Genomic DNA, 72,089 nt, shown 5'->3' on the forward strand with positions numbered 1-72,089 from the left:
GTACCACAAGCCAATTTCTTCAATACGTAAATAAAGTATTAGTGAAAAGTTTATGGTGCCAAGAAGTTACAAGTCTTCTTATAAATGCACCAGATTCATATAATAAGATAGATAAGAGAAACAAAGAAATGTAATAAAACACTTAAATTTAATTAAGTATCACAAAGATAACTAATATCTTTTATTACACAGGGAAACAAGAAAAGTATTTTAGGCCTAAGCCTTTACAATGAATAGAAAAATACTAACAGAAAGAAATCCTAAAGAACTAATCTTTCTTAGGAGATGGGGATTTTGGCTTATGTTGTTCCTTTATGTAGCCCTTAAAGTACATCACAAATTTCTCTAGCTCTTGGATTCTCTTAACCTGGTAAGCAATGAGGAAAAGCACTAAAAATCTTAAATCAGGATAGGTTATAGACCTATGGATTGCTAAGGCACCTAACTAACACATAAGGCACACTTAATATGCAATCCTGGTTCTCTATAACAACCTGACTCTGATACCGCTCTGTCATACCCCCAAATAGGGCCGGGGGTAAATATGACTTCACAATATCACAACACAAGTATATAAGCACGAATGACTCTAAATGAGACGTTTTATAAAAAACAATAATTGTATGGCAGCAGAAACGAAATAATATTTTACATGATAAACCCAAATGAAATTAACAATTGTTTAACAAATGATAAGATATAAATATGTGGACTTCAATGCATCAGCTAGCACGGCAGCACATAAGCTAATCTTCACCTAAGACAAACATGCTTAAAAATATCAACACAATGGTTGAGTAAACATCATAGGTTTATTAATCAATAAAGTTTTAGACCACAAGATTTAATTCAAAACAAAAATATTCAATATGCCATGAGTTATAATATCGAGCTAAACATTAACCCCTGACACTGTACATGTGTCGTTAATCATTATTATGTACCCCTTTGACGACCGGTCAATGGGTAGAGACGTCGCTCTCAATAGGCCTACTCACAATAATTAAGCTTGCAATATTTTAATTCCAGCAATTAACGATATTATGGCGGGGATTTGCATGTAAAGATACAATCAATACAAGTTAACATAAGTCTCATGAAGTTGCATATCAAAAAGTTTAAGTACTTGTGTCTAAAGTGTAAATCAGTTAAATATAAGCATGTGTTTCACCCCAAGATTTATAAAAATAAATAAATATGTAAAACGGGGCTATGAAGTTCACCTTAGAGCAAAGAGAGTTATTCCACGAATGAAAGAATCGAATGAAAGGACGTGACCGAGATCTCAACTTAGAGATAGCATGGTTGGTCAGATATTTCCTAACAGACAAAAGTTTATAATAACTATACTAATAGTGTTGGTTTTCTAAAAGAATTTCCATTTTCGGAAGGTTACTATTTATGGAAAGTTTCCATTTACAGTAACTTTCTAATTATAGAAAGTTTGGGTTATAATCTTTAGCAAGACGTTGTACAACTTTACTCAAACTTCGTTGCTATCAGATAAGTCAGGAATGACCAGATGTAACCGGGGACCCAGGACTCTCGACCAGAATCTAAGTCATGGCATTCGAGATCCACAAGCTTACCCATAAATGGTAACCTAGACATCATTCACTTACGATCGTAAGTAGCGGTGAAGTTTGCATGAATTGTACGTTATCTTTGATTAACCTTTACTCTAAATTTATGTCACATTATATGTTGTTATTATATTATAAGTTATATTATATTTATTTATTATTAATGCATTACTCTTATTTATTTTAAAATCCTTCTTATAATCATAAGTTATAATATAATTCTTTATTAATAGTGTATTACCATAGTTAGTATTATTATTTATTATTAGCTTTTAATTATTATATAATAACTAAAGTATTTTAGAAAGTGCATTAGTTAAATAAATAATTATTAAGATTATACATATACTAATATAACCAATAAAATATAAATGAGTATTAATTATCTAAAACTTTATGTTCTTAATTTTTATAAGATTAGTTATTAATATTAATCAGTAGGTAGTTCATAATAATTATCTCATTTACATTTGTATTTATTTATTTAATTTTCCTTTATCTATTTTTCTCGGTTTATATCTAATTACAGTTAATTATGTAATAAATATTAAATCGACCTAATTAAATAATTTTATATTTTTTACAGGTTTTATATTCTGTAAAGATGTTATAAAAATTATTAAATCGAATTTTATACTGAAATATTATTTATTTGACATTTTCTATTCATTTAATCATTCTATTCGGCTAATAATTAAATAAATAAGATAAAAAAAATTAAAATTAATTTTTACAGTATCTAGTAATCCTAAATGTTTTTATAAAAACATATTAAATTCGTGGTTGCATTTATTTTGTATTTTCTTTGTTATTTCTCTCGGTTTACAATAAAACATTAGTAAATTCTATTTAAATACTATATCGACCAACTTATTTATTTTTATAATTTTCACAGTCTTATACTAGTGTAAGAATCTCAGAAAAATTTTTAAAAATATTTTTGGTACTGTTTAATATTTTATTATGAATTTATATAGTTTTTGTGTTTAATTAATACTTAATTCATAATTAATTAAAATAATATTCCAAAACTTATAATAATTATTTGTATAAGTACTACTACTGTTATAAATAATTTCCAAACAAATACTACTGATGTGAATATTTTTATTTAATTTAAATACGTTTTTATGTATTTAATCAATTCGAAAACAACTAATTATTGAATAAATATATAAAATGTTATATAAATAATTTTTCTCATCCAATAATTTTTTATATGTCTTATAACCTTTGTAAAAATTATCATAACAAATTATAAGTAATTATAACAATTAATTTCAATTTTTACATATATATATATAGTATTCGATGCATTATATTCAATAATTACTTAATAATTCGAATTAAATATCTATAAAATCTGCATAATTATTTCTAGTCACTTTTATATCATATTATAATTAAGAAACTTGTAAGAATTATTTTTATTAATTTTATATAATTATTACATATTTACTTCGAATATTCATTCGTATAGATCAAAAATTTATTTTTAATTGTATTATAAATATAATCCGAATATATAATTCCTAAAAATAATTTTATAACATTTCATAATACTTAATATTAATTTTAGTATGTTCATATGAATTTTAACATTGTATTTTAATTTATTAACAAATTATAATGCAATCGGTTATAAATATATAAAAAACCAAAATGTAAAAAAAAATAAACGAAGATGAGGGATAGAAAAATACCTCAAATGTGCTGTGATTTTTGAGAGAAAAATTTAGTAAGTGTTGGTGATAAAATGAAGTGTAGATGAACTAGTATTTATAGGATAAATATTTGATAAATAAAATAAAAGAAAAGTAAATATAAAAAATCAAATGCCGTGAGACTTGCAAAATTTTTGGAATATTTTATTTAATTTTGTTGAACACTACTTGGTCAATTTTTTTAAATTTTATCCCTCCATAAAAAGCTAAAAAAAAAATTTAAAAGTATTTTCTCTTTTTTTTCGACCGAGCCTTTTGTTAATATATATATATATATATATATATATATATATATATATATATATATATATATATATATATATATATATATATATATATATATATATATATATATATATAATATTGTAAATAAATAGAAGATCATTCTAGAATTTTTATCACTTCTTTTTTGTTTTTTATTTAATTATTAAATATGAATTTAATATATATTTATTTATATTTTTGGTATTTAATATAGTAACCTTTTATTTTGAATTATTAACTTATAATTTTTATTATTTAAAATTGTACCACATCACTTATTATATAATTGTTTTTAAGTTAGTTATGTAATACTGTAATTATTAACAAAGTTAATATAAGTTACATATATATTCATAATATTAATTATTCATGTACTTAATTAATATTAGAATTAGGGTTTATATGAATTACTATTTAGGGTTAGGTTTTTAACAATATAAATATATGTTTAGGGTTTGTGATTTTAATTAATGTTTAGGGTTTATATCATTAATTATTAGTTAGGGATAGGGTTTAGGGTAATTTGGTAAATTCAGAATGGAAAAAAATGAGGGTTGTTATATATATATATATATATATATATATATATATATATATATATATATATATATATATATATATATATATATATATATATATTGTTGTGTTGTAGCTAATCTTGCGGTTTTGGCTTGGTGGTACGTTATGTATAGCTTTGCTTAGTTATACTTGAATTGCGCTACGTGTTTATTACTTGTGTTAGGGATCCGTGTTCATTTTATGCATATGTATGTATATAGTATGTTTATTCTCACTAAGCTTTATAGCTTACCCTCTCGTTGATATTATTTTTATAGGTTCGCAAGGTGGCGGCTCGGGTAAGCGTGGGAACTAGTGGACTTGTGTAGGTTGCTTTAGATGACTTGCTTTTGGATTGATTTAGGATTGGGTAGTGTTTTTCCAATCACCATGCCCGGTTTTGTTGGAAATTAAACTAGTCGGGTCGAAACTATCTTTTGATGATGTAAACGGGTTTTGGTAAACTACGATCTGTATGCCCGTTTGGATATTTAAACTTATGTATTAAACGTTTTAAAGTTGTCCAAACTTACTATTATAATGGAAGCGTTTTGAAAACATAAATGGGACCTTAATGTTAATAAGATTAATGTATTATGAAAGAAAAATTTGTATGGGCCGGAAAATGACGGGTTGGGTTGTTTCAGAACATCAAAATGTCTTTGAGGAAAGAATATGAAAGCTTAATGTGACTTGATATCTATAATCAGAGTTTTAATCTGTAGGTACCTAATCTTAAGAATTGAACGATGATGAATTGCTATTACTGTTTAGTATTGATTTCATATTAAGATCAACATCTCGCATAAATATGTGATTTTGTTTCTGTTAAAATGCATGTTAGTATTTTAGTGTAATTGCACATGTTTTTTAATACATGCATTCATACTATGAAAAATACAAAGATATTTTTAGTGTTTTTGCATAAACTTTATAAAATATAAAAAAATTTTCTCTCTTATTTATTTTCTGGTTACTCATGTGAAATAAAATTGACGTGTCAGACCGAAGCTAAGTTTTTGTTTGATAAACAATAAATGTTTTGCGGATTGAAAATCCATGTGTTTAAATGTTTAAACAGTGTGTTTTGAATGATTGTGAAAATGTTGAGTCAAAATGCCTAAGTCAGAGTGTGTTTGAGATAAATGTTTTATATGACCAACATTTTGTTAAAGTTGATATACGTACGAGCCATGATAACTGAAAGAAGGAGTTAAAGTTGGAGATTCTGAAGTGCCAATGAATGTGAAGGAATGGAGTACGTGAAAGGAAGGAATAAAGCTGCTTAATTAATCGTCTCGATAATTATAATGTTTATGTTATAAAGAAACGAGAGATTGATTGTCTCTAGCGTGTACATGTTTATATATGTCATCGTACTTTGTGATGTTACCATGTGCAGGTTATGAAGCTTTGGAAGAAAATAAAAGTTACTGTGGGGTAATCAGAATCATCTGATTATTATGGGCCAAACATTGTCAAATCTTAATATTCCACTGCTTCTATGAAGATTTGAAAATATTGAAGAACTTGAAGTCACAACAGTCATAAGTTAGGGTTAATCTGATGACTAGTGAGCTTTGAAGATTACTCTCCGGGTATCTAAGGAGATTTTACTCAAAGGTTCAACAATTTGTATTTCTTGATAATTGTATCGACTTGCGATTATCATATGGAATATAACAAGCATAAAGATGAAGAGAGAAGGTATGTGCCATATAAGGGAGTTTATCAGTGCATAAAAGGAAAAGTGTCGTGAAACTGAATGTAACGCCACATCCGAGGGGGAGTATGATGATCCTCAAGGGAGTTTGCTGGTGTTTAAATCCGAGAAAAGAAGTAATGTTGATCGAACTAGGTCCTAAGGGGAGTATGTTGGTGCATAAAAGGCTCAAGTTCGGATCAAGCACTATAAGGCCCATATGAGTATATAAGGGTGACTTAGTATTCATTTGGAGGTTGATGGTTCCATAAACTCTAATCAGTTTCCAGGCGTTTTTCTCTCATCTACAACTGAACCAAAAACCCACCAAGTCGAATCAAGACTCTAGGGCATCGTTCTAATCCGATCCAAAACGATCCGGTTCGAGTCATTTGATCCCCAACGTCAACGATTCACAAAAACCTTCGATCCCAAGATCCAATCGGCTCCAACAACTTTGACCAACTTTGATTACCAAATTCGATTTTAACTCATCCGTCGACGTTAATCGATTAATTAAAAGAAATTTGAAAAAACAGAACTGGGCGCTTAATCGTTAGACAGTACTCTCAATGTCACACTCCCTTATTATACCAGATAAATTTGGGCTCTCTTTTGTTCAATTGTGTGATTACGTCACTCAACAATGGCTGCACTTTCTTCCACCTTCAAACACAGACTTGAAAAAAATGGAATATTTCAGAAACCAACGCCTCTCTCTTCTTCAGGTACTCTTCCTTCCATTACCTTCAAAGTTCAAGCAAACAAACGCACAATTACTGAATCATTGTATATATATATATATATATATATATATATATATATATATATATATATATATATATATATATTGATATATGTCGATATCATTAATAGACTGAGAAAGAGCTCCAACAAAAAAAAAAAAAAATTCACAAACCCTAGCTTCGAAGCTTTCGAGTATCAGATGCATTGAACAAAGGTGTTTGAAACTTGAACACAAAAACACTTCACAACAATTTATTATTTCATCAATTAAGTCTCAACACGATCTCCTTGATTCAATTTATCTCAATCTAATCTAGAAATTTAGGTTAGGTATATCAATTTATCGCTTGATTTCATAATAAATTCGGTAAGAAACGTGGCTGATGGTTTTGTATTCAAATTAGGGCTTTGAGTAGTGAACTGAGTAATCTGGTGTTGGATCAGGATAAGGATAAGTATTTCGCATTAAAAGTTTGTGATATTGATGAATTTAGGGCTTAATCGAGGTTATATGCAACCGAATGTGAAACTCGTGTGGAGGATTTAGGGAATTCTGTCAATGAGGTAAGGTGGTTATACTACAAAGTTCATAGTACTTGTATATAAATTCATAATATACATAATAAATTTTTTTTTATTCATATTCATATTTGTCTTGATGTTTAGTTCATACTTGTATTAATCATTGTATTAGTTGAACATTAGGTTCGTTCAACTTCAACGTGGGGCGCTGTATTCAAGTAATTCCGATATAGCTGCAGCCAGTGTTGTAAATCTCCCCCCAAGATCTCGTTTTTAGAAGGCAACCGAGACGAGATGTTCATCTCCCGAGATTTCTCGGTCAACGGGGTCAAACTCAGTCAAAGCCACGATTTCTCGGATTTTTTGCTAATTTGGAAGATTTTCTTGTAAAATTCGTAATTTCTAAGATTTTCTCGCTCACTTCTCGGAAATTTTTGTAAAATCTCGTAAAAACCTATATAAATATACATATATTTATGTTTTATATATATTTTTATTAAAAAAACTATAAAGTCAACGTAAGTCAACGTTCGAGATCTCCCCGAGATTATTCCGAGATGCCGAGATCTCCCTAAAAAAGTCCAAACAAGATCTCCCCGAGATCTGAATTCTCCAACCTTGGCTGCAGCCTAAATGAGAAAACTTGAACTTCAAGCTGTGAAAGAGAAACTAGATAGAACATTGGCTTTTAATTACGAGATTAGAGAATAACTGCGAAAGCAGCTAAAGAGTATGCTGATTACGTAAAAAGAATGCTGGAAACCTTCTGTGGCTGGAAAGATAGGGTATGTCTAGCACAATATATGAACGTAAGTAGATGAATATCAAAGCAATCAAACAATGGTATTCAAGTATATTTCAATTTGGATATTGTTAATTTGCAACTGACACTTCTCCTAGATTTATCTTAATTTATTTTTAAGCAATAATTTAGTTACAAGATCAAAAACGAACCACATATACCATATAGACACAAGAACTTAATATACAAATTGCAATATTTTCTTGATTTTGTTAACTTCTGCCCAGCTTATTGGTTTATTTGACCCAAACGCGTTTGCGATATTCCCCTAGTGCCCAAAGTGGGAAGATGTTCCTATATTCTGCATAATGTAGCATGCAGTTCTTCATGTAGACTCCAGTAATCTCCTGCAAAGTTCATGTACATATTAGTAGAAATGACATGCCAAAAGTTAGGGTCCTGAATTTGTGCTTAGATAAACTACATGTAAAGTCAAAATTACAGTTACCTGTTGAGGAAAATCTCCGTTATCCATCTGGGCGTTTATCAATATCTTTGCTGCTTTATGCAAGGGTGTTGGATCTCTTTCTGCCTAGTATAAGAAAAAAAAAAAAATCAAATGTGTATAATGTTTAGTGCATGAATATCATTATTTACTAGTTCAAATAAGTTTTATTAATAAACTAGTGAAATGACCCGTGAAAACACGGGTTTGTTTAAACGAAACAGTTTAATGATATGTTTTAGGTATTAAGTGAATGTAAATGTTAAAGTCATTTAGTTTATTGCCCCGTGGAACCACGAATTTCGACTAAGAAACTTGTCGTTGATTTTACAAACATAAAGTTTGCTCAAAGTTGAATATTTGTATTTATATCTTTAAATCTTTAATAATAATAATAATTATTAATAATAATAAATGTTATTTAAATTTTTTTAGAAAAATAAAATTACAATTTAGGAGATATTAATATTTCCTTTTATAAAAGATTTTGTATTATTTTTTTAATTAAATTAATATATAATTATGAAATCATTATTATGAAAAGTAAAAGGTAATTTAGCTTAATAATGATGTCATCATTTTAGAGGTTTATCATTTTAGAGGTTTATTAGACTATATAGATTTAGAACGTACCTGTCCACCTAACATAAGACCAAGCATAGCCCATGATGTTTGAACCAGATTTGTCCGATTATCATCCAACGTTGTGTATACTTCACTAGGGCAAGACTTGATGCTCTCTCCCCAACCACCCTCTTCATTTTGTGTTGAAAGGAGAAATTCGACTGCTTTATGAACTGCTTCACTATTGTTATATGATCTTCCAGCAGAAACTAAGCCTCCTAGTGTAAAGAATGTGCCATATATGAAGCATATTCCCCAATAGCCATACCTAATTTTATAGGTGTTCAGAATACTATTTTCATTTTGATTCATAAAGTTGTTATATAATTAGAGGTAATTAGCTCACCATGAACCATCATGCCATTGTTTTTCCTCAAGAAAATGAACTGCTTTTGCAACTGAAACTTCTATTTCTTTCTCCCTGTGACCTGGGTGCATACGCTTGAATGCCAAAAGGGCTTGGATAACTGATGATGTACACTCAACATGCCTGATTAAAATACCCAAATTAAGTTATGAGCATCTAGTCGTCTTGTTTAATGTTTCTCAAATTTGTTAATGGTTTGTGAGCTTAATATTCTTGAAAGACAATGGACTTACTCTTTCTCGACTACAATATCTGCAAAAATTTCTGAAGGATTCAACATCTGCAAAAAATTTAATTGCAAAATGTGAAATTATTATCTTTAGATCACTCCCTAGATACACCAAAATCTCTCGATATGTAATGGATGAGGTATTTTGCATAACTTGGGCCCCTTACCTTCCTCTTCAAGTCTTCTCATTTTGATGAAAGGTGGCAATATAGGTGGGTCTGACTCGTTACGTAAAGGGTCAAAATAGGTAATCTTATATTATGTGTGTCACATATGGCTAGAAAAGGTTTATAATTTCACTACCAATCTAGGTGTTTTTTTAATGCACCAAGACGTTTTATGTGCTAGAGGTATATCCGGCAAGTTTCACTGTTTTGGACTCTTTATTTTTAGCTAACATTTATTTTACCCATTTTAACTAGCTAAAGATTAAACATTGGACTAACCCATTGACCCATAAGTAAGCAAAATGGGTTGTTACCTCATATCTTTAAAAGGTTGATATTTGAATTTACCTGTAGATATGGTTGTGGGACGGGTGGCTCCCAAATAGCAAAACCTCCACTTATAGGACTCTGCAAGTAAAGTAGGACGTTAACAGCGTCATATAATCTCTCATTATCTGCTTTTTCTCCAGAAATTTCGTCTGGCATTTGGGACAGTAATAGAAGACACTGCAGGAAAGTAAATAAATGTCACAATAAGAACAATTTTTACATAAATATAAAAAGTGTAAAAGATGTGTTCATAATATAAGTTGTATCTATAGTATTACCTTTAACGCTTCTGCTGTGCAATCTGATACGACCCAACCTTGATCTTGGTCAGAGAAAGTCCACGAGCCTTTAGTAAACTTCCGACACATTTTACTATAATCTCCAGAAGGATTTTGTTTTATCTGAGATTCTTTGAGATAGAAATGTGCTTTTTTAAGTGAATCACCATATTCTTCAACCATATCACTAGCTATTATTGCTTGAGTTGCGAGTGTGCAGTCCCATACTTGGCTCCCAAAACTCTGCATCTTCATCCCGTCTTCTGCTAGCCACAAGTAATCAGGCACTCTAGCAAGATGATGTTTGAATTCATCTCCATTTGGGTTCTCTGCCCACCAACACATCATTTGCAAGCTCTATAGTAAGAACAAAAATCAAGTTAGATTTTCTCACTTCAAGTTCCATATTTGGTAATGGGTCAAAACGGGTTATATAGTTTGACTTACCAAGACTATTAATCCATTCTTAAATACTTAATACCAAGTTTATGTAATTATGATATGAGAAATGATATTAGGATAACAATAATTTAATTATTAGAATAAAACGATTTAAATTTTTTTATGCATTATTATTAAAAATATAGATTGGTGAACTTTTATCCGATTTGACGCGTATGATCATTGCCTTTTAAGTTGAATTTTTATTTTACCTCTTTGAGTTGAAACAAAACACAAATCAGCCATTCATTAGTAAATGGGCCATAATTGTCACCTTTAAACACCACAAACAGACTAAGAGCTGAGATTGATAATTGTATGTTTTAGTTCAAAAAAGATTACCTTTTCGACACATCCAATAGTTATATATCTACTCTCTTCGGCACTATATCGCATTAGTTCAACTGCTCTTTTGAGACCTTTTTCTCTTAGCTTAGTGAAAGGCCACCACTTAAGAATTGGTTCACTAAAGTAATGAAGACCATCCCACAACAAATCTTGTACTTTTGAATGAGGATAATAGAGATCTTCCTATACTCCATCAAGATAACACATATGAGATTAAAACATTCACTATAGATAATTTGTAAACAATAGAAAACAAGTTAGATTTTCTGACTACAAGTTCCATTTTCTAAAAATTCTTCTAAAATTCACTATAGACAATTTCTAAAAAATAGATCATTCTAACAACCTTACAACAATTGTGGCGTTGTTTATTCCAATCTATCTCGTCATATGGAACAGGATGAATTTCTTCACGAAGTTGCAGAACAAGGTCGGTTATTGGACCATGAAATTTTCTTCCATACAAGTACGACATCGGCATGTATGTTGTCCGACAATAGCACCACATTTTCGCTACATCACAGAGTAAAAAAAAAAAAAAAAAAAAAACAATGAGACCAATTAGAATTTCTTATACTCAATATCAACACATTTTCGCTACATCTTAGAATATTAGCATATAGTAATATTGGTTAAAGATAAACCAACATATATGTACCTGGATGATATGGTAAAGCTTCAGGAAAAATCCAAAATTCTGGTGGTAATGGATTACACCCTTCCCATTCGTATACCCCTAACACCTGAACATAAAGCCATAAAGGTAAGGAAATTTAATTTATCTAGTCATGTTATTATTGTGATTGTAACACTTGATTCGTGAAAACGTTTACCGAGAGATAAGTTTTTCCCCAAGAGGGAATCGACGTTGCACCACCTTGGTCAAGTATCCACTTCCTAGCTCGGTTCACTGCACCATTTCCAGCATCTGGTCCTTCTCCTAGTAACCGTAAGGCCACATAGCTTAATGCAGATCCAATCATGGTGCTATGTCCCTCAATATAAAATCCCCACCCTCCATCTTCATTCTGACAATTACATTACAAAAAGTATGAATCTTTAACTGTATCATTGTTTGAAAATTGGTTAACTTTTATGAGAGAGATGGTTCTTACTGTTGGTGCATATTCGTGAATCCCTAGTTCTTATTCGTTGTTGCTTAACTCTGTCTTGTAATGTGTTCTTAATGATTAATCGTTACTTTGCGTTCTTATTAATTACATAATCTTATTATTACTGAAGTCTCAGTCGGACGACTGTAGATTCAGTCGAACGACTGACTAGCTCAGTCGGACGACTGTAAGACTACAGTCGGCTGACTGTCGACATCTGGTATTATATATACGGGAACTCTGGAACAGATTAGGGTTACGCATTCTCACTACCCTCTCCGGTTCCCTTCGTCCCCATTCGTCTCCGACCACTTTTACCACCGAAATAACACCATCAGGCCACGTCTTAACCTAGGATTCGACCTAGATTCGACTTAGACGCTTATCGCTTGACCCGTTATTCGATTAAACTTGATTTCGTGTTTCCGCCACGAGATCCGGCCATAGACCGACCTCTAGATCCGTAGAAAGTCATCTACAAACTGGTATCAGAGCTGGAATCGTAGGATTTGGTCTAGTTTAATCGAATTTTGTGTTTTGTGTGTTTTTGAGTTTTACTCGAAAATTGTCAAATCCGGTCATATTTTACGTTAAAGTTGGTTGTTTTTTGGTTGATTTAGGTTCCGTTAAGTCTTTGCTAGATAACCATCGGTTTGCATTAGGCCTAAAGTCCCAAAAATGAGTGGTGGATCGAAAAGTAAGCTAAAAACCCTATAGTACGACCTGCTACTGCAAGAACGTTACTCGGACGACTGAGCACCTTCAGTCGAGCGAGTGAGACTAGGTTTAGGACACCCGAGCGAACGAAAGTCGACACCCGAGCGAGTGAACCTTCAGTCGGTCGACTGAAAGAGTAATACCAGGGGCAAAAAGGGCAACGAAGTGCTGCCCGATTTTTCCCAGACACCCGAACGAGTGACATTCACCCGACCGACCGAACAACTTCACCCTTACGAGTGACCTTCACCCGTACGAACGAAACCTTCACCCGGACGAGTGAACATAGACAGTCGGACGATTGAAAAAGTAATACCAGGGGCATTATAGTCACGAAGTGCTGCACAAATTTAGTTAGTCACTCGTACGACTGAGAGACACCCGTACGACTGAACTGTACACCCGGACGACTGAAGGGACAATCGGACGAGTGTAGCTTAAACAGAACTCAGAATTTGAAATTTTTAAACTTGAACTCATTCACTTAATCAAACCAAACATGTCTGACACTAATGATCAACTAGCACAACAGTACGCTTTGGCAATCAATCCCGGTTTACAGAAACTGATTTTGTCCGAGAGTTTAACAGGTTCGGCTAACCGTAGTCCGAAACTCGAGAACTTAAATGACTTCTTAGATTGGAAGGGCCGCTTCCAAATCTACTTGAATGGTATCGATGCAACTCTCTGGGATTATATTTTGATTGGCTACGTATGGCCAACCGTGGTTGTGGGAAATGACTTACATGAAAAGAACAGATCGGAATTTCAAGCCGAAGAGAAGGCTGCGTATGCACAAGAATGTAAGGCATATGCCCATCTTACGCAAGCCTTGTCTCCGGAAATCTTTCATCAGTTCAAGCAGTACTCGACATCCAAAACTCTTTGGGATGCACTTGTAGCTGCAACAGAGGGTTCCGAGGGGTACAGAAAAACCAAGGGTCAGTTGTTAAAAGCGGAGTGGAAAAGGTTTGCAGCTTTACCAGATGAGACCTTAGAACAGACTGTTACGAGATATAGGCACCTGATTAGTGAATTAAAAAGTTATGGACTTACCGTGGATGAACAGAAGGCTATAAAACAGTTCAAGCTTGGGTTACCGTTGAAGTGGGACTACATAGTCTCTCAAATTAGTACAACTACTGGAGAAGGTCCAGGTGGGATAATGACTTTGTATGGTTTCACATCAAAGTTGATGGAGAAAGAATTAGAAATGCAGACTAGGGAAGCAAGACTTAACGGTGCTCAAAATCCGAAGTTATACAGAGCAACCACCGGTATCTCCTCGATTCCGGTGCAACATGCCCCACTCCAAACTGCTTACATGTCTGCGAGCTCGTATGGTACATCTTGCCCATTGCCGCCAGTACAGCAATCTTATGTTCAACAACCATCGCCTCAAAGTGGAGAGAAAATAAAGGCCTCAGAGGAACTTCAGTTACCTTTGATGCATCTAGACAATTACAAAGGCAAAGCGCCTGAGGTCATTAAGGAGGAAATGCAACTAGCGGCTGTTGTGGTAAACTGTTGCAATGAGATGATGGCAGGTAGTGCGGTTAATAGCCATTTGAGTGCTGAGGATTTAGAACAAATAGATGAAGATGAACTTGAGCGGATGGACATTATCTGTGCTATGGGAATTGTTATCAGAAGGGCGAAGAAGTATCTGAAACGGACTGGTCAGACGAGTTTGAATGGCAACAAAGATTCAAAGTTGGGTTTTGATAAGAATAAGGTTAGGTGCTTCAATTGTGGTGAGTACGGACATTTTAAGAAAACTTGCACTAGACCTCACAAACCAGGGTTTCAGAATCCGTTTGCTCCTAATAGTGGGAATGTTGACAGGAAAGTAGTTACCATTACTGACGGACCTAGGGAGACTGTGTGTGAAACATCATCTTCTGCAATGAATACAACCTATGCTGATGAGGGATTTGAATGGTCAATTGGGTTGGGTGATGCTGAACATGCCAATGTAGTTTTTATGGGTAAGTCAGAATCTGAGAAAGAAGCTGAACGGTTAGAAAGAGTGAAAGCTGGTTGTTTGGGTAACAGTGATTGTGCTTGTTATGTTTGCAAGTGTGAAGCTCGAGTTAAACGGGCTGATGAGATAGTGAAATTGTGTTTGAGAAAGAGAGTAGAAAAGGGTCTTGCTGAGAAGTTTAAAGCTGTGTTGTCTGATGTGTCTTCTGATTCGTCTGATCATGAGCTTATTGGGTTGGATTTTGCTGAGGGTAATTGGTTTGAAAAAATATGTGATGGTAATGCTGCTGATAAGGTTGATGAATACTCGGATGGTACCAGTTCAGAGTCTGAGCTGGAATCGGAAACGGAGTATCAGGAATCAGGTGGACTGAAAGACAACTGTGCCTTCATGGCAAATACTTCTGAGACACCTAAGGTACCAAATGATTCTACTTCTGCTTGTTTAAAATGCCATGCTTATGAACTAGAAGTAGCTAGGTTAGAATCCATTGTAGATACCTTGAATAAGATTCCCACTACATGTAGTGAATGCCCTAAGTATGCTAGTGTAGTTGATAGCCTTAGAAAGGAAGTAGCTGTAAATAAGAAGGATTATGAGGATGCCCTGTTTTACTTGAATAAGCAGCAAGATTATGTAGATAAGATCAAGAACCTAGAAACTAAGGTAGATGGTTTAACTGCTGATGCTCTTTTGAATAAGAGAATTTTAGATATGAACCTTACTGAAATGGAAGTACTTAAGACTGAGAGAGAATCCTATAAGAATAAGTACGAATGTGAGAAGGCTAGGCTTGACAATTACCAGAGAATGTCGTATGTGCATGAGTTTCATTCGCACAAGAACGTAGGAAAGACCGGGCTTGGGTATGACGGGATTCCTCCACCTCTAATGGGTGACTATTCCAGTACCCCACAGGAGAAAAGTGGAGAGAAATCCGGCAAACCCACAAAAGCCGAGGTTTTAAAAGTTGAACCAAAGGACCAAATCTTTATTGAGGGTATTGTGGAAGACAGTCAAACTGACTCTGAGAGTGAAAGTGAGACTGTTGAAGTGAAGAAACCTACCCCTGTTAGTAAGCCAGTCACCATCCTTAAGAATCCTTCAAATGCTAAGAAGGTGACTGAGCAGAAACAGAGACCGAGAACCGTAAAACCTGCTGATAGATCTAAGCCCTCAAACAAGAAAAGTACGCCACCACCAGTTGTGAAGTTCCAACAGGGACTAAACCATGAGCATGAATATGCTTCTGGCAAAAGAGTAACTGATGGTAGTGTACCCAAATATATACCACCAGGTCGTAGACAGCAGGCAAAACCCCAAACCAAACCACCGACCAAACCTGTTTCACCAAAACGACAGTCCACACCTACCAAAATTCAGGTCCAAAGATCCCGATATCGAGGACCGCCTTCCGTGAATTCTGATGACAGCTACCGAGCTGCCGAAACTACTTGTTATACGTGTGCGACCTCAGGTCATAGGGCGGGAATTTGTCCATTTAAACAGACCCCAAAAAGGAAGGTTGACCTCAATCCAAGGCCAGTTTACTGGCAGAGGTCAGTCTCTCCGTTGTCAGACCGTGACCGAAAGGATTTCCAGACTGCCGATTATTATAGAAAACCTGTTGTTCAAAAAGTCTGGAAACCGAAAAGTGAAGTAAAACGAGAGGGCAACTCTAAAGGTCCGTCTGGATCTCAAGGGAAATGGGTTGAGTTGCCGGTTGTTGGTGTTGATGGGAAACCCACTGCCATTCGGGCATGGGTGCCCATTGTGAACTAATCATTTACTGTTTTGTGCAGGTCGCTTACAATCCACGTACCAGCACGTGGATAGTTGACAGTGGAGCGTCCAGGCACATGACGGGGAATCTGGCTTTACTTTCTAATGTTAAACCAATAGACGGTGGACCAGTTTCTTTTGCTGGAGCTGAAGGGGGTAATATTACTGCTCAGGGCATTCTGTCAAATGGCTCTGTTAGTTTTGATAAAGTGAATTATGTGGAGCAGATGTCTCACAATCTGCTGTCTGTTTCCCAAGTGGCTGAAAAGAATTACAAAGTGTTGTTTGATGATAAGAACAGCTACATTCTGAAGAAAGAGTTTGAGATTCCTAAAGATATGATCCTTATGACTGCGCCGCGACACAAAGACTTATATATACTTGACATGAAGAAGGCCACTGCTGCTGTTGGTGGTCAACAAGCTTTTGTCTCGAAAGCTTCTGAACAAGAGTCAGTGTTATGGCACAAGCGTATGGGTCACTTAAGTTTGAGAAAGATGAACCATCTGGCCCACAAAGGTTTGGTTGAGGGGCTGAATGTTAAGAGTTTTCATATTCCGGATGGTTGTGTTCCGTGTAAGAAAGGGAAACAGACAAAGAAATCTCATCCCGCGAAAAAGTTTCATTCGATTAACATTCCTCTAGAGTTATTACATATGGATCTTTTCGGTCCAATTAAGCAGAAAACACTTACAGGGGAAGTTTATTGTCTTGTGGTAACGGATGAGTACTCACGATTCTCGTGGGTTGTGTTGTTGAAACAGAAGTCGGAAACGTTTGAGCAGATCCGACTGTTAATTTTGAAGCTTGAAAGTTTGTACAACTTAAAGGTAAGGAAGATAAGGACTGATAATGGTACTGAATTCAAAAATCAGTACATGGACCACTTTTGCAAAGAGAAAGGGATACAACAACAGTTTAGTCCTGCGTACACCCCACAGTCTAATGGTGTAGCTGAGCGAAAGAATCGTACGTTAATTGAGACTGCTAGAACCATGTTAGCGGACTCGGGCCTTCCTATTAACTTTTGGGGTGAGGCCGTGAACACTGCTTGCTATATCATGAACCGTGTGCTAGTTGTTAAGAGGCACGGGAAGACTTGTTATGAATTGCTACAAAATCGGAAACCTAACATTAAACATCTAGAACCGTTTGGTGCGCCGTGCACTATAATGATCAAAGATACCGGTGGTAAATTTCACCCGAAAGCTGTTACTGGTATATTCTTAGGTTATGGGAATCCGAATAAAAGGGTGTATAACACAGAGACGAAACGTGTTGAAGTTCACTATGAGGTTGAGGTGCCTAAGATGGATCCAAAGGCTATTACAGTTAAGGGTTTTGCTTGGCACTTTGACTACAACGATCTCTTTGACTCGTTTAATCTTCCTCCAGAAGTTACTGATGAAGATTTAGCTGCACAGTTTTTGTGGGAGACTCGATCTTCTGCAGCGAATGTTCCTGTTACTAGTGTTCCTACTCCTGTTCCGAATGCTAATGTTCCGTCTACTTCCAATTCGGTTCCTGAGTTGGAAAATACAAGTGATTATGAGGCTGAGCAATCTGTTACTGGTAGTGAGTCAGAAGAGGAAGAAGAACAGCCGGTTCCACCTTTAGTCGAAACTTATTCGGGTCCTTATGAGTCTTCAGGGTCCGAATCAGATGAAGCACCCCGCAGTGATGTAGGGGGAGTACGTAGATCGAATCGAAATATTATACGTCCGTGTCGATTGAATGATTATTTTGTGGATGATACTGGTGTTCCGGGTAAACCTCCTACCGAAGCCTCAACTTCGGAACCTACTGAATCATTAAGTGCTAATGTTGTGACAGCATTTTACTCGAAACTGAATCGATCGGGGAGGATCTTCAGACATGCCCATTCTTGTTTTGTGTGTCAGATCGAACCGAAAGATGTTTACGAAGCCTTATTGTATGATGATTGGGCTTTGGCAATGCAAGAAGAGCTGTTGCAGTTTAGACACTTAGAGGTGTGGAAGCTTGTTAATCCACCTCACGGTTGTAAGCCGCTGGGTTTGAAATGGGTTTTGAAGAACAAAAAGGATGAGCAGGGTATAGTGGTAAGGAATAAAGCAAGGTTAGTGGTCAAGGGATATCTTCAGATCCCTGACATTGATTATGATGAAGTTTTTGCTCCAGTGGCGAGACTGGAGGCGATTCGAATCTTCTTGGCATTCGCTTCTTACAAAGGTTTCAAGGTTTACCAAATGGATGTCAAGAGCGCGTTTTTGTATGGGAAGATTAATGAGACTGTGTATGTTGAGCAACCGCCTGGGTTTGAGGATCCGCATTTTCCAGAAAAGGTTTACAAGTTAGACAAAGCTTTGTATGGTTTGCATCAGGCTCCGCGGGCATGGTACGCAACCTTGTCCAATTACATGATAGAGAATGGTTTTAGGAGGGGTGTTATTGACCAGACGCTCTTCATTAAAGAAAAGGGGAAGCATTTGATGTTGGTACAGGTTTATGTCGATGATATTATTTTCGGGTCTACAGACAAAGGTATGGTTGATGATTTCGAGGAGGTCATGCAGAGCAAGTTTAAGATGAGTTCTTTGGGGACAATCAAGTTTTTCCTCGGTCTCCAGGTTGCACAAACAGATAAAGGCATTTTCTTACACCAGACGAAATATGTTGCCGATATTCTTACTCGTTTTCAAATGGAGGCTGAGAGACCTGCTAAGACACCTCTTTCGGTTAATCACGGCATCTCACCGGATATGGACGGTGCGAAGGTTGATCAGACTTTGTACCGGGCCATGATTGGGTCCCTTATGTACTTGACGGCGTCTCGACCGGACATAATGTTTGCGGTTTGCCTGTGTGCTCGTTATCAGGCGAACCCGAATGTTCATCACATGTTGGTCGTTAAGAAGATAATGCGCTACTTGAAAGAAACGCCGAGTTTGGGTTTGTGGTATCCGTGTGCGGATGGGTTTGAGTTAACAGCGTACAGTGACTCGGATTATGGTGGATGCAAAAAGGATTTCAAGTCAACTTCTGGGGGTTGTCAGTTTTTAGGAAAGCGGTTGGTCACATGGCAGTGTAAGAAGCAGACTGCGGTAGCTCAATCTACCTGTGAAGCGGAATACATTGCTGCAGCAAGCTGTACATCTCAAGTTATCTGGATCCAACAACAGCTGCGTGACTACGGTTTGCAAATTTCTAATACCCCTATTTTTGTTGATAATACTGCCGCCATAGCGGTCACTAAGAATCCCGTAAACCATTCAAAAACTAAACACATCGGGATTAAATACCACTTTATAAGGGATTGTTATGAAAAACGTTTAATTGATGTAGTTCAAATTGGGACTACTGAACAGAGGGCTGATCTGTTCACAAAAGCTTTTGATAGACCACGTTTTGAATTTTTATTAACTGAAATTGGACTAAAGCTTTTAAAAGACATGGTTCCCGACAAAGAGACTGAAAAATAACTCGAGTCATAGTCTTTTCTGTAACATTACTGCCTTTTATTTTTGTGTGTTTATTTATTTTCTGTTTGTATAGATAAAATCCAAAAAGCCAAAAAGATTTTCGGTTTTAGTATTTTAGGGGGAGAAAATCGCAACATCAGAAAATACAAAAAAATGAGAAAAACAAAAATACAAAAAAAATAGAAAATGGAAAAAGAGTTATTTAACCTTGTTGGGAGATGAGGAAATTTTACTGATCATGTATGTTTAACGTTCTAAGCGTATGTAATATAGGCTTTTATCAAAGGTGTATTGGTAAGTCTTACTGACCTAATCTTGGAATGAGGTGATCACACGAACAACCAAGTAAATATCTTGACAAGGAAATCGTGGAAAGGTTTATAGCGGTTGATGGTAGTCACTTAACTACCACAGGTGCGTATGAAAGAAATAATTGTTGGGGAAATCAACAAAAGGTGAGGGTATCCCCTATTGAGACTTTCTCTGCGAGACAATTAGCGCTGGGTATTAAGTACTTGCAATACAATACTCAGAAAATCAATACAAGGCGATGTATTCTGTTATGCGTGCACACTGTTTCTAGTTACCTTACATGCCAAGATTAGGAGAATCGAAATTAATACTCAAATATGCACTCAAAATAGTAGATACTTAAGTGTACACCGAGGTAAACATATTTCAGATAAACAGACAATCATGGGCTGTTGAAAAGCAATTGAAGACACATTTATTGAAGACATCATGTTCAAGATACACAAAGACAACCGTTGTTTCAAAAAAAAAAAAAAAAAAAAAAAAAATATATTGAGATGAAAAATGAAAAATGAAAAATTGAAATTGGTCTAGAATTTTGAGACAAATTCTACAAATTCTATAAAATTGAAAAAAATAAAAAAAATTAGTAGAAAAATTTTGAGACAACTGGTTGGTCTAGAAGACATTTGAAGTCAACAGTTCTGAAGAAGACAAGGATTCAAATCATGATCAATCGTCAAGAACGAGATTGAGATGAATTCTACACACGAAGAATGTTCATGTTTCAGATCATTTCACGATAATACCAAGGTGTATTCTTAAGTTTAGGCAATCAAGGAGATATCTCAAAAATCTCTGAAGTTATAGGTTAGGCCATCATATGCGATTATTATTCCGTTTCCCAAGTAACTTTAATAATAATTAGAATACGGCATAAGGGGTCTCTAGCGACAGTGGTCAACTTCTTGACGCATGTATTCAGGATACTGGTTCTGTGAGATCTAGCCGAGCTAATTGTTTCAAAGTGTTAAGTCAAGGTAGAGGCTCATGGTCGACAGGGATATTCCGAAAATTACTGTGAGAACCTTCCTTCACAATTAGATCCAAAGTATGCACTCGTGGTAACGGACAGCGTCGGGATTTTCGTGCTCAATTGACTACCGTAAACATCGTGCGATCTGAAATGAGGACTGACTCTATGATCTAAGCAAACATAGTAATATGTCAAAGTAATTAATATAACGTGATCATCAAAATGTCTGGGGTGACAGTCAGTAATTCTAGTCGTGTGCTAATACCAAGAGCCGAAGATAAAACTTATAGGTACTTAAATCTTATGAAATGAACGTTCATAAACTACAACTTAATGACAGTTCTGATCCCTGAATTATCAAAGTTATCTATCTCACAAAAATATGTTCCTTATTGTTTGCTAGTTTCATATGTAGATTTGTTTCATTTATGTTTAATTGTTCTTCAGCTATGTTTCATTCAGAAAAATACAAAAAGATTTTCGTTTATTTTGTTTGTTAGCGTAGTAAGACTGATAAGAGTCGTTTTTAATGATGTCTCTTTGTCGAAATGGAACTTAATTATGATTGGAATTCTAATTGGACTAAATGTGATGAATTTTAATGTGAAAGATCAGTCCCAGGGGGAGTTTTGAGCAAACGGTTTGGGAAAGTGAAGTTTAAAGAAAGAGTTGATTTTTTGAATTTTGAAGTGACAGTCGAGCGAATGAAGGGTTCACTCGCACGAGTGAGACTTCAGTCGAACGACTGAGAGTGAAAATATGGGATCAGTGACTGCTGCACACTCGTACGAATGAGGTTCTCACTCGTTCGAGTGAGATGTCACTCGGACGAGTGTGGCAAAAATGTGAAGCGACTGATGTACAGTCGTACGACTGTGTCTGTCTGGTATATAAGGAGATGAACGACAGTCGATTCAAAATACTTGTGAAAATTGGCGAATTTTATCTGGGATTTCGAATTTGAGAAAAGAGCTTTTGCTTTCGTTTTTATTACTCATCTTTGTCTTGTGATTTCAGCGCTCATATTCAGGTACTTTAACTCGTACAGATTCGCAAGTTATGGATGATTTTGTGTTTGAAAACCCAAGTTTAAATTAAGACTTTTTGGACCGTTGAATCATCAAATTGGTTTGTGCTTTACGTTAAGCGGCCTATAAAGGCTATTCGCTGTGAGTTACAGGTTCTAAAACATCGTATTTGACCAAATCTTCCATCGGACCCAAACAGATCTGATGAACTTCAGTCGGACGAGTGACGTTCGTCACTCGCACGAGTGTGAACTTCACTCGAGCGAATGAATTGTCACCCGGACGGGTGTATCTACACTCGGACGACTGTACTTGCTATTTGACCAGGCCAAAATTCTTGTTTCACCCGTACGACCGAAGTCTTCACTCGAACGAGTGAAGTGACATTCGAACGAGTGTACCTGACACTCGCACGAGTGTAGATGTTTCAGTTTGACTTTTAGGGTTATTTCGTATCGTTTGACCTGGTTGCGTTGTTCGTCCTGATGTTATGTTTTGTGATTGGTCATGCTCTAAGTCTCTAGTTTCTGTGAATTGTTTGGTTCTGCAGATATGTCTGCTACTACTGAACCTACTGCCTCACGATCGTCTGAGGAGACTCAGGAAGAAATTCCTATTGTTCCGTTGTCAAGGGACTTGCCAGGTTTAAAGGCAAGCAAAGAGCAAAACGTCTGTGCGTACTTAAACGAGACCAGTGACGAATCCAAGGCCTATGGGTTCGTCGACATTATTCTTTTTCTGAAGCGTTCGAGAATCTTCAACGCTATTAATGTTGAGCGTACTCCATACTACTCACACCAGAGGAAGTTCTGGGAAACTGCTGAGTTAGTGACTGAGGATAACAAGCCAGTGATTTTAGGGCTTGTCGATGGGAAGGTTGTGCGTATTTCTACGCAAATCATTAGGGATGTTATAGGTTTTCCCGATTCTGATGAAATGCCGACAATGCTAAATGTGAAGAAGGTCAGGAAGTGTTTGAAACGATGTGGGTATGCGGATGACATCGTTGTTGGTGCTGTGAAAAGGACGCGGTTCTGTCCTCAGTATCGTTATTTGACTTACGTGATTCTTCGTTGTTTGAGCCCTCTGAAGGGAGGTTACGATGGTTTATCTGCGGTTTTGTGCTCGATGTTTGTTGCGTTAGCGTTAAATCATCCGTACAACTTTTCGAAGACTATTTTCGATAACCTTGTCAGCAATCTCAAGGCTGACACAAGGTCACAGTACCTGATGTACCCTCGATTCCTCCAGATCATAATAGATAGTCAGGTTCCTGACCTGCGTAAAATCAAGGAGGATGTTATTGAGTTGATTCACCTGAACGCGGTTGGTTTAACGCGTTATCAACAAAAGAAGAAGGGGACGGCTGATGTTCCGTTTAAGAGGTTGATTGGTCACTTAGCCAATCCAAATTACGTTTGTCCAGAGGGTGATGCTTGTCGTCACTCAGACAGTGAATCAGATGTAGAGGAAGAGATTGAAGTTGTTGGTGAGCAAGAGGTTGATCAACCGCCTCAATCTCAGCCAGAAAATCGTCCTGTCGACGGTGGTCAAGGTGAGGAGTTGCCGGCCGAAACGGCCGAGGCGTTGAAGCGAAAGATGGAGGAAACTCCACAAGTGTCAACTAAAGCTGTGAGGGTTAAACGTATGAGGTTAACGAAGAAAGTTCTGAAACCTGGCGAGTCTTCGTCAAACATCCAATCTCAATCCCAAACCCAAACAAATCCTACAACAGAAACACCTCCTGTCACTCAAACTCCAACAGATCCAATTCCACAACCTCCACCCACTCAATCAACTCGAACCTTAACCCTAACCAACCCTGATGTAGCCTTGTTAAGTCAGCGATACACTACGCTGTGTGAAAATTTTGAGCAGTTTCAAAAAGCTGCTGAAGATGAGAAGAAGAAACGTGAAGAAGAGTCCAAGTGGTTAAGGGCAGCCTATGATGCCCAACAGAAGTTGATTGAGGCTCAAAGGAAAGAGATAGATGAGCTGAGAGCGACGTCGGATAGTCACGCTTTAGCCCTACCTCGGGCTGAATCTTTGGCTCAGACGGCTATTAAACGACTCGAAGAACTAGAACAGAATCTGGAGGTGGTTGAGACTATTGAAGAGAGAGGTGGACCTAGCCAGTTTGGGGATTTTAACGAACAGCTCGACTTGGAAGTGGCAAAAGGGTATGACACCGACCACCCTTTACATCCGACTCCGTTACAGGTTATAACTGTCGCGGAGTTCATAGCAATGCAAGATAAACTAAATCATTCTTCTGTTTTTGATGATTTAGAGGAGGGGGAGATTCCTCACGACCTCTCTAGGGAGGACATCGATCGGCTGGTGCGTCTAGAGCAAGAAGCGAATTTATATGCTGACGCAAATGCAGCCTCGTCGTCGTCAAAGGTCCACTTTGATGATGATTCTTTTGAATCGGTTGGAGACAGTGATGATGATTTTGTTGATGAACCTGCTCCTGTTGGTGAAACCGATAATTCTTTTGATGATGTTATTATAGAGGATGAACCGGTGGAGGATTACCCACGGTATGAGGGAGTTGATGATGATCTCCCTACTTTTGCTGATTTTGAGAAAATGAATGAGGAGATTTTGAACAGAAAGTGTGAAGAGAAAGAACGAACAGAGGTGTTACCGGAAGGGTTTTTGCCGGTAAGGTTTTTGAAAGAAAAGGTAGAGGTTTTGGAAGCGCAATGGAAAATTGCTTTGCGCTGCAGAAATTATTGTGAAAAGCCGAAACTCGAGCCCAATTGGTTGAAGTATGTGACCAAGAGGGACGAGCACATGGGCAGAGGGAAAGTCCTAGCTTGGGCCTGGATTAAAGAGTTGAATTGTTATGCGATCAAGAAAGAAGGTGGAGTGGATTACATGAAAAACCCTTGGGATTTTAAGACTCTGCCTTACTATGAATTCATGCAAGTTGCCAGGCTACGGATGTTATATCAGGAGATCAGTGGACTCTCCGATATCTTGGCAAAGTGGATAAAAACATCTTTCAAATCAAAGAACTTCGAGGGTTTCCGACCTCAGTTTCCAAAGATTTTTTATCGCACAAACAAGAAAACGGGCCTAAGACGTAAGATTGTGAAATATGATGCGGTGCGCTACATGAGACAAGTACCAGTGAAAAAGATGCCGCAAAACTTTAGCCCACGTTTTCGTTGGTGGTATTATGACGATCGCTCAGAGGAAGCCGTCATTGTGTTGGAAAAGACGAAGGGGGATGACAATGATACGATCCGTGTTCTCGATCCGGTCTGGCTCAGGAATTGTTCCAAAGCTGACATTCATACTTTGCATTTCAGTCGGATGATGTATCGACCCCAGAATCGTGTCCAAGCAGAACAGTTTAGCAAAGTCGCCAAGGTTTGCTATCTGCGAGGCATGAATGCCGATCCTAAACAGGGTTGAAGACAAGACAGATACTTTATATAGAACTAGGTCTTAGGGGGAGTTTGTTGGTGCATATTCGTGAATCCCTAGTTCTTATTCGTTGTTGCTTAACTCTGTCTTGTAATGTGTTCTTAATGATTAATCGTTACTTTGCGTTCTTATTAATTACATAATCTTATTATTACTGAAGTCTCAGTCGGACGACTGTAGATTCAGTCGAACGACTGACTAGCTCAGTCGGACGACTGTAAGACTACAGTCGGCTGACTGTCGACATCTGGTATTATATATACGGGAACTCTGGAACAGATTAGGGTTACGCATTCTCACTACCCTCTCCGGTTCCCTTCGTCCCCATTCGTCTCCGACCACTTTTACCACCGAAATAACACCATCAGGCCACGTCTTAACCTAGGATTCGACCTAGATTCGACTTAGACGCTTATCGCTTGACCCGTTATTCGATTAAACTTGATTTCGTGTTTCCGCCACGAGATCCGGCCATAGACCGACCTCTAGATCCGTAGAAAGTCATCTACACTTACTTGATGGTTGTAGATATAACGTATCATTTCTCGCTTGTGCTCCTTGGTTAAATGAGTGTTGATCGCTCCACTTATGTACAATGCAATAAGCTACACATTGAATATATATCTTGTGAATTGACATCACTTTGTCCTATAACACCTCTATTCCGGCTTAAGGGCGGTGTCCCCCTTAAATATTTGGGCTATTAGTATAAATTTTACGATATGTAAGGATAAAGAGTAGACTCTCACAGTTGCAGAGTTCATGTTATACTTTCGGTCCTCAAGAAAAAGTTTCAATTTTCGCAACTGCTTACTATATAACATGTGTTATATGGGTGATTATCTTCTATAATACCTCATTAATGAGCATCCCTTTTTTGCGACATATTCGGTAAGTTAATCCTTATAAACTGGTGTAAACAAATAGTATCATTTTAATTCACTCATATTTAGACAAATTAATAATAATAAAAAAATATATAAAACAAAAACCTAGGCAATTTTCGTCCACCTCCTTTAATTTCTTTTCGGTTGCTTTTCTACCAAGCAGTGATAGTGATTCTACATGCTACCAGTAAAATATGCAAACTAGTGAATTTTTTTTTGGATTTTTTAACAAATGAAATCACTGAATAGTGTAAATTTTTTTGAATGACATCATTGAATAATGTAATTTTATTTAGATTTTAAATAGTGACATCCGTGACTACGATTTCTAGATCCGCCATTGTTTTCAACCTTACACTAATGCCTTGGGTTAAATGGGAAACAATTCTTGGGTCATTTGAATCGGGGGGCTCAATATCGGGTCACTTAAAGCCAAAAATTTAGCCTTACTAGGAAAGTGGTGGTGGCGATTTCGAAAAGAGAAAAACGCTTTTTGGGTAAAAGTCATCCAAAGTATTTACGGGCGAGAGGGGGGGTTGGGTCCTATGAGTTCAAATCGGGTTGGGGTAACGGGTCAACTTGGAATGGCATTATTAACATACATAAGGACTTGTCAAAACTCGATCTATGCTTTGCTAACTCTTTTGTCAAGGTGATAAGTAATGGTGCAGACACGTTGTTTTGGAAAGACCATTGGATCGGAGACCAACCCCTATGCGAGCGATATGGGAGAATTTTTAGGTTAGAGGCGGATGCAAACGCTTCCGTTCTGCTCGCTTAACAAAGCTGAACGACTCGTGAAATTTTTCATGGAATTGGTGCAGGGATCCTAGCGGTCGCTCCTTAACCGAACTGCATTCGTTATCAGAATTACTTGCGGGTTTCAAGTACAGTGACATGGACGAGGACACTTGGGCTTGGACTCTACAAAGCAACGGGGTTTACTCAACATCTGCGATGACCGATCTCATTAATCAGAAGCTGCAGCAACCTTCGAGTGGTGGTAATGAAACATCGCAACAGATTAATACCCGAAAAGATAGGGGTGTTCATTTGGAGGGCGTTAAAGAACAGATTACCGGTACGTTTGAGTTGGGCAAAAGACCTAGACTCTGTTAGATGCCCGGTTTGCGACAATGACATCGAAAAAAGCGAGCATATACTCAAAGATTGCTCCTTTGCAAAAGAATTATGGGATAGAGTGTTTCGTTGGCTCGACATCTACAGCAACAACACTTGGACATTAAACGACATTCTTAAAGGAAGCATGCTTACAAACATAGGATCAAAACCAAGCATTCGTCAAGCTTGTATTTGGGTATGTGCATACACGATATGGCGAAACCGTAATCACATATTGTTCAGGAAATCGAGTACCACGGTGGCAATGAGATTCCATGAAATCCAACTAAAGTGTTTCGAATGGATATCGAATCACGCTAAACATATCAACCTCGATTGGCTTCAGTGGATTGGAAATCCTAGATATTTCGATGACATAGGATAATTCTCTTCCTGTTAGTAATAATCTAAATTCGATGTAACCTGCTAGTCGTTTGTTCGTGTAGTTTTTTTTTTTTCCTGTAAGTTTGATCCCATACTTTCCTTAAGTATGGTTCCATGTAAATTCAATGATTAATAAAATCTTTGCCTTTAAAAAAAAAAAAGAAAAAACTAAACTAAGATTATTATGTTCATTTTTTTTTTTTTTTTTCTTTCTGCTTAAAAATTAACTAAAGAATGCAAAAGTTACTATTAAAGGTTACAATAAATCATATACGGTAGTCGTATAGCATGTTAAATATAGACGTAACAGTATGAACTTACGAGGGGAGGAGTAAAGAACATAGGTCCAGCATTTTCGGCAGGCCAATGACCATCACTTGCTTGGATTGCACGGTTTAATCGAAGTGCCTTTTTCACTGCTGTTGTAACCGTTTCATAGTTTACTTCTTCATTATCTCCTAATCTCGCTGGTGGTATGCTCAATACATCAATTCCATTCTCTTTGATCAACTGTATAAGATAACATTATGCTTCTAAGCGACTTTGAATAGTGTACTAATATAAAGTACTTCTAATATATGATTATGTGATATTTTGATGTGCAAATCAATTCTCGTTTTGTTTCATCAGTAAAATAAGTCGAAGACTTGTTTAACATTGAATAATCATCAAATTAACTAGCTTATTAACTTTGGATAACCACTTGTGCATTGCCTTACTGTACCCCGGTTACTCGGTATTCGGTGGATGTGAAAAGTCAAAAAATCGATCCTTAACGGGGTTTTTCCAATGTGGTTTTCTCCCGACAAGTGCCATGGATATGATCGGGTGGGTGATTTCCCAATACGGACCTCCGTCAATAACTTCTAACTCGTTATTCTAATAAAAAAGTTAACTTTGTATACGATTATGTGACGCGGTTAATTATTACTCTATTCGTTCCTAATTTATTGTCCAGTATTTCATTTTCGGATATCTAAAATTAATTGTTCACTTTCATAAATAGAAACGAATAAGAAGATTAAGATCTATTATGCCCTTAATGTATGTAGATATGATTAAAAGGAAAAAAAAATAAGAGTAAAACTGGAAAGTAAATAGAGAGTACACTACGTTTATGACTTTTTGAGTGTATTTTTTGTTTAGGGATAATTCAATTGATACGGAGAGAGTATGCCACGAACATAAATTAGTTAGATAAAATCGATAGATGTACCGAGGATATATACTAGATGCCACTACTATGAAAAAAAAAAGAAAGAAAAGAAAGTATGAATATATGATAGCTTCTATAGTTTCTATAACCAGGAAGGGTGGTGTAATTTGGCACTATTGACTAAATCACCATGACTGTTGACTATCGGTACTATATGTAGTTTTTAAATTTAAAATCATAAGATTTGGAACAAATAGAATAATTGTTATTTGGTCATTGGTGAAATATGATATAGAATCTTTATCTTTATCTTTATTACGAAACAATACCTAGGATTTGCTGTTACGTATTAGAATGAGCATATGTCATCAATTTTTGATGAACTTCTTTCTTGAGAATTAAATTAAATAGTATATCAAAAGTCAATTTTCTATCATGACCCACATATAGTATAAGTATTTAGATTTATAAACATAACGCATAACATTTTTTTAAAAATAAAAATTAATAGTGTATTTAGTAAAACTAGCTTTAAGGGCCTGTCTCCTTTAGGGGAGGTCAGAAGTTCGATCCTCATCGGCTACATATTAAAAACACAATTTCATCTCTGCCATGAAGTATCCACCCATGACACCTTTCCCATATCGTTTGGGGGTAAAGGGGAGGGCGGTTTTACTTGGTCGTGCCCTTGGATTGGTTTCAAGGTTTCCTCCCGGGCAGCGATGGGGGCGGGGTTTATTGCTGCATCGGCATAGTCGAAACGGGAGATGATCGCAACGGGTGGTTAAAGTCCCCCTCGGGTGATCCCAATTGCTGTTAAAAAACCAGCTTTAAAGTTTATAGTATAAAATATAAAGTTTATTGTTGATGTTGATGTTGATGTTGATGCTTATATTAAAAGCATTTTTATGATCTTATCTTATCAAAATTAGTTGTAGCTTAAACATGTCAATAGACATATGAATACAAATAAATACATGATAGATGTAAGAGATTTATATTTATATTACTTTTTATTTCAGAAGTTTCTATAAACTTGATCCAAATGTAACATAATTCTCTGTTCTTGAGTTCATTTTCACATCTTTTACATTTCTCTCTCTACAGTACTCCTACAAAAAGAGGTTATTGCATTTGCCAATATAATATTAATATTAATATTTACATAATTATATATGTATATATCTATATTTTATATATTTTGACTATTGTTGTAGTAGTGTTTAGTAGAAAGTTGTAGAATAATACTATATAAATTACTATTTTAAACGATTTCAAATATCACGCACCAAATCAATGTTGGCCATTTTTTATTTGTAGTCTTTGACTTCCAATCAATCATATTCAGTTAAGGCATTTTACCATGTGAGAGTGGTGAATTCATGATCAAAATTCAATGGAGTCCGGTGTATTTATATCATAACTAATTACTCCGTATATTTAACGGGTATTTTAACGGTTATTATTTTTTTTTTTAAAGCAAATGATATATTAAAAAAAACGAATAATTTCAACAAGATATGGAACATATGTATGGAACATATGTATGTTCCATGCCCCAACAATATTACACGTATTAATAATCACGACAACAAAATAAAAAATCTCGGACTCACTTAACCTTGGTGATTACTGACCCATTAGCTTAATTGGTAGTTACTACAAAATAATTGCCAAGTTGTTATCAAATCGTCTCAGGAAGGTCATTCCACCTCTCGTTAGTTCCGAACAAAGCGCGTTTCTAAAAGGTAGATTCATTTTGGATGGTGCTCTTATTGTGAACGAAAGCATTGATTATCTAAAGTCAATTAAACAAAAAGGTATTCTTTTTAAGGTTGATTTTGCAAAAGCTTTCGATTGTCTTAATTGGAATTTTCTTTTGGATGTGATGAAATGTATGGGTTTTGGTGTCAAATGGAGGAAATGGATATTTGCTTGCTTGAGTTCCGCTTCCATTTCAATTCTAATAAACGGGTTTCCTACAAACGAATTTTCTATAAGTAGAGGTGTTAGGCAAGATGATCCGTTATCTCCATTTCTATTTATTCTTGCGGCGGAAGGTTTGAATATTTTAGCAAAAGTGGCTTCGGATACGGGTTTGTTTAAAGGAGTGGAGGTTGGTAAAGATAAGGTTTTACTTTCACACCTACAATATGCCGACGATACTATCTTTATTGGTGAATGGAGCCGAGCTAATGCATATAGTCTTCGTAATCTTCTTCAATGTTTTGAGCTTGCATCGGGTTTAAAAGTCAACTTTCACAAAAGTTGTCTATACGGAATCGGGGTCAATTATGATGAGGTTAATCATGTGGCTAATCGAATTGGGTGTCAAGTAGGGAAATTCCCGTTTACTTACCTTGGATTACCTATTGGTGCTAAAATGAACAAGTTAAAATATTGGAATCCAATTATTGATAAAATCAAATGTCGACTCTCGGATTGGAAAATGCGAACGATGTCATTTGGAGGAAGATCGGTCCTCATTAAATCGGTTCTAAATAGTCTCCCGTTGTATTTTTTCTCGCTCTTCCGTGCCCCGCCTTGTGTGTTAAAATTACTTGAGAGTGTGAGACGCAACTTTTTTTGGGGCGGGTCCTTTTCGGGTTCAAAAATGTCATGGGTAAAATGGGATAATGTGTTCTTCATATGGGAATGAGGGGTTAAATATCGGGTCATTAAAAAGTAAAAATTTAGCCCTTTTGGGAAAATGGTGGTGGAGGTTTAAAATCAAAACCAACGCTCTTTGGGTTAAAATAATTCGTAGTATTCATGGTTCTAATGGTGGCTTGGAAGTATGATGTAAATCATTCCTCAACTTCGAGTCTTTGGCGTAATATCATTTTGACAGGTTCTGAGATTGATGGCTTGAATATCCCTTTTCGAAATTCTTTTGTCAAGATCATTGGAGATGGGTCTTCAACTGTATTTTGGAACGAGCAATGGCTAGGAGACTTCAAGCTTTGCAACAAATTTCCAAGACTGTTTCAATTAGAGACTTCAAAACACGCTCTGGTCAGCGAACGGGTCTGCATTACTGATTCCGGTGTTACTTTAAATCTGAACTGGTTGCGTAACCTTACGGGGCGTACAAACAGTGAGCTTGTCGAGCTTTCCTCTTTAATCACAGGCTTCTCTTTTTCTCAACAAAATAAAGACTCTTGGAGATGGAAATTAAATACAAATGGTGTGTTTACTGTTAAGGACTTAACGGAGGCTATTAACGAACATGTACTTTCGAGCAGCAACAATACAGGCGAAACTTTACGCACCAACTTCGTGCAAAAAAAACTAGAAATATTCGTGTGGCGGGCTACAAAAAAACGCATTCCAGTTAGGATCGAACTTGAAAAAAGAGGTGTCAATTTAATTCCGTAAGATGCCCGCTTTGTGACGACGACTTGAAAACGGTAGATCACTCCTTAATCTTTTGCAAACATTCTATGGAACTTTGGAATCGGGTTTACGGATGGTGGCGACTGGGGAACTTTTCTAATCTTAGTACCAACTAGATTCTTCGAGGTAATTCTTCGGTCCCAATGTCGAATGTTGGCAAAAAAGTTTGGCAAGCGGTGGAATAGGTGTGTGCATATTACATTTGGAAAAATCGCAACAATAAGGTATTTCGTGGTAAAAGTTGGAACACTCCGGTTGGTTTAAACGAGATTCAATTAAAATCTTTTGAATGGATTTCGCAAAGATCAAAAGAAAGAAAGATCGATTGACTTACATGGTTGAGTGACCCAAGTATCTATCTTAATATTCTGTAGCAATTGTTCCCTGTATATTTTTTGAGTTTGTAATACTCGCAAACCAAGCTTTCGTGTATCTGTATTGGTCTATTTCGTGTTGCTGTATGTCTAGGGTGTACGTTCTTGGGCTCAAATATGGCCCATTGTCACTCTTGTACTGTTTTTGTTTCTCTATTGAAAGTCTTGCTTTTCAAAAATAAAAATAAAAAATCTCGAAGTGTTTAAATGCAGAGGTTGCATTTACCAATTAGAAATATGAGACCGGTTTCGTGAGCCAAGCGTTTTGTTTATCTTCAAAAAAATATAAATTTTAAAAATATATGAGTCATATATATATATATATATATATATATATATATATATATATATATATATATATATATATATATATGGAAAATGTTAATGACAATCTTTAGGGTTGTCATTAAGAGATTAAAACATGCTAGAAATGATGGTACATGGGGTAGTTATTTTCTAGGAGGTGTTTGATTTTATATTAAGGTACAAGCATATCTTACATGTTTTAATCTCTTAATGACAACCTTAAAGGTTGTCATTAGCATTTTCATATATATATATATATATATATATATATATATATATATATATATATATATATATATATATAGTGGTATGATCAAGAGGGAAGTAACCAATCGGGGGGAAGCGGGGGAAAGCAATTTTTTTTTTGTTGAAAAAACTTCGTTCACGAACATTATAGATTGGATGAAAATAAGAACATTTAGAAAAGACATTTCGTGATGAATGCTATTATTTTTGCTGGAAAACGCTCGAAGAAGTAATATATAACAATTATCGTGTTTTTCGAGCGTATGTTGAGTTTTTAGACATTAGGGTTTAGATATTAGGGTTTAGATATTAGGGTTTAGGGTTTAGATTTAGGGTTTAGATTTAGGATTTAGATTGAGTTTTTAACACGAACGGTTTAGAGTTTAGGGTTTGGTGTTTTGGGTTTATGGAATAAACCCAAAACACCAAACCCTAAACCCTAAACTCTAAATCGGGCTAAATTTTACACAAAACATGAAAAAAACGTTAACATTCTTCACGAACAATATTATCTTGAATGTTATTTTTGTCGATCGTTTTCCGCCAAAATAATAACATTCATCACGAAGTGTCTTTTCTAAATGTTCTTATTTTCATCCAATCTATAATGTTCGTGAACAAAGTTTTTTCAAAAAACGAAGAAAAAAATAAATAATTTGCTTCCCCCCGCTTCCCCCCGATTGGTTACTTCCCCATTGATCTGCCCCTATATATATATATATATGTGTGTGTGTGTGTGTGTGAGTGTCATATAGTAAAATTTAATAATGTTCTATATTATTTAAAGAGTACTTGGTATATAATATTTTCAGACTAGTATGATCATAGGACCCCACTACTCATTACCTATACTCTCCACCGAAGATAAGTGGTATTTGTATTTACGTCGAAAATGTGATTTTTATTGTTACATTTTTAATTCGTAAATAATTAATAAATACTTTTGACAAGTTAAAACATATAAATCATTTAGTTACAATTTCATAGGCACAAATTGCAAACAAAGAAAGTAGTTTACTTATTACTGCGTCAAAATGTGATAATTACTTTCCCCCCGCCTATTTATCTTCATAATTGCCATGTATAATCTGATTTAACAAACTCCCAAAAACTGTTTATCAAATTTTACATTATTTATATAATTAAATTCCAACATCATTATGGTATAACACATTTGCTATAGTTACTTATCCGATTCTAATTATTTAAAATACATAATAGATAATCAATTTTAATAATCGCAAATTCAAACATTGATAATGCAAAGATCACCAAATTTTCCAAATCAATTATACGAATCATTTAATATTATATCTATATATCTATATCTATATATCTAAATGGTAAAGGGCAAGTGAATAGGAAACTTTACAATCTTCACAAACTTGCCCCAAACTTTTTAATTCTTATAACTCAACCACATTCTCTATAAAAGTTAATTTCATAGTTATTACAAACTTACTCCAAACTTTTCACATTTCATAATTTACCCATAAAACTTCCCATTCATTATAAATCGCCCACAAAATTTTTATTATCTACTAACTATTCATTATTATTATTATTATTATTATTATTATTATTATTATTATTATTATTATTATTATTATTATTATTATTATTAAATCAATCACATAATTTTCCACTTTATTATTATTTAACTTTTTTTCTTATTATAAATTAACTACGTACCTCAATTTTTATAACTGTTCTAATGTTATTATATATATATATATATATATATATATATATATATATATATATATATATATATATATATATATATATATATATATATATATAAATAGTTTGTACCAATCGTTAATGTACATCTCACTTTCTTGATTGAACATTTGGATCTTTTCTCTCGACAAAACGAAAAGTAAAACAAAAAATGATGAATAATTACTTTCACGCTTATTACAAATCAATCACATAACTATTTTTTGTCCTTCCTCGACAAAACGAAAAAAATTGATAAATAATTACTTTCTCAATAATTATCTATGTAATTAATGTTAATAAAGGGTGAAGAACCGGCGCAAAGCCAGGTCGCCCAACTAGTTGAAGCTAAAATGATGATAACATTACTTATATTACCATTATGACAAGTCCCCATTTGGTACTTTACATACTAAAAAATATAAAATAAAGTAAAGCACGTCGATTTATAATTCTAAGGCAATATATATGTGAGATGTGAGAACCAAATACAAAATTGAGACCTTTAACTGATTTTACTTTCAATAGCTAATTATTAGCTTATTCCTAATATATACTAGTTACTTATCATGCAAGTATAATATAACGTTCGTAAATACTGAATTTTTACATAATACACTTTAAACTTGAGACACTAATTCTGACATTAAAAACTATTTAACATTAAACAAATATCAAGACTTTTACTTCAAATTAACACAATTCACGGAATTTGCTAAGGATATTTGAGTTTGGTCTCGTTGGGCTCTCCTTGATCTTGGTCTTTTGTGCTGTAGTTGCTTTCGTTGCATTGGTTTGTTTCCAGAGGCGAACTGTGTGGCGGCAGGGGCCGCCCGCCCCCAGTGGATTTTTTTCAGTGTAAAATTTTTGAGTTTTTCGACTTTGCCCCAGTGGTTATTTTTTCCCCCCCAAAACCTACATATTTTGCCCCCAAACCTTCAAATTTTGCTTAAAATTCTCTAACTTTTACCCTAAAACCTTCAAATTTTGCCACAAAATCTCTAACTTTTGCTCCAAAATTTTTAAATTTTGTCCAAAAAAATTGCTACGGTTTAAATTTTCTTTTTTTCCCCGGTACAAAAAATTCTAGTTTCGCCACTGTTTGTTTCTTTGTTTGGGGTTCTTGTTGTATCTTTGTTATGTCGTGAGCTCTTGTTAGTTTTTTGTGCTTAGTTTGAGCTCGGATGTTCTTTTCGTTTCTTGTACGTTTTTTGAAACTTCATTTATTTGATTAAGTTTCCCAATTGATTATATAATTTATCATTTTTTTGGCTAAAAATTTTACAAAAGTGAACACAATCCTGCAAATCATTTATAACTAGCAAAGAAGACAATCTAACCTGCATGCGCATAAGCAAATCGCCACATGGATGGACACCTTCTTTTCGACTGTCTCTAAAATGTTGGCGAGCATCTTCGACTTGTTGTCGTTCACTTGGAGTCCCGGTATCGTGATCAAACTCCCAAATTTGCCTGCCAACAAAGTTATTGGTACTAAACAAATAAGGATCATTATTTCCTTGTGCTATTTTCAGCTTCCACATCTTTTTTGCTTTATGAAATTATGCTGGTGTGAATATGGAAATTGTTTTATGGATTACAATATGAATGGTTGTTATATATAGACCTCATATTTTTGTAGCCGCTAAAATTAATTTACTTGTTCAACGAGGTACACGGAAGACTTCATTTATAAATATGTTTTATTAATTATATAGTGGACTACTAACAAAAAAAATCAAGTTTTTTTGTTGGTTATCAAAAAGTCGTTAGATAAGGTGTGATCTCCACAATTTTAAGGGAGCTGATCTTGCCACACTCATATTTAGTTCATCAACACAATGTTATGGAAACTGACTATTGTACCCTTTAAAAATTATACTATACTAAAAAGAAGTTGTGATGTGCGAAGGTTAAGATTTTGACCCTCTACATATTAACCACACAATTTTATCCCCGCCATGAAGTACCGCTCATGGCACATTTTTCACATCGCGTTGGGGGTAAGGGGAGAGGGAGTTTTACAGTCCATGCCCCGTATGAGATTGGTGCAGTTTTTCTCCCGTGCATGCAGTTGGGGGGCGGGTATAGTAACTGGGGGATATGATCACGTGGGTAGTTAAGTCCCCCTGGATGATCCCTAACTAACTGCTGTCCAAAATATATATATATATATATATATATATATATATATATATATATATATATATATATATATATATATGTATATATATATATATATATATATATATATATATATATATATATATATATATATATATATATATATATATATATATATATATATATATGTATATATACATATATGTATATATATATGGGCAGGATCAATGGGGAAGTAACCAATCGGGGGGAAGCAAATTTTTTTTCTTTTCGTTTTTTTGGAATTTTTTTTTTCCGGCATCAAGATCACACGAAAATATGAACATTTAGAAGAAACACTTCGTGATGAATGTTATTATTTAGGCGGGAAAACGATCGACAAAAATAACATTCAAGATAATATTGTTCGTAAAGAATATGAACGTTTTTTCTTCTTCATGTTTTGAGAAGTAAAATTTAGCCCGATTTAGAGTTTAGGGTTTAGGGTTTAGGGTTTGGTGTTTTGGGTTTATGGACCCTAATCCCTAAACCCTAAACAGTTCGTGTTAAAAACTCAATCTAAATCCTAAATCTAAACCCTAAACCCTAAATTTCTAAAACCTAATATCTAAACCCTAATATCTAAACCCCAATAGCTAAAACCTCAACATACGCTCGAAAAACACGATAATTGTTATATATTACTTCTTCGAGCATTTTTCCGCAAAAATAAAAACATTTATCACAAAGTGTCTCTACTAAATGTTCATATTTTCATCCCATCTATAATGTTCGTGAATAAAGTTTTTTCAAAAAACGAAAAAAAAAAGATTTTGCTTCCCCCCGCTTCTCCCGATTGGTTACTTCCTTCTTGATCCTACCAATATATATATATATATATATATATATATATATATATATATATATATATATATATATATATATATATATATATATATATATATATATATATATATATCAAGTTAATTAAACAATTACTATCTCTGTTCTCTGAATACCTTCTAATTAACCTACCATGAAAACCCTACCAAATTCTTTCTCCCCCTTTTTTTTGTTTGTTTTCCTTGATTATTATTCCAAAACTAACAACACAAACGTAAAAATAGTTATTGCTCTTACATCTATTCTTCCAGCCCTCCTTTAGATAGATGATGATGATGCGGTACACAACCAAAATTGCTAGATCTGTAAAGAAAGAAAGGAAGAGCAAAAATTTGGGTAAAGAGATACAGAAATCAAAAAACAAGCTTCTAACCTCACCTGCATTCGATAAATCTAGCTTCTCATTTGAGTGAAAATCAAAATGGCTAGCGTAATCTTCGGTAAGAATCCGATGCCGCAGAATTTTTTTCGGAATTTTGACAGAGTTGATGACGCAATCTAGCAGGGGCGTTTTCGGACATGTGCAAAGTGTGCGGTCGTATAGAGTCCGAAAAATTAAAGGGCCCAAAATTTTAATAAATTATTTATAATTATATACATATATTAATATATTTTAAGAAAAAAATAACTTACATATAGTTATTAAAAAAGTTTGAGGTGTTTTTGAATATGGGCCCCGATAGAAATTAACATTAAAAAAGGGTGATGATATATACACAACCAATTTTTATAAATACACAACCAAACATGCTTTATAATGTTGTACAGTACAACACTGTAAAACATGTTTGGTTGTGTATTTGTAAAAATTGGTTGTGTAGATATCACTGCCCTTAAAAAAATGCTACTAGACTATTGAATATATTTACTATTGAATATAAATATATAGTATAATAAGGATTTATAGGATATTTTAGGCAATAAAAAAAATGTCGTGAATAGTAATTAACTAGAAAAAATCCGACCGCGCGTTGCTGCGGTTGTATTCGACGCGCGGTCCAATTTGGATATACGATGTCCGTTTCGCGTATAGTTAGTCGTGTTGTATATGTATATATATGTATGTAATATAACCCGAAATATTTACTTTTTTTAACGATGTCCGTTTCGCGTATAGTTAGTCGCGTTGTGTTCGTAAAATTATTTCGAGTTGAACGGTGGTCTCGGAAAAATTTAACTCGCACCGAGCGTGAATATAAGGCCCGTTATTTAGTGTTTTTTTAACGATGTCCGTTTTGCATATAGTTAGTCCCGTTGGGTTCGTGAGATTTTTTCGAGTTGAACGGTGGCCTCGGAAAAATTTAACTCGCACCGAGCGAGAAGATAGGACCCGTTATAAATTCGGGTGGAGTAAGGTTTTTTTATTTTAATTAAATTATAAATTTACGTTTTTTACCCCTGAAAAAGTGTAAAGTTGAGGGGTTGTTGTGTAATTTGTGCGAAAGTTGGAGGACCATTTGTAGTGTGAACGCAAACTCAAAACGACAACTCGTCAAAACTGAAACGACCAAATTTGGGAGGAGGTTTAGTATATAAGTATAGTATAATATAATATAATAATAATATAATATAATATAATAATATAATATAATGGAATAGTTTCAAATGATATAATTAAAATATATGTTGGGAAATTCGTCAAAATGTACTTTTTCAATGTTTTCGGACAAAATACACTCTTTTTTAAAAAAGTGTCTTTTTACACCATTAGGTCGACCAACAATATGGTCGACCACCATAATCTATGGTCAACCACTTCAGTTTTCAAGGTGGTCGACCAACGTTTGTAAAAGGATTGGTTGACTACAATGATAAGATGGTCGACCATTGTGGTCGACCAAAAAACACACAGGCGACCAAGATGGTGGTCGACTACCCATTTCAAAATACATAGCATTAGTAGTGACTCCACATTTCAAAATACAAATTTACACTCCACAATCCCTAGATACGAAGCATACATCCTTGAACAAGCCTAATTCATTGCAAAAACCTCATTCGATCATCAACCCTGATTATTTCCATCTCGATTCGAAATATAAACCCCTAATTTGAAGCCATTGATTGATAACTGCAATCGTGAAACGGAGCTCTGGGAAAAATCACATCGAATATAGGGTTTTTGAAAAATCACACTTCAAAAGATGACAAATGTTGAGGTAACATGAAATTCTTAGTTTGTAAATTCTATTTAATTTTAATAAATTCTTTGAGAAATTAAATCGAACACTTTGTGTGCATTATCTAATATGCTATAATCTTGTTTACTTGTAATATGATAGCTATAATACTTATGTATATGTAATATGTATATGCATATTTGTATGTATATATGTATATGTCTTTGCATATGTGTATGTATATGTAACTGTATATGTCTATGTGTATGTGTATGCATATGTAACTGTATATGTATGTGTATGTATATGTATATGTATATGTATATGTATATGTAACTGTATATGTATATGTATGTATATGTAACTGTATATGTAACTGTATGTACAGTTAACTATATATGGAAGATATTATCCCGCTAGATCATATTTCTGAATGGATAGATCCAGGAAATCTACAAAATGTCCGACCACCGTTGGTTAAAAAAAGACAATCAGGTCGACCGAAGGGTACTGCTCCTATACCATCCGAAGGAGATGACAAAGACGATTTCAAATCTAAAAGAAAATGCAGTCGTTGCTTGGAATATGGACAATGTAGATCAGTTTGCACCTTACATTATGATCTATCAGATCGAACACAAAACTCAAAGTGTAAGTCAAAAACCAAGGCAAAGCCGAAGGGGAAGGAGAAGGGGAAGGGAAAATATGAAGAGTCATGCTCAACACAATTTGACTCAACTTACAATTTGAGTGATGATTAGCTCCTTCTTTGTTTTTTAAATGTGTTTAACTGTCATAGATGTATTATGTCAGGTATGTTGTATGTTTATGATTTGTGTTATTTCTTGTGTAATAAATGGTGTGTGAGATAATATTATTGTTCAAATTAAATTTTATTTCACTAAATTAGATGACATAGTACATTGGAAATACATAATACAATGAAAATACAAAACACAATGGTAACATAGAAAACATAAAGTGAAAACTACTCAAAAGTAGTATTATGTTGTATTACATAATCCCAAACATAGAAATAATCAAACATTTCCCCATATTTAAGTTTGTACTATCTTTCAACTCGACCCTAAAATTCATGTGCACCTTCAAGTTTGTTAATCCTACAACTTAATATTTGCCACATTCCATTCCATTGACTGACAAAAATGTTGCATAATCGAGGACCATTTGGACATTAGTTGGTCCATAGTTTGATTGACGCTTGGACCTCTTTGGTTATAACTAGTCGTGACCAACGACCAAAACTCAACACGCGATAACTGAGTGTTTTTTGGATTTTTGGAAAAGTTAACCCAACAACTACATAACAGTACATCATCACTTACAACGGAAGAAAATGAACTAGACATATACAACTTAGACAATATAAGAGTAGAAGTAAAGTTGTGTAGGAATTAACAAAATAGGGGAGTTAATTTATAGGCTTGAAACCATATCAAAAACCTTATCTAAAATCCAAAAAATCTTATCCAATATCAAAAAAACGTATATGAAAAATCTTATCCAAAAACTATGTTTTTTGTTAGTTGACCCACTAAATGTTCGGCCATAATGCATAGATGGTCGGCTATATAGTCGACCATGTTTAACATAAAAGTCGACTAAGAGTTGCAATTAAGTTGGTCGACCAAATAGTCGACCGTCTTATCAATGTAGTCGAGCAATAATTTAAGAAAAAGTTGGTTGACCACCTTGAAAACTGAAGTGGTCGACCATATTGTTGGTTGACCGAAGTGTAAAAACACAATTTTTATAAAAAAATGTATTTTGTTCTAAAACTTTGAAAACGTGTATTTTGGCCAATTTCCCATATATACTTTCGAACTCATAGGACCAAGATTCATTATTATCTACCTAGGAATCATTTAGAGTTAATTATTTCTTATACATTGTTGATTAAGTGATTGTCTCTCTTAGAACAAGATTTGAACAATACGAAGAGTATGAAAAAGTTTTTGGTTTCCTGTTTACATATGACAAGCTCAAATTCGTTGATGACAATGATCTTAAGTTTTGTTGCAGTGGTCTTGAAGAGGCTCTCAATAATAATGGACAATCAGATATTGATGTAGATGAACTCTATACGGAGTTATTGCTTGAAATTTTTTTGCCTATTGAAACTATTGTGTTGGTTAAATATCTGGATAAGAACTAAACGACAATATTACGCTTAACCGATAACGATGTCTTGATGATGACACATAGACTTAAGTGATGTTAGATATCTTAACATAAAACACGAAAGTTCACTAATCCATGCTTGATCTTGCAAATGACCAAAACAAATTGAAAATAAAATTGGATTAGAATACGCGCGGTCAAAGCACGGCTGACCGCAGGATCAACCGTAGGACCCTCAGCAAGATTGCAACGCTGTTTTATGAAAACCAGTTGCACGGTCAACCTCACGGTCAACCGTGGTGGGAACCGAAAATCTTGTTGTTAAGGATTTCATCCCAATAAAGATCTCCCACTTCTGGGCATCTATAATTCATGAAACATAGTTCAACATACTTAGAATTGGTGCCGTTTTCATATCCAAAAGAGGTTTGGTCATAACAGTGCTAAAATCAGTTAATCACACCTAATGACACATTAATGACGTTTTAACCATAATTAGCAATAACACATAAGTGTTATATATTAACTTGTGATCTTGAAATCTATATTAACATACTTAGGAAGATCAACAAGTAGTAACACATGTAGGGTTATGTCACTAGAACACTAATTACACTATATGACTAGTTAAGTGACATTTTGACAAAATCAACCAATGAAGACTTGGGCACCTAAATCACATTTAGACATAGTTAAGATGGTCACCAAGTCTCAATCTAGAGTTGCTCAGCCCTTGTACATGTGTTGGGCATTAATGTATGCTTATACATTAATCAAAGCAATGTGACACACTAGAATCAAGTTTATGATAGCTTTGTTCTAGTTGTTGTGCACACTTGCATTTATTTGATCTTTGAACTTAGATAGACTCTTACCATGATCAAATGTGAGTATTACTTGTCTACATGCTAATTGCCTAATTGCCTAATACTCATCAATATAATAAATGTGACTTGTGCTAACATGATAAACATATTTAACATGCTTTGTGTTCTTGTTATATGTTTACTTATTCCAACATGATAAAGGTCACTAGAAAAACTTGTTCTTACATAATAAACAAACTTAACATGCTTTGTATTCTTGTTATATGTTTATTTGTTCTAACATGTTTAATGTGCTTTCTGAAACTTGTTTAATGTGATAAACATACTTAACATGCTTTGTGTTCTTGTTATATATTTTGATATGTTAAACATGATTTAAAGTTTAAATGGTCCAAGTAGTTCATACTTCTCAAGTGTCATTTGATCATAAGTGTATTTGGTTACTTGAAATGCAAAACCCACTAACACACATAATTGAGCTATAAAATGCAAAATGGCTAAAGTCAAGCAACTTGGTTTAATACTTACTTATATGATGTCTTAATGTGCCTAACATGATTAATATGCTTAACTAGATAAGACATCACACTTACATTCAATTAATTGATACTTAAATTTGAATTGAAGGATTAAACATTGATTAAGTGGTCAATTGAATGAGAGAAGTTAATGTAGTGTTGACTAGCCAATTAGAAATCATCCATGTGTGTTGAATACAACCAAACTCTTATGACAAATCTGAGATTGCCTCAAATGACAATCAAGACACTTCTCCAAGAATGTTTGGTTTACCACTTTGAGAGTGTCAAGTCACTTTCAAGTGAATGGAACCAAAATTACTTCCATTTATTGCATGCTAGACTTGTATAGGATTCTAGGAATCTTTTGCAGGTTATCAAGGAAGTAATAAGTCCAAAGAAGCAAGTTTTGAACTGAGTCAAATGGCTATACAACAGATAGATATTTTTGGACTGGAGCACGCGCGGTCGAAGGGCGGTCGACCGTGACATTGACCGCTAACGGCTATATTTTGAATTTCCCTATAAATAGCAAGTCTTGGAGATCATTTGAAGTTAACCCTCTTGCATACTTCAAAGCCATTATCCCAGTGATCACAAAGATCTTAAACTACAATCATATTGTGATCAAGCAAGAGATGATTCTATAATCTTAGAGATATAGAATTCAATTTGTAAACTTACTAAACACTTTCATATCTTGTAAGTTTACTTAGTATTGTAATGTCCTTAGAATTGTCTTAGGATCATTAACATTACTAGTGTAGGTTTTGTACTTGTAACGAGAAGCATACACTAGCTTAGTTATCATCTTCCTTAACGGGAACTAGGAAGTTTATTAATCTCATTTGGAGATTAATACTTGTCCAAGGTGAAGACGAGTTGATCTAAGTTAGGATTAATCTTTCGAAGGGACTGAAAGATTAGACTTGTTGTCAAGGTATAAGTACAAGGCTTGTAACAGATTCTTCACCGGATTTGAAGAACGAAGCTTTAGTGAAGCAAAATCCCGATTAGTGAATCAGGGAGTGGATTAAGGTGGATTATTTAACATCCACCCGAACCACTATAAATCTTTGTGTTATGTTCTTTACTTTACAACTTACATACTCTTGAACATAAACACAACACACATCAAAGTTTGAGTTAAAGTGATTAGTCAAAATGATCAAAATACTTGATTAATCGAAAAAGTTTTATAAAACGTATCAAGTAACTATTCACCCCCTATCTAGTTACTTACAATTGGTATCAGAGCAGTTGCTTGAATCATTGCTCTAAAAACGTTTTTGATTGTGTCGAAAATCATTTCGTGCAAAAACTCGAGTCAAAGATTCTTGGGTTAACTCTAACTATGGGGTATATATAAGAATTGGTGAAAAAAGCACCAATCTTTGATGAGAAGGATATTGATGTGTAGAAATTGAGATTTGAGACATTTCTCAAATCTAAAGATTACTACTTATGGAGAATTATCAAATGAAATGTCCCGTTCATATTGATTATAAACGTTCCATATTAATTGATTTCGTCGCGAGGTTTTGACCTCTATATGAGACGTTTTTCAATGACTGCATTCATTTTTAAAACAACCCTAACCTTTATTTCATCTATAAAGGTTTAAAAAGCATTACGTAGATAATCAAATAATGATAATCTAAAATATACCGTTTACACACGACCATTACATAATGGTTTACAATAATAATATATTATATCAAAAATAAGTTTCTTGAATGCAGTTTTTACATAATATCATACAAGCATGGACTCCAAATCTTGTCCTTATTTTAGTATGCAACAGCGGAAGCTCTTAATAATCACATGAGAATAAATATGCTTAAAACGTCAACAAAAATGTTGGTGAGTTATAGGTTTAACCTATATATTATCAAATCATAATAATAGACCACAAGATTTTATTTTTATAACACATCTCATATCAGGCATTTCGCAAACTACATAGAGATAAAAATCATTCATATGTTGAACACCTAGTAACCGACATTAACTTAATGCATATAATATCCCCAAAACAGAACCTCTCGTCTGTATAATACTCTCAAAGTACTAAACCATCCATAACCTGAATGGGGGTTGTTATGCCCAATAGATCTATCTTTAGGATTCGCGTCAATTAGGGGCCATTTCCCTAATTCTTAGGCTACCAGACTTGAAGGGCGATATTCGGTTTAATAATCTAACCATAGAATGTAGTTTCGCATACTTGTGTCTATTTTGTAAAACATTTATAAAACTGCATGTATTCTCATCCCAAAAATATTAGATTTTAAAAATGGGACTATAACTCACTTTCACAGATTTTTACTTCGTCGGGAAGTAAGACCTGGCCACTGGTCGATTCACGAACCTATAACAAATATGTACGTATATATCAAAGTATGATCGAAATATATTCACAACACTTTTTATTACGTTTTAATGATTTAAGTGTATTAAGTCAGCTGTCCTCGTTAGTAACCTACAACTAGTTGTCCATAGTTTGATGTACAGAAATAAATTGTTATATATTATATTGAATCAATCCACGACCCAGTGTATACACGTCTCAGGCTAGATCACAACTCAAAGTATATATATTTTTGGAATCAACCTCAACCATGTATAGCTAACTCAAACATTACTGCATATAGAGTGTCTATGGTTGTTCCAAATAATATATATACATGGGTCGATATGATATGTCAAAACATTTGTATACGTGTCTATGGTATCTCAAGCTTACATAATATATTAGAATACATGTAATACAATATGAGTTAGCTAGGATATGATTATTATAGATTTGTTACCAATTTTCACGTAGCTACAACAAGAAAAATTATCCAATCTTGTTTTACCCATAACTTCTTCGTTTTAAATCCGTTTTGAGTTAATAAAATTGCTATGGTTTCATATTGAACTCTATTTTATGAATCTAAACAGAAAAAGTATAGATATATAATCAGAAATATAAGTTACAAGTCATTTTATTAAGAGGTAGTCATTTCAGTCGAAAGAACGACGTCTAGATGACCATTTTGGAAAACATACTTCCACTTTGAGTTTAACCATGATTTTTGGATATAGTTTCATGTTCATAAGAAAAATCATTTTCCCATAAGAACAACTTTTAAATCAAAGTTTATCATAGTTTTTAATTAACTAACCCAAAACAGCCCGCGGTGTTACTACGACGGCGTATGTCCAGTTTTATGGTGTTTTTCGTGTTTCCAGGTTTTAAATCATTAAGTTAGCATATCATATAGATATAGGACATATGTTTAGTTGATTTTAAAAGTCAAGTTAGAAGGATTAACTTTTTTTTGCGAACAAGTTTAGAATTAACTAAACTATGTTCTAGTGATTTCAAGTTTAAACCTTCGAATAAGATAGATTTATATGTATGAATCGAATGATATTATGAACATCATTACTACCTCAAGTTTTGTGGATAAACTTACTGGAAAAGAGACAAATGGATCTAGCTTCAAAGGATCCTTGGATGGCTTGAAAGTTCTTGAAGCAGAATCATGACACGAAAACAAGTTCAAGTAAGATTGTTATAGTTATAGAAATTGAATCAAAGTTTGAATATGAGTATTACCTTGTATTAGAAAGATATCTTACTGTAAATAAGAAAGATTTCTTGAGGTTGGATGATCACTTTACAAGATTGGAAGTAAGCTAGCAAACTTGGAAGTATTCTTGATTTTATGAAACTAGAACTTATAGAATTTATAAAGAACACTTAGAACTTGAAGATAGAACTTGAGAGAGATCAATTTGATAAAGAAAATTGATGAATGAAAGTGTTTGTAAGTGTTTTTAGTCGTTGGTATATGGATTAGATATAAAGGATGTGTAATTTTGTTTACATGTAAATAAGTCATGAATGATTACTAATATTTTTGTAATTTTATGAGATATTTCATGCTAGTTGCCAAATGATGATTTCCACATGTGTTAGGTGACTCACATGGACTGCTAAGAGCTGATCATTGGAGTGTATATACCAATAGTACATGTGATGACCCGGGAATTTCCGACCAAATTTAAACTTGAATCTTATTTGATTTCGACACGATAAGCAAAGTCTGTAATGTTGAAGTCTCAAAATCTTTGAACTGTGTTCATGTATACATTTGACCTTTGACTACTCTCGACGATTCACAAACGATTGTTTGTAAATATAAATGTAGGTATATCTATATATATACAATAATAATAATTTGAAGTAATAGAATATAAGTTAAATATTAAAAATTAAATATGTAAAATAGTATATAGGATAATAGTGTTGTTATCCATAAATAAATAAATAAATAAATAAATAAATATATAATTCATATACATAATCTTTATTATATGTATATTGTGATACACATTAAAGATTTATTATTATATATAATATATAGTTATTAAGTAATACAAAAATAGTAAATTGTAATATTAAAATATGTAATTACAAGTTAAGATATAAGTATTATGTTAATGATATTATTATTTATATGTACTATTAATGTTAATATAAATGTTAATATTATTAATATTGTTATTATTGTAATTGTTATGTTATAGTTATAATAAAAAGGTTATAACTATTAAAAATAAAGATGTTAAATATTATTAGGAATGACTAAAAACTATAATTAATACTATTATTATTTTCTTATTATTTTTATCATCTTCATTATTTTTATTAGTATTATTAGTATTATTATTATTATTAACATAATTATTAATAATTAAATATTAATTAAAAATAGTTTATCAAGTCATAAATTACAGGGGATATCAACATCTGCTTTCAATTATTTCCCTTTTTTTTTTCTTTTCTTTTTGGTTCTTCCTTCTGCTCGTGAACCTACAGCGAACCTTCACCCTTACAGAGTAAACTTGATCAAATCCTTGATGACCACTTTATTCATTCGATTAATACACACAACATCCATAATTCGTTGTGCCATTTGAAGAACCAAAAACAGAAAATCCATAAATCAATTCGCTACCTCTGTCGCCATAACTTTATTGCTATAATTCGAATTCAATTCGATTTACAAAAACTAATGAAACAGAGTTGTTAGGAATCATCCAGTGAAGCACTCTGTAAGTCTTCAAGTTGTAAATCTTCAGATTGATTATTAATTCGACAGTCAAAGTTTAAAAACGAAAAGTCAAAGAAATTGATCATAGCGAAATTCGAATGGGTTTCAATGTTTTCTGTTAAATTGATAATTTATAATGTTTATATGAATCATTTGCAACACAAGTTATGTTATGATCTTTCGCTGAAACAATCTGAAACGCGAAATCAAATTTTTGGAGTTTTATTTTTTTTCATTCCTTCGTACAGCAAGCTGTACCTTCTGTTATATATATATATATATATATATATATATATATATATATATATATATATATATATATTAAAATCGTTTTAGGTAAATACATGTCAGTGGTTATTCATATATCCTAATGAATAATCTAAAACAAGTTAATTAAATGTGTTGAGAGGATTTTGGTCTCTGATTGATTAACGGGTTGAAGGAGTAGAAGAAACAGAATAAAACGGTTTATATATTTTAGGCTGTGATAAAGATCAGATAAAAAGACGATAGAGGAGTGGTTATCATGGTATGTGGTTGTTCATGAGGTCATGGGTTCGATTCCCGTCCCAGGCAGTTTATCTGTTTTTGGTGATTCTAAGGTATAATTATTATCATTATTATTATTATTATTATTATTATTATTATTATTATTATTATTATTATTATTATTATTATTATTATTATTATTATTATTATTATAATTATTCTTATTATTATTATTATTATTATTATTACTATTATTACTATTATTATTATTATTATTATTATTACCATGATTATTATTATTGATGTTGTTATCATTATTAGTAATAAAATTATTAATATTATTATCATTATTATTATTGATACTAACATTAGAATATATTAGTATTATTATTGATATTATTCTTAAGTATTAATATTAAGTATTATTAATTTTTAATATTACTATCATAATGAAATTTAATATATTTATCATTAATATTAGTAGTATCATCACATTCGTAATTATTAATATTATCATTATTATTATTAGTATTATAAGCCTTACTAATATTATTATTATTATTATTTTCACCATTATTAGTACTACAAATATATTATTATTACTATCATTATCATTATAAGTAGTTTTATTAATGAGTATTACTATATAAATATTAAAATCATTAATCATAACTACTAGTAACAGTAAGATTAATATTTTTTTTACAAATATTATCATTAATATCATGATATTAATCATCAATAGAATTATTAATATTATTACCCTTATTAGTAATATTAAGAACTATAATCATTTTTACCAATAAAAATATAATGTTAGTATCAATATAATTACTAGTTTTAACAAACAAATGATATATATATAAAATGTATCTAATACACATAACTTAACTATATTAATATATCTATATATAAAATGAAAATATATATAATGAAACTTCTTAATCTACTATATATATAAATTATCACTAATAATAATATAAATATTGTTCGATTACGATTATATATATATTAATGATTACACAAATAATATAGGTTCGTGAATCCGAGGCCAACCCTGCATTGTTCAGTTGTTTAATGTCATTATATGTATTTTTACTACAAAATACATTAGGTGAGTTTCATTTGCCTTTTTACTCTTTATATTTTTGAGCTGAGAATACATGCGAAATTTTTATAAATGTTTATATGGGTGAATGATCGAAATCGAATATGCCCCTTTTTATTAAGTCTGGTAATCTAAGAATTAGGGAACAGACACCCTAATTGACGCGAACTCTAAAGATAGATCTATCGGGCCCAACAAGCCCCATCCAAAGTACCGGATGCTTTAGTACTTCGAAATTTATATCATGTCCGAAGGAGGATCCCAGAATGATGGGGATATTCTTATATGCATATTGTGAATGTCGGTTACCAGGTGTTCAATCCATATGAATGATACCTTTGTCTCTATGTATGGGACGTATATTTATGAGAAAAATGAAAATCTTGTGGTCTATTAAATTGATGGAAATGATTATTTATGTTAAACTAATGAACTCACCAACCTTTTGGTTGACACTTGAAAGCATGTTTATTCTCAGGTACGAAAGAAATCTTCCGCTGTGCATTTGCTCATTTTAGAGATATTACTTGGAGTCACTCATGACATATTTCAAAAGACGTTGCATTCAAGTCGTTGAGTTCATCAAGATTATTATTAAGTCAAATATAGATAGATATATTATGAAATGGTATGCATGCCGTCAACTTTCGATGTAATGAAAGATTATCTTTTCAAAAACGAATGCAATGTTTGGAAAATGTATCATATAGAGGTCAAGTACCTCGCGATGTAATCAACTGTTGTGAATCGTTTATAATCGATATGGACTTCGTCTGGATGGATTAGGACAGGTATCTACAGTTGGTATCAGAGCGGTGGTCTTAACGAACCGGGTCTTGCATTAGTGTGTCTAACTGATAGTCGTTAGGATGCATTAGTGAGTCTGGACTTCGACTGTGTCTGCATGTCAAAAGTTTTGCTTATCATTTCGTGTCGAAAATTACTTGCTTATCATTCTTAGAGAATCACTTGCTTATCATCCTTAGTCTAGACACATCTTATTGCAATGATTGCATGAATAGTGTATAGACAAAATTCGTATCTTAGTGTATCTGTTAATTCATATCTTAGCATATCTTGTACTGTAGACTTTGTCTGACAACTTTCGTAGATTCCTCCGTAACATATGGGATTTTAGTATTGTATATGCATATGTGAATTATGTATTGCAGGGTACTAATCTACATCCTATAATCTGTTTCTTATCGAAAATACTTCATCTGATCGTACGAGATGAATCCCTCAACCAGTTCGAATCCCTCAGACTTCGATAGCTAATCCGATAGTTATTCCGACAGCTATCCCGACATGAATGTTCACCTAAAGCATCCGGAGGAAACGTCACCAGAATGAATCAACCAATCAATCATCCCCAATTCATCTGATGGGTTCGTAGTCGACTTAACCGATGGAGACGAGAGGAAGGTGATCCTTTCCACCCACCAACCGAATTTACCTCTTGGCAATGAACCTGAAGCACTTACTGGCGAACCAGTCTGAAACACCATTTTCACCCCCATTTCCCGAATATCTCACCACGATTGTATTCTATCTAAAAATTCTAAACCTCATTCATCCGCTCGTTCGAACCGACAATCATCTTAGTATAATAGAAGAAGTCAACGAGCTTCACGCCTGAGTTGTAGCCTTGGAAAAGATAGTGCAAAAATTACCAGCTTCAACAACATCACCGGCACCAACAGTACCATCAATAACAACACCAGTACCATCAACAACCCATGCCTCGACGTCTCATTCTATACCTTGAGTACAATTATCGTTCTACGTATCGTTCTACATCATTTATCTTCGTTCGACATGGCGATTATGTAATCTCTAATGTTTTAGAGATTATATATTCTTGTTCCAACGGTAAATCAAATGAGTTTAATATCATATTGACTCATTAAATCCATGATTACATCTGAAGGAAATATATATGTATATATATTTTCATAAAGATTGTAATTAAAAATTCTTGTGTACAGACTGTTAATGGTGAAAATATTTTAACAGGTAGGTAATACCCGAGGAATATTTTGATTTCACATTAATAAGTTACATTGTACATTCTTCGAATCTAATTCAACAGTCGTTTACTATCCTACTTACGTCCACCGATATACAAATCCGTTCACCACAGAATAATCGTATTCATACAATTTCATATTTGGATTTTGATTTATCAAAAAAAATCAAGTGGCATAATGAAGGAAACATTTGACAAAATAAAATTTGTTAGAAACAAACAAATTAACTATGGGAAATTTTGTTAAGAATTCACGCTAACTGTTCCTAACTAATTGTTCCCAGCTAACTGATTACACTTTATTTATCGCAATTTAATTATCGCAATTTACATTCTCGCAACTTTATTTATCGTCATTTAATTTCTGTTATTTACTTTACGCATTTTATTTATCGTCATTTAATTTCTGTTATTTATTTTACGCACTTTAAATATCGGGACACGTATACAAGGTTTTGACATATCATATTGACCCATCTATATATATATATAGTTTGAGTTGTGATCGAGTCTGAGACATAAACGGGTCACGACACGTATTAATTAATTCGAATATTATATATTAAACTATATATGAATTATTGGACTGTCAACTGTGGACTATCGACTGTGGACTAATAAGATTGGACAATTAAAAATGAATTAAAATATTGATTATAACATATGAAACTAAACAATTCTTCAAGTTTGCCACTTGATTTCATCTTAAACCTCATTTGTATCTTGACGATTACAATCTGCGTTCAAACCTTCCATAATCCTTGAAAACACCTCAATCGAGAGGAGGAACCAACCGCAGTTCATCTACGGAAGAAAAGATCGATGCATATTGTTATACACCTGAAAACTCACGGAAACTAAGTAAACGTTTAACGCGTAACTGTGCTCATTCCTTTGGCATTACTAATGCCGAAAATAACTTTGCAATCCCTTTCCAAATTAGCCAATTTTGTCACAGCTCCAACAAGTCAACTTCGGCTTTTCGTTCGAAACAACCTTATTAACATCTTGATATATACATTTGCTCTTTTATTATTACCGGGGGACCTTTTATATTCCATCATATTACCAGCAGACGTACCAGTAACATCGTTTCTCCTTGGTTTAAATCTCTCCGACAAATCACTATATTTATCTATTGAAGTCTCATCATGTACTCATCCGCATCTTGTATCAAGAATTGCCATACCAATTACCGGGAATCATCAAATCTGTATTGTGAGTCTCTCAACATTTCCACAACAACAGTTATATGTGTATATATATATATATATATATATATATATATATATATATATATATATATATATATATATATATATATATATATATATATATATATATATATAACACTTACCTCTTAGAATTATGATCTTTCATTCTGAAATTCTGAAAATCACCTAGTCTGCGAATCAATACTCTAAATGTTGAAAAGGCTGAATGAAGCAGCAGAAACTGTAGGCAACCGTAAACGACCTTAGTCATCGGAAGTTTGATGATAAAGAATAATATGTTGGAAAAGCTCAGAAACGTTGGAACTGGAAAACGGATAGAGTTAACCATGAAGGAGACCAAGGACAAATACAAGGACCATACCCTATATTCAAAGAATCCAGATAATTCTGGATCCGTTGAAATCTTTAGAGAATATCTTGCTTCGAAGTCATGTTAAAATCTTGCGGAAAATCTTTCACCATCAACTATCGAACTTAGAAATTCCAAAATATCATCATCATCAATATCCTCAATATTTCTGAGGATATTTTCATAAATATTCTCGTCCGAAATTATATACCTCTTCGTGCTTCCTGTGTATCATTATATTGGAAACATTCAATAGAAAATTTAGTACCGAAAAGCAGATTATGCGAAACTATGAAGAACGCCGTGGACAAATCGCAAAGAATAAGTTTGACTTCAAAGAATCCAAATGATTCTGTTTCTGATGAAATCTTTAGCGAATACCTTGCTTCCGAATCTAAACCTTTACGGATAAATCTTCTTCATCCATCGATATTAGAAATTCCAAGATATCATCGTATCTTTCATTATAAATATCCTTCATATTTTTGAAGATATTTTCATAACTATTCTTATCTGAAATCATTAATCTCTTCGTGCTATCAGTGCTACATCATATAGAAACCGTTAGTTTCGATATTCTGTAAACTTTCGAGCTTAAAATATGAAAGTTATTGAAGTAATGTTGGGAACTGATGCATGAGTTAGTATAATATAATGACACTTGATCAACGTGATTATATTAAAGTAAGTTATGCTGAGTTTCTAATGAAACCTGATGATGGTTCACAGTAGATCATACCATCATTATGTGCCATGTTACACGACTCGTTCATTCTACTTCATCTCCGAACATATCAAGAAAATATATTCTTGATAGTTCTATTCTCAGTAATTCTGGTAATTTGACAAAACAAATCGTACCATTACGATTTCCTTCTTAGAACATTAACAATGTTCATTTCGAAGTTTATATCTGCGAATCCTGAACCATTACAAACGGTGTTTAATCGCAAAAAGAAAAAAACGAAGGGACAAAGCTCCAAAATATAAAAGAAAATATAAAGCCCAATAACAACACGGAGGTTACAAACCGTGGATATTAATACAAATAGCAATATAAAGATACGGTAGAATTAAGAATAGAATCACCTCAAGGTAATAGTAAAAGTAAACAGATTCTTCTGGTGGGAGACTGAACAGAAGAATGACAGAAATAATAATTAGGAAAATATCAAGGATTAGAATTGAATTAAGCATTTTCACAATCTTTTGGATGTATGAACTAAGAAAGAAAGTATAGGAAGGGTGAGAATAATGGAACGGAAGAGTTTAATTTATAATGAAAATATCAGACAGAGTAATCGAGGCAGATCATCGTATTTAATTATAGAGATCTTAATTTCCTTACTCGTCGAAGAATCAAATCTCTCAGATTTTGAAGATTTTCTTTAAATTCCTCGAATTCCGGAATTCAACCGTGACTAGTCAAAAGTTATGATGAAACGTGTCTTTCTCATTTCACTATTTAGTGATAGTTTCACTCGTGCCCTTCGAATAATCAAATTAATTTATCTGCATTATTCAATAATGATAAAACTCTATTTATCAGCTCATATTCGTCAGGAAAACATATTTATTGTTAGCCATGACGACCTCACTCAAATTTCGGGAAGAAATTTCTTTAACGGGTAGGTACTGTGATGACCCGGGAATTTCTGACCAAATTTAAACTTGAATCTTATTTGATTTCGACACGATAAGCAAAGTCTGTAATGTTGAAGTCTCAAAATCTTTGAACTGTGTTCATGTATACATTTGACCTTTGACTACTCTCGACGATTCACAAATGATTGTTTGTAAATATAAATGTAGGTATATATATATATATACAATAATAATAATTTGAAGTAATAGAATATAAGTTAAATATTAAAAATTAAATATGTAAAATAGTATATAGGATAATAGTGTTGTTATCCATAAATAAATAAATAAATAAATAAATAAATATATATATATATATATATATATATATATATATATATATAATTCATATACATAATCTGTATTATATGTATATTGTGATACACATTAAAGATTTATTATAATATATAATATATAGTTATTAAGTAATACAAAAACAGTAAATTGTAATATTAAAATATGTAATTACAAGTTAAGATATAAGTATTATGTTAATGATATTATTATTTATATGTACTATTAATGTTAATATAAATGTTAATATTATTAATATTGTTATAATTGTTATTGTTATGTTATAGTTATAATAAAAAGGTTATAACTATTAAAAATAAAGATGTTAAATATTATTAGGAATGACTAAAAACTATAATTAATACTATTATTATTTTCTTATTATTTTTATCATCTTCATTATTTTTATTAGTATTATTAGTATTATTATTATTATTAACATAATTATTAATAATTAAATATTAATTAAAAATAGTTTATCAAGTCATAAATTACAGGGGATATCAACATCTGCTTTCAATTATTTCCCTTTTTTTTTCTTTTCTTTTTGGTTCTTCCTTCTGCTCGTGAACCTACAGCGAACCTTCACCCTTACAGAGTAAACTTGATCAAATCCTTGATGACCACTTTATTCATTCGATTAATACACACAACATCCATAATTCGTTGTGCCATTTGAAGAACCAAAAACAGAAAATCCATAAATCAATTCGCTACCTCTGTCGCCATAACTTTATTGCTATAATTCGAATTCAATTCGATTTACAAAAACTAATGAAACAGAGTTGTTAGGAATCATCCAGTGAAGCACTCTGTAAGTCTTCAAGTTGTAAATCTTCAGATTGATTATTAATTCGACAGTCAAAGTTTAAAAATGAAAAGTCAAAGAAATTGATCATAGCGAAATTCGAATGGGTTTCAATGTTTTCTGTTAAATTGATAATTTATAATGTTTATATGAATCATTTGCAACATAAGTTATGTTATGATCTTTCGCTGAAACAATCTGAAATGCGAAATCAAAATTTTGGAGTTTTATTTTTTTTCCTTCCTTCGTACAGCAAGCTGTACCTTCTGTTTTATATATATATATATATATATATATATATATATATATATATATATATATATATATTTTAAAATCGTTTTAGGTAAATACATGTCAGTGGTTATTCATAAATCCTAATGAATAATCTAAAACAAGTTAATTAAATGTCTTGAGAGGATTTTGGTCTCTGATTGATTAATGGGTTGAAGGAGTAGAAGAAACAGAATAAAATGGTTTATATATTTTAGGCTGTGATAAAGATCAGATAAACAGACGATAGAGGAGTGGTTATCATGGTATGTGGTTGTTCATGAGGTCAGGGTTCGATTCCCGTCCCAGGTAGTTTATCTGTTTTTGGTGATTCTAAGGTATAATTATAATAATAATAATAATAATTATTATTATTACTATTATTATTATTATTATTATTATTATTATTATTATTATTATTATTATTATTATTATTATTATTATTATTATTATTATTATTATTATTATTATTATTATTATTATTACCATGATTATTATTATTGATGTTGTTATCTTTATTAGTAATAAAATTATTAATATTATTATCATTATTATTATTGATACTAACATTAGAATATATTAGTATTATTATTGATATTATTCTTAAGTATTAATATTAAGTATTATTAATTTTTAATATTACTATCATAATGAAATTTAATATATTTATCATTAATATTAGTAGTATCATCACATTTGTAATTATTAATATTATCATTATTATTATTAGTATTATAAGCCTTACTAATATTATTATTATTATTTTCACCATTATTAGTACTACAAATATATTATTATTACTATCATTATCATTATAAGTAGTTTTATTAATGAGTATTACTATATAAATATTAAAATCATTAATCATAACTACTAGTAATAGTAAGATTAATATTTTTTTTACAAATATTGTCATTAATATCTTGATATTAATCATCAATAGAATTATTAATATTATTACCCTTATTAGTAATATTAAGAACTATAATCATTTTTACCAATAAAAATATAATGTTAGTATCAATATAATTACTAGTTTTAACAAATAAATGATATATATATATAAAATATATCTAATACACATAACTTAACTATATTAATATATCTATATATAAAATGAAAATATATATAATGAAACTTCTTAATCTACTATATATATAAATTTTCACTAATAATAATATAAATATTGTTCGATTACGATTATATATATATATTAATGATTACACAAATAATATAGGTTCGTGAATCCGAGGCTAACCCTGCATTGTTCAGTTGTTTAATGTCGTTATATGTATTTTTACTACAAAATACATTAGGTGAGTTTCATTTGCCTTTTTACTCTTTATATTTTTGAGCTGAGAATACATGCGAAATTTTTATAAATATTTTACGAAATAGACACAAGTAATTGAAATTACATTATATGGGTGAATGATCGAAATCGAATATGCCCCTTTTTATTAAGTCTGGTAATATAAGAATTAGGGAACAGACACCCTAATTGACGCGAACTCTAAAGATAGATCTATCGGGCCCAACAAGCCCCATCCAAAGTACCGGATGCTTTAGTACTTCGAAATTTATATCATGTCCGAAGGAGGATCCCGGAATGATGGGGATATTCTTATATGCATATTGTGAATGTCGGTTACCAGGTGTTCAATCCATATGAATGATACTTTTGTCTCTATGTATGGGACGTATATTTATGAGAAAAATGAAAATCTTGTGGTCTATTAAATTGATGGAAATGATTATTTATGTTAAACTAATGAACTCACCAACCTTTTGGTTGACACTTGAAAGCATGTTTATTCTCAGGTACGAAAGAAATCTTCCGCTGTGCATTTGCTCATTTTAGAGATATTACTTGGAGTCATTCATGACATATTTCAAAAGACGTTGCATTCAAGTCGTTGTGTTCATCAAGATTATTATTAAGTCAAATATAGATAGATATATTATGAAATGGTATGCATGTCGTCAACTTTCGATGTAATGAAAGATTGTCTTTTCAAAAATGAATGCAATGTTTGGAAAATGTATCATATAGAGGTCAAGTACCTCACGATGTAATCAACTGTTGTGAATCGTTTATAATCGATATGGACTTCATCCGGATGGATTAGGACGGGTCTCTACAGTACATACATCTAAAAGCTGTGTATTGTACGAGTACGAATACGGGTGCATACAAGTAGAATTGTTGATGAAACTGAACGAGGATGTAATTGTAAGAATTTTTGTTAAGTAGAAGTATTTTGATAAGTGTCTTGAATTCTTTCAAAAGTGTATGAATACATATTAAAACACTACATGTATATATATTTTAACTGAGTCGTTAAGTCATCGTTAGTCGTTACATGTAAATGTTGTTTTGAAGCCTTTAGATTAACGATCCTGTTAAGTGTTGTTAACCCATTGTTTATTATATCAAATGAGATGTTAAATTATTACATTATCATGATATTATGATATATTAATATATCTTAATATGATATATATACAATTAAATGTCGTTACAATGATAATCGTTACATATATGTCTCGTTTTGAAATCATTAAGTTAGTAGTCTTGTTTTTACATATGTAGTTCATTGTTAAAATACTTAATGATATGTTTACTTATCATAATACCATGTTAACTATATATATATATATATATATATATATATATATATATATATATATATATATATATATATATATATATATCCATATATATGACATCATATAGTTTTTACAAGTTTTAACGTTCGTGAATCACCGGTCAACTTGGGTGGTCAAATGTCTATATAAAACCTATTTCAATTAATCAAATCTTAACAAGTTTGATTGCTTAACATGTTGGAAACACTTAATCATGTAAATATCAATTTCATTTAATATAAATAAACATAGAAAAGTTCGGGTCACTACATCAAAGTAGGAGACTGTTGGTCCCTTGATAAACAACAGGAGTATTGTAGAGGATGTGAATACAATTCTTTTTAATTAACTTAACAGTTAAACACGATTCAGTATTCAAGCAAGTAAATTAAGTAGAGTCACAGGTAATTTTCAACGATTTATTCTTTATTGATTGAATCACAAAGAATTACAACTATCCTTGGCGGAATGATAGTTGGTTGATACAGATTTACCTAGATTATAGCTATGAGGATAAACTTAAAGCTATTACACGTTTTGGACTCTAAATAATAAAACCCACACCACTAGTTGTTACAATAGTGGATACATCAATTTATACTAGTCCTATTATCCGTGTAATTGTTCTATTGTCCACTGGTACATAGGATGTCTGTACTTGTGGGGACAATTGCATCAGAGAGCATGCTCTCCTATTACCTCTTTGGTAGCTATTTGCAGGAACACCCCAATTTGGTTTGGCACCACTATTTGTTTAAACAAATAGAATGTTGTGTTTCCTAGGCATTGACAAAGTATAACACATGTCTGCACATGCGTTAAACTTCTGCATTCCTACGTGGTCTTGTAAGGTCACTTGTCAGCCACTGAAGCGTGTCCTTTTCTGTTCAACTTTGTCTTTGACTTCTGTTGAATAGTACACTTGATGTAGACCACTCAGAAAACCACTATGCTTGTAATGGAGCATAGCTGTCTTGTGTAGTAAGCTGCATTCTAGCTATGCTGGTTCTTCATTGCTGAGTCACTTGATATTCTTGAATTGCTGAGTACACATCCTGTGCTAACTGAAGAATACTGTCTACCTTCTGCTGGTAGACTAGGCAGCATACTTAACCACTCGACACAGCAATATCTACTGTCTATACAAAAATGAAACTTGTGCTGGCTGCACATTACATTTTGGTGCAAATAAATTCTATTTTGTCATAATTAAATCCTTAATTATTTCGGAGACTCAACAATCTCCCCCTATTTGATGATGAGAAAATGTATGATATAAAGTGAAAACACTAAAGCCAGCACTAAGGGACTTAAGGAATATAGGCAGTAAATTTGTCCCTTTGAAGTATGTTTTGGGATCTTTTGCTGAGTTATCTATATCTTATAACTTGATATGATTTTTAAGATAAACTCATTTCATTTTCATTACAACAGAGTATATACAATAATTACAAAACATTATAATGAAAAATGAAATAATCAAAAGATACAATTTGAGCACTAGAAGGCTATCTGTCTTTGTCCTTGTCTTTATCTTGTTCATCTTCAGATAGCTCTTCTTCTTTAACTTTGAGAGCTGCCCAGGCTTCAGAAAATATGATAGGTAGCTCAGCAGGGTCATATACTAGAACATAAGGAGGTAGAATGATGGAATCTCTTTTGTATGGGCCTTCACCAGTAGATTTCTTTCCTTTAAGCTTTTGAGAAAGAACTTCTTCTACATTTACTACTGGTGCATTCCCCATATTTTGCTGATTTGTTGAAGAGTTCCTGAAGTTCAGGTTTCAGTGTATCTTTAATACTACTTTTACCCTTACTAATAAAGTACTCCAGTATCTCCATCCATTCATTGAATCCTAAGGTTCTCAGTTCAGTGTAGTCTATTCTCTCTTGAACATTATTTTCCCTGCTGACGCTGAAAGCACTTTTTGTGCCTTTGTGCACCTTGATGATCTTGCTGAGATTGGATCTTCTGGTCATTACATTCCCATACTTGCTCCTATAATAATGATCAGATAGTTCTATTGTTTGTTCAGTTTCTATAGGAGCAACAGTAGGTACCTTCTCAGCAGATTCTTGTTCATCAAATTCCTTATCCTGAGCTTTGACAATGGCTTTTACTAACTTTAGAGATTCAGCTTCTTCTTTTCTGTCAGTAGCCAATTTGTCTTCTATTTCTTTAAGCCTCAGCCTCTCAGCATATTCAACATCAGCATCTTCCCTCATTTGCTTATCAAGTTGAACACTTAAAAGATATTCATTGGCATTAATGTTGAGGGATTTTGCTGCGGCAATCATCTGTCTGCCTTCATCTGTAGTCATGGCATCACATTATTGCTTTAAGTCCATATCCAGCCGCAGAGCCTCATAAAAGAGAGCTTTCTCTTCATCAGTATGTAGCCTTTGATTACTGTTGTGTAGATACACACCAACCTCAACACCAAATTCAAGAGCATTGATATAGAATTGCTTATCAAGTGGATGATACAGCATTCTTATTTGGCGTATTCTTTCACCTATAGATGTTGTTCTTTGTTCAAGTTGTTCAGGAACAGTAATATCTAGCCTGTAAGCCTCTCTTTCGTTTGGATTCATCTTTCTTATGTCTGGCTCACCCTGTGCAGCTGAATCATCTTCCCAAGTTGTGTGTTTATCATGACGTTTTGGGGAAGATGGAGGATACATGCGTGATTCTGCTGTGCCAGAAGAACCTACTGAATAAAAATCAATACGTTCATCCTGTGTCCTGTTAAAATAAGAAAGAGTCCGGGTAGAGATAGGTGATTGAACAAATAAATGATCCCCTCTGCACCAGACTATGAAATCAGTAGGATCAACAGTATCAGCATCTTGATTAGCACCCAACTCAACTACCTTAGCTGGGTCTTCAACACTTGTTACACCCAGCCGCACACTTCTAGTTGGGTCTTCATTCATAGCACTCCTTGCTGTGTCTTCAGTACCAGCTGACTGATTAGTATCAGCTGGCACAACTGCCACAGTATCTTCATCAACTGCCTCAAATAGGGGTCCTTTCCTTAAGGGCTGGTTGTCCCTAGGAGCAGATTTTACCCTTAGTTTATCGATAGGCATGGGTTCAGCTGATGGTTCTTGTGTTGATACTGGTTCTTATGGAGGCATATAAGGAACACTTGCTAAGTGCCCCCCCTCAGCAGCAGACACATTAGTCTCTGCTGGTTCATCATCATCATCATCATCATCATCATCATCATCAAGGTTGATGATATCTGCTGGCTGTGTTTGTGTAGCTGGCTGAGCAATAGATGTAGATTGAGAGGATTGACTAGTTTCTAGTATAGCATCGAGCCACTTCATGAATACATCAGCTCTAACTCCTCCTAACTCAGTTGAAGCCAAGTAATCTTTCATCTCTTCAGGTGTCATCTTCTTAATTCTATATGCTCGCTCAGCATACAACCTTGCTTTCTTTCTATCAAATTTCACCATGAACTGAGCATTTCTTTTCAAAGAAGTCCTTTTTTGTTCATCAATGTTGAGCAGTTCATCATGAATTTCACGCTTTTCAGGAGTGAGGGATGGTATATGCTCAATCTTATGTCGTTTCAGAGCAGCATAGGCCTCAAATTTAGCGTTGAAAGCAGCATCTAGTTTCTCTTGTATCTTCTGATGTCTCTCCATTTTTCTTTTCATTTTTCTTTCAATAGTTTGAGAAACAACAAAAGATTCAGCAACAGCCAGTTCAGAAACATCACTGGGCTTACTGCCAGAACCAATATTATCCACAGATGTGGCAGACACACTGGGTTGAGATTCACCATCAGTCTTGACACCTGCTTCAGTATGAGTGTTGCTGCGCTTAGTGCCAGATCCTTGACCAGTACCATCACCACCATCATCACCATCTCTCTTTTTCTGCTTTGGAGCCTTCTCATGCTCATGCTCCCCCTCAGTTTGTTTTCTCTTTTTATGCTTTTTAGATTTCTTCTCCCCCTTTTTGTCATCAGCAGGGGCAAAAATATGAGCCGGGGAGACTTGTGCATCAAGGTCACTATCTGACTCAGGAACAGAATAATAAAATCTGTTCCAGTCAGCATTAGAAGGAGATAGGTGGGCACAAGGATCCACACCATATTGTCTGAGGGATAGGTTTGAAGATCTAACTTCATTCGTTGCAACACCCATGGCCATTTGCTGGACATCAGCCCTAACATCAGCTTGAAGAGCAGCCATTCGTTGCATTACCTCCACCATTTGAACATAGGCAGAGGCAGGAACCATGGTAGCCATTTGCAATTCCTGCGAATCTAATCTCTCTTCCAATACCCTATTCTCCTCATTAAGATAAAGAATCCTACGATTAGCAGCATCCAGATCAGCTTGAAGACGGGCAATGTGATCAGCATTCTCATTATGAGAGATGATTCGCTGTTTGAGTTCCTCCTCCTCTTCATGGTATTTGACAATGGCTTTCACCGCTAGATCAGCAAAAGCACACACCTGTTTGAGCTGGTTTTTTCAATAGTAGATGTGGTAACATCTCCATCTCTGCGAATTTCTTCTGTCATGCGATCAGTAATAGTTTGGCGGATGGATCGCTGGATGTCTGGTGTGATTCTGGCTACAGTACGATAAACAGCCAGAGTTGAGATAGCAGCCACCTCAGTAGGATCAAAACTACTGGTTGAGGGGCGATCACTAGCAGCTACAATTGGAGTACCTCCATGGGGTAGTGGAGGTGGAAGGTCAGAATCTGACTCATCACCATGATCACCATCATTTTTACCTTCTCCTAAAGGTTTAGAACCACTAGTATCCTTAGCAGCATCATCATCTAGATCCACTGGTTTATCTTTGGAGCCAGTCACATTATCATGAATGATTGGCTCTTCCTTACCAGTACCTTTATCAACATCACCATCAGATGAAGAAGATGATGAGGAAGAAGCTGATGAATCAGAAGGTACTGGCGAATTAGGAACATTCTGCATGATGACCTTAAGAGTATCTGGATCATAGATGAATTTGAGAGGCCTCCATATACCAGGTCATGGGGAGGCAGCAGGAGCCATACCAAAGAAATGGTAGTATGGCTGCTCATTAACTTGTTGTAAAGTGGCTAGCCTCTCATATACCTCTTCTCTTGCTGGGCGATTGGTGTTAAAGCTAAGGGGTATAAAATACTATTAAATTTTAGCAGAAAATACTATTAAATATGCTACAATTTTACACAAGTTTTAATTATTTATCTACAAATGGGATATACCTAAACCTTGCTACAGCACTATAGGCAGTGTACCTAATCGTAGAGTAGTATAGTTTTTAGTAAGTCCGGTTCGTTCCACAGGGAGCGGGATTATTAAACACTATATTTTTAAACAACTATATTCGTACAAAATATATATAATAATATATAAAAGGGGGTTTACCGTTTTATGACCGGTTTGTCGATTTATATTTTAAGTGAAGCGTATAGTAAATGACGATATTTAAATAACAATATAAAATAAATAACAATAATTAAAATGACAATAAATAAAAGTACGAGGAAAAAAATGAAATAAAATATATTATGCTTATTTAGGCTTCCGTAACCATGATGTTTGACGTGTTGATTTTAAGTTTTACGCCCATGGGTTAATTGTCCTTTGTCCTGGATTATTTAATATGTCCGTCTGGTTTTTGTCCATAACAGTCCATCGGTCATAAATTTAAAGTGCGAGTGTCCTCGTCAAATTATCCTTATACCCGAAGTCAAATATTCCAACTAATTGGGGACATAAACTGTAACAAGGTTTTAATACTTTGTTTAATAATTACACCAGGATATCGACTGCGTGTAATCCAAGGTTTAATACTTTGTTAACAATTACGCCAAGTGTCCTTATACATAATTTCACCCCTGTTTTAATAATTCCATAGACTATTAATCCATTCCCGTGTCCGGTTAAATGAACGATTATTCGTACATATAAATATCCCGCCCATCGTGTCCGATCGAGTGTATATGGTTATTTATAGGTACGTTCAATTGTAAATCTTTATATTAAAATTAACAAACTATCATTTAGTTAAACAAATATAAAGCCCATTAATAGCCTATAGTCTAATTTCCACAAGTGTCGTTCTTTTGTCCAAACCCCAATTATGGTACAAAGCCCAATTACCCAATTTTAATATTTTTAGCCCAACATCATGATTACTTCGTCTTAAATAAGCATAATAATAACTTAAATACGAGACATTAATTTAAAAAGGAGAACATAGCTTACATTGATTATTTATCGCGTAGTGTTACACGGACAGAGCTCCGACTTTAAAACCCGTAAAATAACCTTTGCATAACCCAAAACTAATCTAATATAAAACTACACTATACTATATATATATATTTATATTTATTATTATTAGAGGAGTATTATTATTATTATGTTTATTATTCGTCGAATAAGCTAGCTATTTATAGAACCTGACCAACATTTTTGGGCCATGCGATCGCATGGGATATGTGCCTTCTGGCCATGCGATCGCATGGCCACCTGGGACAGCTCACATTTTTTTGTTTTCTTATTTGCCGACGTTTTTATTTAATAATATAATATATAAATAATTTATATAATTATTTAAATATTATATTATATTCTTGTGCATAGTAGACTCACAATTTTTGGTCCGTTGCGTCGGGCGTTGATAGTTGGCTCAGGTCCCGGTTCCGGATTTTCGAACGTCCTTTCGTATAATTTAATATCTTGTACTTTGCGTTCCGCAACTTGTACTCTTGTCATTTTTAGACGTTTCTCATCAATAATTTGAACCACTTGGATTGTATCTTGTACATTTGAGCTTTTTGGATGTTTTCGTCTTCAAATCTTCGTTTTTGCCTTTTGTCTTCGCACTTATTTATTTAAACGATTACAACTTAAAAATAGAATAATTACAACTAAAAACTTTACATATTGGAAGGATATTGATACTAAATATATGTTCATTTGGTGCACTATCAAATATCCCTACACTTGAACGTTGCTTGTCCTCAAGCAATACAGAACTTGAAATAATACATCACACGAATCACTTCTTTATTCTTCACACTTTGTATATCAGTGATTTTGATACGGCGGTATAAACAATGGTAGTAACGATGTGGTTTACAGTCCCATATGACTATATAAAAATTTAGATCCATTAAGGAAATTGGATCTTTATAAAAACATTTGATCTTTTGAAAATTAAATCTAGTTTTTATCCTAGATAAGTTTTCCGGAATAACCCTTCATCGGTGTTTGCAAAATATTTTTGTGGGCTTGGTGGGTTTCAGATTTGAAAATTTTAGCTCAAAACTTGCGGTTTTGTGTCACCCACTTGCTAACCTTGTATTAGGAAAGCAACACGTCCAGTTTACTTGTCCCGTATATTACCTTTCGGTAAACTACCGTCCGGTTGTAAAGGAAAGCGTTGAACAAGCAACTGTTAAGGCAATGTCCCCTGACATGCTTTTAATTATGGTCTATAACGTGTCAGACGCAATTACTATCCTTGGTAGGAGCAATAGTAAAGCTCATCCTTATAATTTTTCGGTCTGGCACAAGGTCCTGTCTTTGACCATGCTATGCAACCACCGTTCTTACGGTTGACACCCGATTTGGTTCAGGTGACCTAATGAATTCCAGGTGAATTCCTAGGATTTTACGTTCAATGATAATGAACGCATTGAAAATGGGTTTTTAGAAAACAAATCGGTTTGTAATTTTATCAAAATATTTTCTCGTTCAAGCTCGAGTTTAGATATCATTGAATTCCATGAGTTTGAATTCTCAATCTTTAAGGTCAATCTCTAGGATTGAGTAATATCAGGCTTAAAAGCTGATTTTTAATCTTTAAGGAGATTATCCTTTCTGGGGATCTGATTCATTAGTCTTATCCAGCTAATTTGAATGGTGCCCCCCCATTGTACGAGATAAATCCTTCTCATGGTTAGGATAAATCTGACCACCTGGCGACCTTGTTTGATGCTGAGGTCCGTGGATTTCCTGCTGATTTTAGTGATGACTTTTCTAGATTTTTCGTCAACCTACAGCTGGTCTGGACGACAACTTCTTGACCTAAATCAAGAAGCGCGTGTCTTTTTTGGAAGACTTTACTTCCTTTTAATGATGGAATTGATTCATCGTGTAGATCCATCTCTTCTTTTCTTTCATCGGGTAAAATAGTTTAGTTTAGTCCAAAGCAAAAGTATTTTCAGTTATTTGTTACAGAAATATGTGACATATGTTTAAGATAACTTGGTAATTTTTCCCACACTTGGCTTTTATTTTCCTTTTTATTGTTCTCTATTCCATTTTAAATGAATTTTAACATTTTGGTTTGTTTCTCAATTTATGTCCTTTCCGAGGTAACAATAATTTCGGTGTTAACACCTAGTTTTATCGTTCATAAATATGTATAAACATGATTTTGAGTTCATTTAATTGAAAATTTTGAAAATTTTTACTAGAATTGGGTAGTCAGTATATAAGACTAGGGCTGTTCTTTATTATCAGAGAGCACTAGATTCTAATACAACTACTACGTTACTAGTATTTTTAATGGTAACCAAGTGTATAAAGATAAAAATTTTAAAAATCCGAAAGAATTTAACCCCTTCCCACACTTAAGATCTTGCAATGCCCTCATTTGCAAGAAATCAGTACAATTTAAATTATTGAGGGTGATTAGCGTAGAAATGATTAAATTTTACCAAAGTTTTCAAACATATTGGCGTTTGTTTGCTGAATGATAAATGGTGCATATCATTTGTTCATTTCGTCTGTTGTTACATCACATTTATTTGTCATCTTGTCGTCAAAATTAGTAGCTTTTGCTGAACTTAATGCCAGTCTTTGAAAATGCGCTGTTTTACCCTGTTTTGTACAATCGACAATATATATACATACAAATATAATCATGCATGGCAATTTGAAATGGGACTTAATATCCCACTTTCAAATTCTAAATATGAAATATTAGTACACAATAATAATAAAATAATAAAAATTACACAAATATATCCAAAAACATAAGTTTAAACATGAAAAAGTCAAAAGATAAAAACATAAAAATCATAAAAATAACCAAATGGAACTAAATCAGTCTGGATAGGGGTTCCAGTTCATCTCATCGGGTGGGTTCCATTGTTGGTTATAGGTGTTCTGATAGGCTTGGTTATAGTCATACCGGTTAAAGGGTGGTCGGATATCGGGGCTATGTGGCGGAAAATGAGCAGGTCGCGTAGGTACATAGTTATTTGGTACCTGATATGATAGCTGGCTCATGATTTGGTGCTGATGAACTAACCAGCTATCGTGTTGGCGTCGCCTATAATCCTCGTATACTCGCTCGGAGTTCCACTGCTCATACATACTATGTCTTGCTGCGTTCGTCATTGCTTCCTCATCTATACGAACGTGGACGTCAAGAATAGCATCTTGAAAGACATCCCTAATGTCTTCCGCCTCCTCCATTTCCTCGTCTGAGCCTCTCTCTACCTGAGGATGAGATCCCTCATAGGGTACTGCCTGGTTACGTCTACTTTTTAATACCTTAGCACCCACATAAACTTTCAATCCTAAGGGCTCAACCTGTTCTCTACAAATCTGTAATGGACCCCCTTGGTTCCTATCAACACCTAAATACTCTCCAATGAGAGTAACAAAAATACCTCCTCCTATTATACTCCCGTCCTGCATTCCCTCTACCATTTTAGATAAATAAAAAGCAACACAGTAAGGGATATTGACAAAGCTTCTAGGATCCCGAATACACTTTAGGTAGAATAAATCATATAAGGTAATTTTTTCTTTATTATGACCTCTTTGTGTAATCGAGTTAGCCAAAAATCTATGAATAATACGAAGCTCGGCTCTGTCAATATGTGTATAGGAGTGTCCTCCTGCTCGTGTAAAAACATCAAAATATGACATACGCCTCCAAATGGCGTCGGCGTCAAAGTTACTATCTACCCGTTCACCATAATGAATCAAGTTTGTACAATCGGGTAATAGCAACTCACCAGGAGTATATATCTGTAAGGCCCTGGCCATGTCCAGCATGGACATTCTGTACATCCTACCGCCAAGGATAAACCTAAGAAATCTTCTATCATCTATTCTAACTATATTTGTATCAAGTGATACAGTACTCATCAACTCAACACACCATTCCTTATATACAGGTCTACGAATGGTGAAAAGACGCTCCCAATCTGTAAAAGAAGAACTGCCATACCTTTGAACTAAAATCTGTCTAACACGGTCAGCTAGATGGACCGTTTCCAAAGGGGCCCAATCGATTACCCTTGGCACCTCTACATTTTTTGTTACCAATTTGAATTTGTTCCTTTGATATGTCTCGTAATCTCTCCATCTTCTATCAAATCTCAGATTAGGATGTAGAGTGTGCTCAGGAATCGTTGGGAATTCTACTGGCGGCCTCATTGGGAATACTATGAATTCATCAACAAACTGTACCGGATCATAATAAGGTATGTGCTGATCAGGCTGTTGTTGTTGTTCCTGTTGTGGTTCTTGTTCGTGTTGCATTTCTGGTTCTGGTTCTGGTGCTGGTGCTGGTCGTCTAGATGATGATGCTCCTGAACCTCCAGTATCGGCTTTCTGCAAAACACATTAAACACAAAATTTGTGCATCCAAATATACATTAGTGTTAGCAAAATAACAACTTAAAACAATCACTATAACATGTTAAATCAAAATTAAACTTATACACATTTTCACAATTTTTCACAATTCTACACTTTTCAAATAAGCACATATGAAAATGTATACAAAATTCATAAGCATTTAACTCAAATAACATGTCAAAATATTCATTACTAATAATTAAACAAGTCTCAAATGGCAAATATATCAAATTAACCAAGTTCATGAATTTTGGACTTAAAAAGTCCACTTTAATCTCCAAAAATCATGTTTAGGATCATTGTTTGGATAATTTAACTATCTAAACATGTTACACTACTCAATTTAGCAATAATTCATGACAAAAATCGGCCATAACCTGTTTATATCAAAAAGTCCCAAATTGCTCAAGAACACAAACCCTAGATTTCTAAAAATTTTGAAGTTTTTGGCTTCAAATCATGTTAAATAGCATCAATCTAGGTTATACATGCATAAAATACTAACAATTTAACACTAATTACAATAGAAATTAACAAAATTACATTAGGTAAAAAATTGGTAATTATCACAAAAACTAGGAATTTATAGAGTTTAGGGGTGTAATTTTTACCAATTTGCTGAAGAATGAGAATCTAGGCATGATTAGAGCAAGAATTTTGATGAATTACGGTGAAAAAATGGCGAAAATTGGTGAATTTTTGAGTGAGTTTCGTGAATGTATGTGTGTGTTTGTGTTGAGGCAGAACCGAGCTGCTGTATGTATCAGGCCTGCATTTGGTCCCCATGCGATCGCATGGGTTCCAAGTGCAAACCCCATGCGATCGCATGGGGTACCGGCTACAGTGATTTCAGTTTTTTTTTTTTTTTTTTTTTTTTTATAAAACCTTATACTTTATAAAACTTATAATTAATTAAATTTTAAAAATTTTATTTTCCTTTAGGAGCGAGGGCGTTTCGGATCGTTGTCCTAGTCTGTCCCTCGACAAAATTTTAAAATTTGTCAAATCAAAGCGCGGTTTTTAAAAGTAAAGATTTTTGGGTTTTTTTAATGTTTTTGGCATACTTTAATTCAATAAGATTAAAAATAATGATAATAAAAGTTCTCGTCCCTCTCTCGGGTAAAGCAATTTCGGTTCACAGACCTAGTCTTCAACTTACGAAGAATTTTAAAAATCATATTTTTAACTTAATGAGATAAAGTAAATTTTTGTTTTTAAATTCACACAACTTAAATATAAAATTCAAAATTAATATTAAAAATTCACACCAAACTTAAAATTTGAAATGCATAAAATTAAAAATT

At 33.5% G+C, this 72,089-nt stretch overlaps 1 protein-coding gene across 1 annotated transcript; it reads right to left on the reverse strand.

The window, feature by feature from the left end:
• Nucleotides 1-7,927: 7,927 nt before the first annotated feature.
• Nucleotides 7,928-37,195, reverse strand: LOC139886581 (dammarenediol II synthase-like). Its single transcript, XM_071870432.1, has 14 exons — nucleotides 36,875-37,195; nucleotides 28,656-28,844; nucleotides 26,457-26,546; nucleotides 11,965-12,159; nucleotides 11,790-11,874; nucleotides 11,478-11,644; nucleotides 11,126-11,314; nucleotides 10,343-10,699; nucleotides 10,083-10,241; nucleotides 9,572-9,618; nucleotides 9,318-9,461; nucleotides 8,981-9,239; nucleotides 8,351-8,434; nucleotides 7,928-8,249 (listed from the first exon to the last, which is right to left on the reverse strand). Exons 1-14 carry the CDS (start codon nucleotides 37,076-37,078, stop codon nucleotides 8,139-8,141), a joined length of 2,280 nt encoding a protein of 759 aa, XP_071726533.1. The 5' UTR covers nucleotides 37,079-37,195; the 3' UTR covers nucleotides 7,928-8,138.
• Nucleotides 37,196-72,089: the final 34,894 nt, after the last annotated feature.

The sequence above is a fragment of the Rutidosis leptorrhynchoides genome, chromosome 1 (genome assembly GCF_046630445.1).
Source record: "Rutidosis leptorrhynchoides isolate AG116_Rl617_1_P2 chromosome 1, CSIRO_AGI_Rlap_v1, whole genome shotgun sequence".
Lineage (NCBI taxonomy): Eukaryota > Viridiplantae > Streptophyta > Magnoliopsida > Asterales > Asteraceae > Rutidosis > Rutidosis leptorrhynchoides.

Bases quoted from the DNA above. Each gene is read 5' to 3' on its own strand.
- LOC139886581 (XM_071870432.1), bottom strand. From the start codon at position 37,078: ATGTGGAAGCTGAAAATAGCACAAGGAAATAATGATCCTTATTTGTTT. The intron at 11,645-11,789 runs GTACATATATGT...TCTGTGATGTAG, and splicing joins AGCTTTACCATATCATCCAG to CGAAAATGTGGTGCTATTGT. The intron at 10,242-10,342 runs GTAATACTATAG...ACTTTCCTGCAG, and splicing joins GCACAGCAGAAGCGTTAAAG to TGTCTTCTATTACTGTCCCA.